This window comes from Hyperoodon ampullatus, assembly GCF_949752795.1.
Source record: "Hyperoodon ampullatus genome assembly, chromosome: 16".
Lineage (NCBI taxonomy): Eukaryota > Metazoa > Chordata > Mammalia > Artiodactyla > Ziphiidae > Hyperoodon > Hyperoodon ampullatus.
Window position 1 is genome coordinate 73,404,372 of NC_136929.1, and position 72,089 is coordinate 73,476,460.

A 72,089-nucleotide genomic window follows, 5' to 3' on the forward strand; every position below is an offset into this window, starting at 1 on the left:
CTGCTTGTAAATTTTGGAGATTAATCCTTTGTCAGTTGCTTCATTTGCAAATATTGTCTCCCATTCTGAGGGTTGTCTTTTGGTCTTGTTTATGGTTTCCTTTGCTGTGCAAAAGCTTTTAAGTTTCATTAGGTCCCATGTGTTTATTTTTGTGTTTATTTCCATTTCTCTAGGAGGTGGGTCCAAAAGGATCTTGCTGTGATTGATGTCATAGAGTGTTCTGCCTATGTTTTCCTCTAAGAGTTTTATAGTGTCTGGAGTTACATTTAGGTCTTTAATCCATTTTGAGTTTATTTTTGTGTATGGTGTTAGGGAGTGTTCTAATTTCATACTTTTACATGTACCTGTCCAGTTTTCCCAGCACCATTTATTGAAGAGGCTGTCTTTTCTCCACTGTATATTCTTGCCTCCATTTGGCACTTATACGTCTCACAATAAATTTAAAAGTTGGCATTTTAGTCTGTGAATGACCCACTTATGCACTTGGATAGAGTGATGGAAAAGACTGAGTGCCATAGATTCTTGTGTCCAATTTGCGGCACTGAAGCCACCTACTTTGTTCCTTTTCCGAACCTCACCATTGGCTCCTTTTTAACACATGGTTCTTAATAAGTTGGGGTATCTGAATGCCCAGCCTAGAGCAGATTAGCAGCAACACATGACAAGTGTGTTGCGGTGTGTGTGTGTGAGAGAGAGAGAGAGAGAGAAGTAGCAGGTGACAAACATTGAGGGAGGTGGCAGAAGAATTAACTGAAGTTGACCCATTTTTAGTGCTGTTTGTGGAAGACTCGGCTATTTATGGTAATGAATCGTTACATAAAAATCTATGTCTAGTATTTTCTATTTAAGAAGATGAGGAAGTATATAACACAAAGGAGGCCTCGAGAACTTGGTGAGGAGAGTAAGGGGAGTGTGGTGGAGGGAATGGGGAGGGACAGAGTCGGTGAAAGGAGGGGGAAGTAAGGGAGAGACAGGAGGGAGCCATAGCAGGAAGGTACTCTCCTGGTCACAGAGACTAGCTCACCGCTTTGGGGAACATCAAGGTATGCGGCTCACGATCAGTGAATGGTTTGGAGCAGCGTCCATCTCGAGCACAGCATGTGGGGTGTGCGGTGGGAATGATAGAGACAGACAGGTCCTGTTAAGAAGCCTGGTCTCTCTCCTAGGACCAGATTTTTCTTCTGGAGGGAAATGACAGAATCATAGCTGTTTGTTAAGAGATCACCTTTTGCGACGGAGAGGTGAAAGGACAGAGAGGAGATAATCAAGAAGTAACAGGAACCTGAATTAGGACAGAGGCAGTGGGAATAAAAATTCTAGGGATACAGTCAGGATTTGGTGAGGCAGGTGAAATTTGAGGAAAAAGGTTCATTCATTTCCTCTTTGATTGTTGAGATTAACCACAAACTGTGTCAGACATGCTCCAAATGCTAGGGTTATAAAGACGAGGTTTGATTCTTGTCTTTTTTTTTTTTGGAGCATAGTTATTTAACAATGCTGTGTTAGCTTTGGGTGTACAGCAAAGTGATTCAGTTTTATATATTCCTTTTCAAATTCTTTTCCCATTTAGGTTGTTATGGGACATTGAGCAGAGCTCCCTGTGCTATACAGTAGGTCCTTGTTGGTTATCTATTTTAAATATAGCAGTGTGTACATGTCTGATTCCTGTCTTTAAAGGGGTATTCAGTCTGCAGGGAAGACCCGTGCAAACAAGTGATTGCTGACCACAGCAGTGAGGAACCCAGTGACTGTAATAATACCACAGTGATGTAAGGGACAGGATGAGTAATTATGTTTGGGTGGATCAGGAAGAGCTCCGCAGCCGCTGGCCATTAAATCGACAGGCATTCTGCAGGCCAGCAAGGTAGGAAAGCACGCTCCAGGCAGAGGGAAGAACATGCTGAGGTCAGAAGGTGTAAGTAGTTTGGTTTAGCCAAAGCATGGAATGTGTGGAATTGTGTCAAGAAATGAAACTAAAGGAGCCAGAGCTGGGAGACTTAAGTGCCAGCTTGAGACTTTGGCTTTCATTTTGTAGAAACAATTGGGGGCTACAGAAGAGTATTCAGCAGGGAAAATAATATCGCTGGTGCTTGGATGCCAGTGTTGTAAAGGACAGACGGGAGAAGAAGAAGATGGGAAAACCTTTTGAGTGATGGCTAAATGAGCAAGTGTAATAAATAACAGAGTAGTGGTAGGGAGAGAGGAAAGAGGAGGCATAAGTAACATATTCTGGAGGTGGAATCAATAGGAACCTGGTGACCGGGTGTGGAAAATGAGGCTCAGGGTGAGAGAGACACAGGCTTCTCTGGCTCTAGTTATAGCATACGGGGAGTATAGAAGGGCCATTAGCAACTACAGTAATAGGATCATTTGGAGGGCAGTAATGACATGGTTTTTGAACATAAGTGTGAATTAGATGTACTGGAATTAGGACAATTATTTAACTACTGGGAGAGAAAGATCTATTCTCATACTGCATTCCAGTCAGAATAGAGTGTAATCATTTTTTTTAACTATGCAAATGAAGAATACAGAGGCAGATCTTCATGTCATCTTGTTATGGAGGAGGGGATAAGAGTAGTGGAAGAATTTTTAAAGGGAAAATGAATGTATTCAATTACATGAAAATTGACAACTTCTTTATGCCAGTAGACAACTAAAAGGCAAACAGGAGGAAAAGTAATTATAATAATGTGATAAAGGATTGTTATCGTAATATATTAAGTTCATATCAATTAAGAAAAACACTACTATTCAGTAGGAAAAAAGTGAGGCCAAGGATCTAGAGGCACTTCACAAGAGTAAGGATAATAATCATAAATTTAGTTTAGCTAGAATCAAAGAGATGCAAATTAAAGAAAAAAAGAGATGCTATTTTTGTATTTTCAACTGTCAGATTTATAAATATTTAAAAAGAATAAAATTAACCAGGATTAGAACAGTTTGGGAGAAGTTAACATACTAGCATTGCTAGTAGGAATCAAAATTTTGTTCACCGTTTTGGAAAGCAGTTTAATGAAGTGAATCAGAAGACTTCTTTTCACTTGGCCCAACAATTTAAATTTTTTAGAGTTCGCCTAAAGGAAAAAATTGGACAGCTATCACAAAAGAGTGGTAAATAGTATGAAAACCAGAGCAGAGTGGTATAATTAAGGCAAGGGAGCAAAGAGTTTCAAGGCAAGAGGAGTCGGTGACATTGCAGAGAGATCAAGCGGGGTTTGGAACTGAGACGTGACCATTAGATTTGGCAGCCAGTCATGACGACCATGACCACAGTAGAACCAGGCTCAGTGGCTGGTAGAGGTAGAAAGAAGCCCTTTTGGTCAGGAATCGGAGACTGCAAGCATGGTCTTATATTTCAGAAATATTGGAGGTGAAATGAAGGTGGAGGAAAGGGTAACAACTGTAGGAGAATATTTTGTTTTCATTGTTGAAACATGAACTTTTTTATGCGGAGGGGAAAAGGTTAGAGGTTAAAGAAAGATGCGATAAATGACAAAGGTTGCCAGAGGAATGGAATAGTGAGCCCAGGTGGAGGAGAGATTAGCCTTGGGACAGCAGAGGGAGAGGTCTGACGCAAGAAGAAAGGAATTAAGGATGTGTATAGATGCAAATGATAAACTTGTACATCTTTGCCTTTGTTAAATGTTGGGGGGATCACTATTAGAGTCTCAATTCCTCCCAGAATACAAAATTTCCCCCTTCCCACATTGCATAATTTCTCAGAAGACCTGTTCATGCTCTAATTCCTGTCTCCCGAACTCTTTCCCAGGAAGCATTCGCTCTCACCAGCCCACCAAAACTCTGTGTCAAGGTCACTGGTGAGTGCCCTGTTGCTAAATCTGATGCTTAATTCTCAGTCCTAATCTTATTTTACTTGCCTGCTGGATGTGACACAGCTAATCATTCCCTCCTCCTTGAAATACTTTCTGTATTTGGTTTTTCCACACCACACTCTCCTGATCTGCTTCTTGCATGCTGACCACTCCTGCTCAGTTTGGTTCCTCCTTATCTCCCAGACCTTGTAATATTGAAATGCCCCAAGGCCCAGTCCTCAGCCCCCTTCTCTTCTACTTACACTCATCCACTCTCCTTTGGCGATCTTTCCCAATCGAATGGCTTTCTATTCTATACACCAGTGCTTCCTGAATTTATATCATCAGCCCAGTCCTCTCCCTTGAACTGGACTTGTATACTTAGCTGCCTGCCTACTCCGTGTGTCTACTTGGACGTCTAATAGGCATTTCAAATAGAACCTGTTTGAACTTGGCCATACCCATTAAACCTACTCTCTTACAGACTGTCGCACCTCAAATACATTAATTCTGTCTTTCTAGTTCAGACTAAAAACCTTGGCATCGTCCTTGACTTCTCCCACCACCAGCAGCCCTTGCACACATTTTATTCATCAGCATATCATACCTGTCTGCCTTCAAAATAGATGCAGAAGTGAGTCACTATCTCAACTGTGTCCACCCTGGTTCAATCCACCATCATCTCTTGCTTATAATATTTCAGTAGGCTCTTGATTGCTTCTGCCTTTGGCCCCTTAAGATTATTCTCAGTGTAGCAGCCAGAGCGATCCTGTTCGGATTCTTACACAGAGTAAACACCAAAGTTCTATAGGGTTTAGTTAGCCCCCGTTACTGGTCTGATCCATTTCCTTCTCTCTGCTTTTTCATTTCATCCACACGGGCCTCCTGACTGTTCATTGAACATACCAGGCACGTTGTCAGCTCAGGGCCTTTATACTTATTATTTCATTTGTCTATAGTAAACATTTTACACCAAATAACCATGTGGATTTCTAGTTATGTCCTTTTGGCGTTAACTCAATTGCTACCTTGATAGTGCATTTTCCCCTGATCACCCTATTTAAAAAGCTATCCTCCCAGTATTTTATTTATTTTGTGTGTGTGTTTTCTGTCTTCTCCCCAGAATGTAAGCTTCACAAGGGGAGAGATTTTTGGTTTTGTTCAGGGCTGAACTCCTAGCCCTAGAACAGTGCCTGGCACATAGGAGATTCTCAGTAACACAGACAGATGGACGGATGGAAAAGAGGGAGGATAGGAGATTGAAAAGGAGGTCAGGTTTGAAGGTCAGGGAGATGAGTAATTAGTTTGCTCTTGAATATGTTGTTTGTAAAAGTTTCCTAGTGGAAATGTTAAAAAGGCAGGCAATAACTACATAACATGTAAAACCTGGGATTTTGTTTGACTCAGTTTCTGAAACATGGGAAACTAATATAATTTAGGATGCATTATTGATCATCCTAATGATTTAACATAGTACAGCCCCTTATAATTTCTGGCTTTATAGTACATTTTATTTCCTGTCATGTAACATAGGCATTTATATTTTAAAGGGTTGTTTTATCTGTGATGTATCTGAATCTGGATAATGAGTTACATTATATGAGGATTTCTCTTTTAATTTTTCTCAGTATTAGAACTGTATTTAACTCAAACAACTCATTTTTAATAAATTAGAAGGACCTCTGGCAACACACTGGAGTCATTCTGGATAAATACCAAGGCTAACAAGGCTTTGTTCCCTACCCCTGACACTGTTGCCTGTTAGGCTGGTCTTGAGAAAGCACAAGATCTGGCCATTCGGTGATGGTCCTTTTAGTCTGGTCCAGAGTCATTCTTGAGCTGATCATTTTTATATACATTAAATTATAACTGGGACAAATTGAGCATCTTAAATAATATCTGTTCTTTTCATTATCGGTGTCCCTAATTAGCTTGGAAAGCTGCAGCATTTAAATTTCTTATACCTTACTGATAGTTAAGGTATTGAAGTCTGGGAATCTTAATTGTTAGTAATACCACCACCATAAAACCTTTCCTGACTGTGATTTATTTCCACTTCATTTATTTTATTGTGTGGGTTTGATCACAGAGTAGCAGTGTCCTGCTGATTTCTTTGCAGTTATTGAAGGAAGTAAGACTGAAAAGTTTGTTCTTTTTCTGTAGCTTTAGATGTTTCTTGAATGGAAAAATATAAGTTTGAGTCTGGAGCAAAATCTGCCATCTAAAACATCTATTTATACTACTGACAATTACCTATGCTTGCCTTTAAAAAAAAAGCAGACAAACTAACCATATTAGTCCTTCAAATAGATGTAGCAGCATCTCCTAAATAGCACTTTAGGAGAACCAGTAAGAAAAGTAATTTTTGTCTTACAGCACTATAGTATCGTACGTTGTCCCACCATAATAAAAATACAGAGATGTTCAATTATATATCTAGCCCTCCTCTCTTGTCCATACACTTGTCTGCAAAAAGAGAAATTTTCAGGTCGGGAACTTAAAGGAGTGTCCAGTACTATGAAGATCAAACAAACGAACAAAATCAAAGAACAAAAAAGAAACACACAAAAACCTCTCCTGATAAGCTTTGGATTTAGATCATTTTTATAGTTAATACAATGCTGGATAATAGTAAAGAAAACTGTTCTGTCTTGGGGAAAAAAATGTGTGCTCAAAGCACATTTCTAGAATCATGGAATTGGGGGTCTGTAAGTAACTTCAGAGTTTATCTGGTTTGGCCCACTGGTCTGTAGATTCAGAGAGTGGAGTGGGGAAGGGTGAGCTGGTGGCCTGGTTGCCGGTCTCAGAGCCAAGAATCAGACACAGGCCTCCCGTGACCAGTCTCGTGGAAGGAGCTCGGGCCACCGATGAGCCCAGCTGTCTGTTCTTATCTGCATCGGCCTTTACAGTCATTAATCTAGTCATAAGTTCGTGTTATAATGCCTTGTGGTTTGTAAGAGGTTTTTCTGGCAGTGTAACATTTTTAGCTTCATAGTAATCCTGCGCCATAAGCAAGATACTATTTCTAACATGAGGAAATTGAGATTTATCAACTTCTAATTGCTATGCCACGTTATGGTGTCACATTGCTGGTGAGTGCATGGCAGAGCCCAATTTTGAACCCACGGCCAGTGCTCTTTTTGATGCCCTTTACTTCCTTGGATAACTGAGAGTTAGAGGGATTTTGATCCACAGTTATAGAAATTAGAGATTGAAAAGACCTTGAAAATAAGAATTTATCAACCACTTGAAAACAAATGTTTTCTAAATTTACTGTGCAAGAAGTTAAATGTTTGAAAGGTTTCATCCTTTAGAAGAAAACAGATTATTTATTTAAATCAGAACCGTTGCCTTTGAATGTCGTATAAAGAAGTATTAAAATTATATCCAGCAGGTGAACATGGCGTGCAATAAAACTAAACCAATGAAAACTACTTCCCCTCACAACCCACCCCGCATCGTTAATGTATTGTGCAACTCTTATGAATTTGTGACATCCTTTAAGATGTTAGAAATTGCCCCATCTCGGCTGGCTGGTGAGGAGTGCTGCTGAGAAGAGATCACGTGCTGTGGGAGTGTGTCTTTCCTGGAAGACCCCTTCCCACAGAAGCCTTTTCTTATTGGTGGAGGTCTATCTGGGTATTTAGCTGTGTGGAAATGTTTAGCATTCCATATGGTGTATTTCCTTTTTGAAATAGTTTTATATCAATTCTGTTTTTAAATTACTGTAAGGTAACATAATTTAGTAGTATTTTTAGAAGTATAACTCTCTGAGCCTTGCAGGAATTGGGTAGGTAATCCAGTTTGGTTTTTGCATTAAAAAAAAAAAAAAGTTTTCCTCATAGATTAGTGGTTCAAAATTAGAAAAGCTAAAGTAGAAGGACATTTGAAATTTGTAAATTCTCTGCCAGCCACAATTTAACCTCCTTTTAATAAAATACTTAGGAGATTATTAAAGTTATCAAAAAACAATAACAGATGTCCGGACTAAAACGTAAATATAACATATCAGTAAATATTGTGTATAAAAAGATATAAAATCATGAGAATTTTGGAGCTAGATTTAAACTCTGTGTGTGTGTATGATGTGTGGTTTTTTACTATTTAAGCAAAGCTGATAGTGTGTAGACAGGAGGCCTAGGCACCAGAATACCTATATAATACCAGCACCTCGTAGACACTGGATAAACATGTGGTGAATGAAAGTGAATTGTGTAGTGACCTAGTTACCCAGCTGGCATGGAGCTCAGAGCCTAAGTTTCATAGCTTCTAGCATTTTTTTGCTTAGCTTACTAATGTTCTAGATTATTAAATAGGGTACATCTAACTACAAGTAGCATCTTAAGAATTTTTAAATGGTTTTTCAAATATTTCTACTTGATAGAAAGGAATAGGAGACAAATAGCTAAGTGTGCTGAATTACACTTTTATGTAGACAATGAGAGAATTATAAATAATAGATGTGGAATTGTTGGAAAACTGGTATTTGATCATCTTCCTCATGACATGCAATAGGAAATGTTTTGATTAATTTAAGAATAGAATTTATGTAAGGGTCTCATTTAATATGCTTAATATTCCTGTACAGTGATATCCAGATATGCTTCTTCAGTGGGAGAAGGCTCTGGAGAAAGAGCTTCATTCCAGGAAAGACAGATTCCTCCAGTATGGGCTCACCTCCACATTTTGCCTTTTTCAGTTTTTGTCTTTTTTTTAAAGTCTTGTTGGTTACTGACTGGTACTTCTTCTTGTAGAAGAGGGGTGTCAGAACCCTTCGGTGCTCGGTACTACTTGTCCACGTGTAACCCAGGACCCTGTGTTTTCATTGGGTCCACAAGGTCAAAATTATTTTCCCAGTAACACAAAGACTTTACCTAGCCTTTTCACTCTCATTCTCTCATGAGTGTTCAGTAGAGTTTTCCAGAGGAAACTTGACATGTGATCTCACAAAAGGTTGAAAGTAGAAACAGATTTGAGACTCCAGATTTGGAAAATACATTCTACATCAACAATGCTTCTCTCCACACTATATATTTTTTTATTTTGAAAAAAGTTATTTTTCATAAAAATGTTAACATGTAATGGGTTTATTTTTTATTAACAAATAAACATTTTAATTAATTTACTTAATTGCATTGTCATTTCAAGAATGTTCTATACATGGAAAATATAATATGCAACCTTTTAGGATCGGCTTTCTCACTCAGCATAATTCTTTGAGTTCCTCCCAGGCTGGTGTGCACATCAGTAGTTCGTTCTTTTTTATTGCTGAGCCGTGTGGTGTGGATGTGCCATCATTTGTTTAACTGTTCACTTGTTGAAGGACAGTTGGGTTGTTTCTGGTTTGAGGCCATTACAAATAAAGCTGTACCGGTTTTTGTGTGAACGTTTTTATTTCTTTGGGATAAATGCCGGGTAGTGGAGTTGCTGGATTGTATGGTAGTTTTTTGTTGTTTTTTGTTTTGTTTTTTTAAGAAACAGCCAAACTTGTCCAGGGTGGATAAAGGGATCCTTAGGTGTAAAAGTTTGACAACCACTGCTTTATACAAAGGTAGCTATGAAAGCTGATATGTAACGTACACAATAAGAAAATTTTCTTGTGTTGACATCATTAAACAAAAAAAACCCTTTTTTTTCCCTCAGACTTTTGAAGATTAAAGGAAGTAATATCTTATTCCTAGTTTGTCTATAATCATAAGGCAGAGTCCAGTATGTTGATTGCTTTGCAGTGCCACAAATCAATGTGCAAGGTTTTCTCATATATTTATGTAGTTATATAAAATATCTCAAGACTCTTATACATTTCAGGCTCCAGTATGAGCCTGAGAACTTTTTTTCTTAATTGCACAATATGTGCCAAGACCTGGGAATACAAGAGATAAAGAAGATACTGTCTTTACCATAACCTCCAAGAGGTAAGGAGACAGATGTAGTAACTGATGAGATGAAGGCGTGTGTAAAAAGCAGCAGGAACAGAAGGGAAAGAGGAGGCGAACCCGGAGCGGGAAGGAGGCTGATGGGATCTGATGGAGGGGGTGGAGGTGGAGTAAGACTTAGGGCGTGAGTAGGATTTTGCTGGGATGCATGGGGAGAGGTATCCTCAGACTCAGCACTGATGTGTCAGAGGAACCAGAGATGATCCCCATCCAACCATACTTTGGTGGTAACCCTTAGCTCATCTTCTTTTATCTGGGGCTGGATCTCCTAGTTTAGGGCCAGTGAGGACTCTTTCAGCCTGAGTCAAAAGTAACATTAAGAGAAATGATCTGGATAACATAGTTTGGGAGTGTGTGCAAATTAACTGAAAAAACATAGCTCCTTCTGAGAGTCTTCAAGATGTAGCAGGATAGTCTTGTCTCATAGACCAGGAAAAGCAAGCATGTTAATCATAACTGGAGTTAGGTAGTAAACAGTCTTAGAACTCCCTCTCCACTGCACTGATTATCTTTCAAGATGTTATCTTATATGTGTTGTAATATTCCCAGCCAATTTATTTATTTTTTAAATGAGAGAAAGTATGAGACAACTGATTATTTATCTATCTATCTATCTATCTATCTATTTTGGCTGCGCCACGCGACTCATGAGATCTTAGTGCCTGGATCAGGGATCGAACCCCGGGCCCTCGGTGGTGAAAGTGCAGAGTCCTAACCACCGGACCACCAGGGAATTCCCTCCCAGCCGACTTGATAGCATCCATCTGTTTACTGTTCCTGTTATATTACTGTTATATTAGCTACACGGAGAATATAGCTTGTAAAGATACACGTAATGCTACATTTTATCTTTATATTTTGGAAAATATTTAAGACTATTATTTAACTTGTATTTTAGTATTTCAAATTGTGCTAATAGAATGTCTGAAATCAAAATTAAACATGGGCATATCCTCCTGTATACATGAATGTATTTCTGGCCACCTAACTTTGGTCACCCAGTTGGTCATTGAGCATTTATTGAGCTTCTCCCCTGCTGGAGGTCCACCTCTTAAGGAGCTCACAGCTTCGGGGGAGGGACAGTAGTGTAAGAAGCCTTGTGAGCCGTTAGGAGTCGGCTTGCTCACAAAGTGGAAATCAAGTCACCTGCCGGAGCTGGGAGGAGAGGAGTGGGCTTGGGGACTGGAAAACAGGCGCAGGCTGCCTTTGTCTTTAAAAAATCCATACACTCAGGCTTACGTGAAACACCGTTCCTCTTTCCTATAATTACTTAATTTACTATCGGGTTATTTTGAAACAAGAAAGAACTGGATTTATCTTCCTTCTCTCTTACTGAGTAATTATCAGTTGTGCAGCTTTGGGCAAATCATAAAATCTGTCTGAACATTTGTTTCTTTATCTTTAGTAATAGTAGTAATAGGTAACATTTATTCAGCACCTGTTCCTGTGCCTGTTTATTCTCTGTATCACCCCTCTGAGAGCGGCACTGTTACTACCCCCATTTTACACGCGAGGAGGAAACAGCCACAGAGAAATTCAGTCAGGCCACAGGGCTGGTAAGTGACTGAACAAGGACTTGAACCCTCACAGACTGGCTCCAGGGTGTGTGCTCTTAACTACTTAGACTGTATGGTCTTGAAACTGTTTAATCAATATTTATATGCACGTGTTAGTGATCTACCCGTGATAAATTTTCATTTAATGTTTGTGTCATGGTAACACAGAGGCATTTCGGGGCTGTTGATAATGCGGTTGTTATTTGGTATTTTAAATGGAAACGTGTTCTTTTTCCTCATGAAAATATTTTGTGATAGGAAAATAATCAAAGTTATTTGAGATTCAGAAAATAGCTAAAATACAATAGTCTTAAGAGAAATGCTTCCTTAGTCATTATGTGGGAGGCCAGAATTGCAGTGTATATTCTTGAGAAAAAAATTAGGATAAATACTATCACAAACAAAGAAGAGCAAGGGATATATGAATTTTCTTGCTAGTTGAGTAGGAAACAAGAGTCTGTGGACATTCTGTATTGAAATACCTAGAGACTGAAGTGGTCTATTTGCCTGAGGTAAATGATGTTTATCTCCATAATCTCACATACCTTGGACTGACAAAAGCTACGAGTGTAAGCCCCATGAGTTACAAAGTACAGGAAGTGCCTTCGGTCTTGATGCTGTACTGATAGTGTAGATCACAAGTTGCTATTATTATTTTATTAAGTTGTTTTGAAAAACACAGTTTATCTGACTCAGCCATGCCATCTGAATCTTGTCCCACCCCCTCATAATTCATGGCAATTCTTGTTAAATCTCTTAAAATGTTAATATTGTTTTTCTGATAAATACTCCAAGTAAATAAAATAGCAAATACACACACACACACACACGCACGCACGCACGCACGCGCGCGCGCGCGCGCGCGCGCGCGCGACCGGAAGAGAATTTTATCACTGGAACAAGTGCTAGCAGCATTAAAGTGGCGTCTGCCCTTTCTGATCTGGTACAGGACCCCAGGTTTCAGGACCCCCCCGCCCCCCGCTCTGAGTCCATTTTCTTGCCTCAGATGTTTCACCGGCTCACATTCCCGACTGTGCCATGCACACTCAGGACGTGAAGAGGCCCTTGTCCGTTTTCCTCTCTGGCCAGTGCTTCCTGTCACAGCCCAGCAGCCGTGTTGTGTCCCCTCTTGAAAGTATTTCTGGCTACAAAGCCAAACTGAGTTAGATGCCAGCTCTCCTCCTCCTCCTCTGCATTCACACAGCATCCGGTGCACAACTTTCTGAGAATATTTAGTTCATTGAGTTTTCACAATGGGCTTTCTTTTTTTTTTTTTTAAATTTTTATTGGAGTATGGTTGATTTACGATGTTGTGTTAGTTTCAGGAGAAAATATTTGCAAATAAAGCGACTGACAAGGGATTAATCTCTAAAATATACAAACAGCTCATGCAGCTCAGTATCAAAAAAAACAAACAACCCAAGCAGAAAATGGGTAGAAGACCTAAACAGACATTTCTTCAAAGACAGACAGGTGGCCAAAAAGCACATGAAAAGATGCTCAGCATCACTAATTATCAGGGAAATGCAAATCAAAACTACAATGAGGGGGCCTCCCTGGTGGCGCAGTGGTTGAGAGTCCGCCTGCCGATGCAGGGGATACGGGTTCGTGCCCCGGTCCGGGAGGATCCCATATGCCGCGGAGCGGCTGGGCCCGTGAGCCATGGCCGCTGAGCCTGCGCGTCCGGAGCCTGTGCTCCGCAACGGGAGAGGCCACAACAGTGAGAGGCCCGCGTACCGCAAAAAAAAAAAAAAAAAAAAAAAAAAAACTACAATGAGGTATCACCTCACACGGTCAGAATGGCCATCATCAAAAAATCGAGAAACAATAAATGCTGGAGAAGGTGTGGAGAAAAGGGAACCCTCTTGCACTGTTGGCGGGAATGTAAATTGATGCAGCCACTATGGAGAACAGTGTGGAGGTTCCTTAAAAAGCTAAAAATAGGGCTTCCCTGGTGGCGCAGTGGTTGAGAGTCCGCCTGCCGATGCAGGGGACACGGGTTCGTGCCCCGGTCTGGGAAGATCCCACATGCCGCGGAGCGGCTGGGCCCGTGAGCCATGGCTGCTGGGCCTGCGCGTCCGGAGCCTGTGCTCCGCAACGGGAGAGGCCACAGCAGTGAGAAGCCCACGTAATGCAAAAAAAAAAAAAAAAAAGCTAAAAATAGAACTACCGTATGATCCAACAATGGGCTCTCCTAACTGTCCTCTCCCCACCTCCCTTATCTCCCTGTTCAGTGTTTGGCACATACCAGAGACTGTAAATATTTTTTTTTTTTTTTTTTTTTTTTTTTTTTTTTTTGGCGGTACGCGGGCCTCTCACTGTTGTGGCCTCTCCCCCTGCGGAGCACAGGCTCCGGACGAACAGGCTCAGCGGCCATGGCTCACGGGCCCAGCCGCTCCGCGGCATGTGGGATCTTCCCAGACCAGGGCACGAACCCGTGTCCCCTGCATCAGCAGGAGGACTCTCAACCACTGCGCCACCAGGGAAGCCCGAGACTGTAAATATTGAGAATGAACATAGCTGCTGCCTTTGGAGGTGATTTTTTAACCCCTGGTGCTGCAGCAGCAGGAGGTATGGAAACCGTTATGTGAGGGGAGCCTTCCTTGCTAGCCCTGCACCGAACTGGAGCAGGCTGCTGTCTTAGAGGAGCACGCGCGCGCACACACACACACACACACACACACACACGTGCACTCTGCTGCTCCGAGTAAGCCAGAAGCAATGGGAGTGTGGAATAATGTGAGCTGGGATGGACATTTATAACATGCCTTATCTGTTTAATTGAATTATAGTGGGTTTCTTTTTTTTTTATTGAGAATACTTTTTTTTATTATACAGGTTTCATATACACAATTATTTAGGGAACATTTACAGGCAAGGAGTTCAATTCCAAAACTCCGTTTTCACCCACACACACTGTACTTCACACTCATCTTCGGGATCAGCCCAACAGGAGTAAGACAAAGTTATTGCTTTGTGAACAGACAGCTTCAATTAAATAAGAGTCTTCCAGAGTCAAGAACAACGCTCAGGACCCTCTTGACTCTTAGTACCCTGTGTACATATGAATAAAGCCTAAAGATGTGTCCTAGATTACCCCATCACCTTTAAAAGCTAATATTAAAATTGAATCAGTGGGTTTTTTCTCTTAATGGCACAAAATAGTGTTGAAGTTTGTGGAGTTTGCGGAGATGTTATTTATATATGCTGTGCAGATCTATCTTTCTGCAATCTGTATTATAGGGAGAGAATATTCAAATCATACATATATATTTTGAAATCCAGTTTCTCCCAAACAGTGTAGAGCAAAGGTCATTTTTTTAAGACACTGAATTATCCTTGAGACTACATTTCAAAGACATAATCTTTGGGATGGCACTATAAATGTGTAACATCACTCAGAAGCAGGGAGCCATGACTGGGATGGCAAATGCAAATGTATTACATAATATACCTCAAATTACATTATTAGCATACTACGTAGATTAACTGGCGTTGAAACTACCATTAAGCAGTGAAGTATCGGGGGATTTCAGTCAGTAGAACAAATTGTTTCCTATGTCACACCGCATACTAATATGTCATCTTTGCTTTTAATCCTAAGTTCTTTTTTCACCAAGAACTTGGCAAGGTAAGTCATCCTTAGCCAACAAGCAAATTAGTTAATGTCATTTTTATGTTTTTACAACTAATTTATTCCCTGATGTAAATTTTAATTTTTTACTAAAAAAGAAGTCAACATAGTAATGTTATGTTGATTCTTTTAGCCTATGTTGATTGATAGTAATTACTTTTCTGGTTGTTTTGTTTTGTTTTGTCTAGTCTAGAAAAACAGACCTGGGTTTTAGTCAAATACATCACTGTCTTTTAAAGGAAATCAAACCTTTAATGGAAGTCTAATGTATGAAGATACAGAAACTGCTTCCGCTGATTCAAAATGGGAACGACAAGCGATGAGATGGTGTCTGTGGAGCAGACCTCCTCCTCCTCCTTCAATCCTCTGTGTTTTGAATGCGGCCAGCAGCACTGGACACGAGAAAACCACTTATACAATTACCAGGACGAAGTGGATGATGACCTGGTCTGCCACATTTGCCTTCAGCCTCTGCTGCAGCCACTAGACACCCCCTGTGGACATACCTTCTGCTGCAAGTGCCTCAGAAACTTCCTGCAAGAGAAGGATTTCTGTCCATTGGACCGGAAGAGACTCCACTTTAAGTTGTGTAAGAAGTCTAGCATTCTAGTTCATAAACTTCTGGACAAATTATTAGTTTTATGTCCGTTCTCTTCAGTGTGCCAAGATGTATTGCAGCGCTGCGACCTGGAGGCACATCTTAAAAACAGGTGAGAGAGAGAGAAGCGACTCTAGGCTATAAAAAGGTGGCTCAAACAAATAAACCCGATACACATGCCAAGGCATCAGTAAGTAAACAGACAAATCCCGCACAGGAGATACAACAAACAAGTTGCATGCAGCCGTCATTTAATATTATTATTTATCAAAAACATGCATGTAAAAACTACAGTCAGGAAGTACCGTTTTACACTTACCAATATGAGGTTGTTATAGTCACAAGGTAGCAGGATATAATGATAGACTCTTTTTGCAAGGCAGTTTCTCAGTTTGTTTCAAAAACTGTAAATGTCAGTATCCTCTTATCTAGCTTATTATCCTAAGGAAATAGTCCAAAAGAAGGGAAAATTGTATGTAAAGATGTTGGCTGCAACATTGTGCAGAGTTCAGTAAACTGTGGTCAATGTGATTACTTAACAGTAGGGGAAGGGTTAAAAATAAAATGGTACATCAGTGCATCGGGATATCATGCAGCTGTTAAAAATTATAATATCATTGCAACATGGAAATGGGTACAGGCACACCTCAGAGATGTTGCAGGTTCGGTTCCAGACCACCGCAGTAAAGTGAATATCAAATTGCACAGTACAGCAGGTCACACGAATTTTTTGGTTTCCTGGTGCATATGAAAGTTCTGTTTATGCTGTACTGTAGTCTAGTAAGGGTGCAATAGCATTAGGTCTAAAAATTTACATACCTTGATTGAAAAACACTTTATTGCTAGGAAATGCTAACCATCATCTGATGACACACAGGGTTGCCACAAACCTTCAGTCTGTAAAAAATGCAGTCTGTGAAGGGCGGTAAAGGGAAGTGCAGTACAACGAGGTCTGCCTGTACCTGTGGTCTCATTCGCTAAGATCTTGTAAAATCCTGTGTTCAAAAACTTGACTGAACAAGAACTAGGGGTTGGAAACTTTAAAACATTTAGTGGGGATTTTTGTTCTACTGACAAAAGCTTTTTAAAAGATTAATCTATTTGGCTGATTGTTTAGTGAGTTTTATTGTTTGATTTTGATAAAAGACTTGATCTTTAAAATTGTTTCTACCCTTAAGAAGGGTTAAAATTCATCTCTTTTGGAGATGGAATCACATAAAATGACCAAAATAAATGTATTGATTTCTAAATTTTATAGGTCAGCCACTTGGGCAGTGTAAATCTGCAGTAATCTTGATTGCTGTGAAAAACAATGCTTAGCACAATATATTGGACTTAGAAATAATAGTATAAGTCTGGTATAGAACAGCTTGTCATTATACTCACACATTAAATCATGAATTGAATCTAATCTTATCCCCTCACTTTATGAATCAGGAAACTGAGTCACAAAGATTTGGAGATAGGTAATGGCATGGTTAGACTTAAACTTCAGTATTCCTGCTTAGCGTTCTAACATACCATGCTGACCTTACCCAAGGTGAATCATGTTCTCTGCTGTTATGTGGTAGTAAAAGTTTCATATACACGTGAGTATACGTGTTCATTCTGTTCCTAAATATCAGTGTTATAAAGTGAATGTACTCATTAGAAATAAATTAGATTTATGAGAAAGAATGAGATGTTATTAAAATGTCAGAAACGTGAAGATTATAGAGAAATTGCTTAAACTTAAGCTGCACTGTCTAAAAATAAGAGCTAAGAAAAAAGAGCAGGATAGATGTATAGACTTTTGAGAGTGCAAGAGTCTTAGGTTTTTGTGTGTCTTTGGTCAGCAGCAGGCATAGAATCTGAACATGATAACAGAGACTTCCTGGAGATTGACACCAAACTCCTGAATCTGCTCTCTGGGTCAGGCCTAGTTGTGGCTGAGGTTGAAGAAGATTTTAGGCTTTTCCTATTTCTTTCAGTAGAACTAGTCTTTTTCAGAGATAAGTTTCTTTTGTGACTCTTTTATGAACATTGATTTTGGGGTATTATAGGAACTGAACAAAGTCTCAGTTCAGTTAAGTATTTTGATAGCAGTGAGATAAAAATTAAACAATTATTTTAGGAATATTTACTTAACTAAAATGCATATAAGAACTTAATAGGTAGTCGAAGTATCAGTAGTATTTTCTATCAAGCTGTTTATGTTGATGATATAAAAACTTGGGAATTGCAGACTATCCCTTCATTTACAGTTTGATAAAAGCTAAGCTACTAATTTAATCATTTCCAAAGTGTCTTAGGCCTGTGTTGTGAAAGATACATTGAAAAAGGTGAATGGTTTGAAAAGGTGAGGTAAGCAGCTAAGAGTGACTATTGATTATAAAAGTTAGAAAGTTGACACTCATCTAATGTTTGTTCAATTAAATTGTTAATCTATGTTGTGGTTATCTATTGCTGAGAAACCAACCACTCCAGATATATTGCTGAGAAACCAACCACTCCAGGTATAGTGACATAAAACAGTGAGTCCTTGATTCTGCTCATGGATTCTGTGAGTCAGGGATTCAGACAGGGCACAGCAGGGATGGCTCGTCTCTGTTCTGTCCAATCTGGGCCACAGCTGGGAAGAACAAAAGCCCAGAACTGCAGCAATTGCAACTGAAGAATTTACTTCGAAGACGGCAGCTTCATTCACATGTCTGGCACCTTGATGGAGGTCCACTAGAGGCATGGGCTCAGCCGGGACTTGTCCACAGGAGAGCCTGTGGGTGGCGTCTCCAGCACAGTGGCCTCAGGGTATTTTAAGTTCTTACATGGGTTCCAGTAAATAAGGCAAGAAGCTGCATGGCCTTGTATGCTCTAGCCTTAAAGTCACATAGCATCCCTTATGCTGTAGTCACATAACTGCCCAGATTCAAGGGGAGGGGAACTAAGCTTCACTTTGTGGGAAGAGGACAAAAAAATTTGTAGCCAGGAAAAAGCAACACAAACTAGCAATAAGAGTGATGTCACAAGACACAGAATTACGATTATTTTAATTATTAGTAGAAATACAGCATTAGGAATAGTTTGTTAAATCTGGTAATTTTGAGTTTAAATTACCTTCCCTATTTGAACTTAAGAAATCTGCTTCAGTATGAGAACAGCTGACATTTTCTCTTATGGCTAAAAGTAAAACATTTATGAAAGATGACTGTTTTAAAATAAAATGACTAGTTATTAACTGATTATATATTAGGAAAACAATGAAGAATTTTAAAAGATGTGGGCAAGTGCTCATCTTTGAAAGGAGAACTAAAGCCCTTAAGAAATATTCTAGGGCTTCCCTGGTGGCGCAGTGGTTGAGAGTCCGTCTGCCAATGCAGGAGACACGGGTTTGTGCCCCGGTCTGGGAAGATCCCACATGCCACGGAGCGGCTGGGCCCGTGAGCCATGGCCGCTGAGCCTGCGTGTCCGGAGCCTGCGCGTCCAGAGCCTGTGCTCCGCCACGGGAGAGGCCACAACAGTGAGAGGCCCGCATACTGCAAAAAAAAAAAAAAAAATTCTATATATTGTGTGACGCCTGAAACATTGTAGTAATTGCTTTCAGAAATTTTGCCAAGCAGCGTCAACTATAAAGCATTCCTCCTCCCTCTCTACCCCTCATCCCTGCCTCATCCTCAGCAATCTAACATCTTGTGCTAATTGTAAATGATAATATTGGGGGGGCAGTTTGTCGTTGTTGTTGTTAAATTGAGCATTTGTGACCTGGTTTATGGCAAAATTCAGAACCATTTTTCTTTTCCTCTTAAAACTTAGAGTTTAACAGTATTCTAAAAAGTTTGTACAATATAGAGAAAACCTTTAAAGAAGTCTTTTTCTATGCTGAGAGCTTTTCTAGTTCATCAAATGGTTTTGAAGCCTTTAAGGGTCAGGGTAGGCTGAGACAAGATTGCTCTTTTAAATTCACATTTTAACTTGGAGACAAGTTTGTGTTTGACACATTCTCACCAGCATTTTTTTCTCCTATATAATGTAAAAAGCAGATATATATTTGTAAATCATGTATCCGGTAAGAGTCTAGTATCCAGAATATATAAAGAATTCCTACAACTCAACAAAAAGTCAGTAATCCAATTTAGGTGGTCAAAGGATTTGGATAGATATTTCTCCATAGAAGATATTTAAATGGTCCGTAAGCACATGAACAAATGCTTAACATCATTAGTCCATTTTTAAAATGGAGTGTTTGTCTTTTTGTAAGTTGTAAGCAGTCTCTATATATTCTGGCCCTTATTAAATATATGATTTGCAAATATTTTTTCTTGTTCTATCAGTTGTTTTTTCATTTTCCTGTGCCCTTTGAAGGACAAACAAGTTTAATTTTTATGAAGTTCATTTTATCTATTTTTTTCTTTGCTTGTGCTTTTGGTGTCATAGCTAAAAACACACTGCCTAATCCAAGGTCATGAAGCTTTACACCTATGCTTCCTTCTAAGACCTTTATGCTTTTAGCTCTTACATTTGGGTCTTTGATCCATTTTGAATTAATTGTTATTGGAGAACATGTGTACAATTTAATACTTTAAACTTTGTTGAGGCTTTAAAAAATATTAATTAATTAATTAATGATTTTGGCCATGCCAAGCAGAATGCGGGTTCTTAGTTCCCAGACCAGGGATGGAACCCGGGCCCCCTGCAGTGGAAGCACAGAGTCCTAACCACTGGACCACCAGGGAAGTCACTACTGAGGCTTTTTTTTAATGGCCTAGCACACAGTCTATCTTGGAAAATATTCCATTTTGTACACAAGAAGAATGCGTGTTCTGCTATCGATGGGTGGAATGTTCTATAGATTTCTGTTAGGTCTAGTTGATTTATAATATTGTTAAAAGTCTTTTCTTGTCCTTATGTCTAGTTGTTCTATCCATTATTGAAAGTGGGATATTGAAGGCTTAGACTATTAGTTTTTTGGGGGTTTTTTTGCGGTATGCGGGCCTCTCACTGTCGTGGCCTCTCCCATTGCGGAGCACAGGCTCCGGATGCGCAGGCTCAGCGGCCATGGCTCACGGGCCTAGCCGCTCCGTGGCATGTGGGATCTTCCTGGACCGGGGCACGAACCCGCGTCCCCTGCATCGGCAGGCGGCCTCTCAACCACTGCGCCACCAGGGAAGCCCAGACTATTAGTTTTGAATTGTCTTATTCTTCCTCTAATTCTGTCATTTTTGGCTTCATGTACTTTGAGGGCCTGCTGTTAATTGTGTTTATGTTTATAATTGTTATAGTTTTGTGGTAAATCAAACCTTTTCGTTATGGTAGAATGTTCTTTGTCACTAGAAACAATTTTTGTCTTAAAGTCTATTTGTCTGAAATTAGTATACCCATTTAGCTCTCTTTATGTTAGTGTTTGCATAGTATATCTTTTTCCTCTCCTTTTAATTTTGACCTGTTGGTGTCTTTGAAATGTGTCTCTAGTAGACAGCATATAGTTGGATCCTGTTTGTCTTTTTCATCCATTCTGCCAGTCACTGGCTTTTGATTGGAGTGTTTAATTCATTTATATTTGACGTAATTACTGATAAGGTAGAATTTATGTCTGCCATTTTGTTGTTTCCATATGTCATTTCTTTTTTGTTTCTCTAAAGGTTAATCCATTCCCCTTTTTTTTGTTAAATAGATATTTTCAAGTATGCCATTTTAATTCCTTTGTCATTTCTGTTCATATCTATTTTTTGAATTATTTTCTTAGTAGTTGCCTTGGGGATTGCAATTAACATTAATTTTCAACAGTCTAGTTCAGATTAATACTGACTTGATTTCACCAGTACGCACAAAATTAGCTCATATATACCTTCATTCCTTTCCACATCCTTTGTGCTGTTATTGTTATACAAATGACATCTTTATGCATTACATGCCCATCTAAACAGAATTATAATTACTGCTTTGCGCAGGGTTGTCTTTTAAACCAAGTAGGACCAAAAAGGAGTTATAAACCAAAAAGCACCTTAATGCTGTCTTATATTTATCTATGTAGTTACCTTTACCAGTGGTCTTTATTTCTTTACGTGGATTTGAGTTACTGTCTAAGGTCCTTTCATATCAGCCTAAAGGATTTCTTTTAGTATTATAGGGCAAGTCTGCTAGCAACAGACTCTTTGTTTTCATTTATTTGGGAATGTCTTAATTTCTCCTGTTTTGGAAGGATAGTTTTGCTAGATATAGACTTCTTGGTTGACAGTCTTTCTTCAGCACTCTGAGTATATGCTATCCACAGCCTCCTCTTCATAGCTTCTGAAGAGAAGTCAGGCGGCAGTCTTACTGAGGGTCACTTCTTTGTGATGAGGTACTTCACTCTTGCTGTTTTCAGCATTCATCAAACTTGAAAAGATTTTGGTCAATATGTCTTCAAATATTCTTTCTGCCCTAATGTCTCTGTCTCCTTATGGGACTCCCATTCTGCATATGTTAATACTCTTGATGGTGTCTCACAGGACCTAGAGGCTTTATCCTTTCTGCGCGTTCTTTTTCTTTCTATTCCTCAGACTGGATAATCTCAGTTGACCTACCTTTAAGTTCACTGATTCTTTCTTTTACCTGTTCAAATCTCCTGTGAATTCTTCTAGTGAATTCTTCATTTCATTTATTATACTTATAATAAATGCACTTATTGTACTTATTTTTAAATCCAGAATGTTTATTTGGCTCTTTAATATAACATATTTCTTTATTGGTATTTTTATTTGTTGAGATATCATTCTCATATTTTCCTTTAGTTATTTAGACATGGAATCCTCTGTTCTTTGAACATATTTATAATACTCGATTTAAGTCATTGTCTCGTAAGGCCAATGTCTGGGCTTCCTCAGGGACAGTTTCTGTTAACTCCTTTTTTTCCCATGTATGGGCCATACTTACTTATTTCTTTGCATGTCTCTTAATTTTGTATTGAACACTGGACATTTTAAATAATGTGGCAACTCTGGAAATCAGATTCTTCTTTCTCTTCGGGATTTATTATTGCTGTTTGTTACTGTTTGTTTAGTGATTTTTCTAATCAGCTAATGATTGAACAGAGAATTTCTTAAATGCCTGTAACCGATGAATCTCCCACTCTCCCCAAGGGGCTGTGTGTGCACGGTGGGGCACACCTTCAACACTCAGGCAGTTGACACTCCTCCTTAGCCTTCATCGCCTGCTTTCACGTAGCTTCAGTGTCAGCCAGAAGTGAGAGCTTAGGGCCTTCTCAGCTCTTTACTGTGCATGCACATAGCCCTGGACATTTCATTCCCTAGCTTTTCCTTTTAAACTTTTTGATTAGCCTTTTGTTTGTCTACCTCAGGCAGCCACAGTCTTACACAATTGCCTTCCCCCCGACCCCCCAACAAATGCCTTTGCACTGGGTGAGCCCCAAGTCAGGTCAGATAAAGACAGCCTTGCGAGTGAGGTCTTCCAGGGAACCAACAGGTCAGTTAATGACAATTCTCCACAAATGGGGCTTTGCAGGTGCTCCAGTCGGCTCCTCCAGTGGCTGCCAGACTCCTGATTCCACTGTGATTGTGGGCCATGGCTATCCCAGGCTCCTGGGGGAGGTGGTGATGGAATGGGGCAAGTTCAAATGCTACAGAGCTCACTGTTCTACTAAGACTCAGCCATTTTTCTTAAATAAATGCACTCCAGATTGCTACAGAACCTTGGCTTATTTCCAGAGCTCAGAAATTTTTCTGACAATTTTTGCCAGTGTTCGCATTGCTTTGTGGAAGAGAGGCTTTTCAGATACCCTTAATCTAACATTTTCACTGACGTCACTTAAAGTGATATTTGCATGTTGTAATCCGTAACTCATTTTTCTTGGTTCTAAGATGCTCACGCTCTTTGAGTTGCATTAAGTACCTGGCATTGTGTTGGCACTTATCGTGCCCCATTTGATTTTACCTCTACTATTACTGCTGCCACCACCACCACTAACCCTAGTACTGCTACCAGTAATACGGTGTGCTCTGTTACACTGTGTGTTTCCTAATGTGAATCATCATTATTCAGGGAATGATGCCACCATGCCATAAATCAAGCTAGTTCATATGTGATTTTCCTCCATGACGAGAGCCAGAATAGTGGAATGAAATTATAACCTTCAGCAGGAAAGGAAAAGTCCCTCAGTTTGGCTGTAGCTGCTGCAAAAGCCTTTGGGCTTTATTTAGGAAAAATGTAAAGACACACCTGCATGTAGAGAAGCCTGCCTGGGGGGCACAGCCCTCAGCCTGTGGCAGGTCACACTGCCTCCAGTGCCTTGTTAAGGGCAGCCCACTGTCTCAGGGCTCCACTTCCCCCTGCATCGTCTGAGCCCATGCCTACCCTGATCTCATTCAGTTGTGCAGGCACTTCTTTTCTGTTGCTTTTAAACATGTGTAATAGCTTCCAAACTAGCCTCCTGCTACACTCAGTTAGTTACCTGCTGGAATGATCCCAGTTATATCCCCCTATGCCAATTGTGGTTTGTGTTATTGTTAAATACTCCATTTAAAAAGATGCACAGGTTTTTGTTGCTGTTTGTGATTTCCATTTGTGTTTTCATGATCACCAAAGCCTTTCTCACTCTAACATTCTATAACTGTGTTTCTAGGTACAAGTTTGTGGAACAAATTCAATTTATGTTTTCTTAAGGCCTGGGAAAAGAACCCCATAAGTTTAGTATGATCGAGTGTAAAGAGCAGGCACCTTTAAATCAGATCTGAGTTTGCTTGAATTTTGGCTCCATCACTTAATAGCTATGTGATGCTGGCTTAGTGAGGTAAGTTTCCCATTTGTAAAATGGGGATGATAGAGCAGTTTTGAGGATTCAGTGAAATACTGTACATAAAGTCTACAGTGACTGGCCCTAATTAGACACCCAGCAAATTCTGGTTTCTTCCTTTCTCTTTCAGTTCCAAATGTTTACAAATTTGAGGGATGCTGGCTGTGGGCTGTCTGTGGTCAAGGGCTTTTCTCTGTCCAAGCCTGCTCTGATCTACTCATTCCCTATTCGCCTTTTGTTTAAAAATTAGTTTTATTGACATATATTTTACCTACCATAAACGTCACCTATTTTTAAAGTATACAATTCAGTGGTTTTTAGTATATTCACAGAATTGTGTAACCATCATCACAATCTAATTTTTAGAACATGTCAACACCCCAGAAAGAAGCCCTGTACCCATTGGCAGCCATTCTCCATCCCCAGATGCCCCAGTGTTGAATGGTCTATCCATCCCGGTCCTCTTTCCGCCTAAGCTCTGTAAGTTTTGGTGTGCAGTTTTGTGGAATGTATGTATTTTGTTAACAGAACTGCTTGTGTTATATAGTCTGGGCTTTTGCCCTCATCACTGAAAGTGTTCTTTCTAAGGTCACCATGACCTTTTAATTTCGAAATCAAACCAGTGCTTTGGCCCTTATCTTATTTGCCCCCTTTATGGCATTTGCACAGTTGGCCGCTTTTCTTTGTTGACACTCTTGTCTGGTGGTTCTATCTCAGTCCACTCAGCTGCTCCGTCGTGTTTAAACATGGGTGTTCCCGAAGGTTCCCTCTGTAACCTTCCCCTATTCCTGGGTAGGATCATTCTTCCATATTTTTATATAGTATCATTTTTATTATCTTTAATTCCTGTTAACGATTTGCTGCCCTACTGGGAACTTAAGTATACCTGTTTTCTTCACCTCTCTAACAATCTTAAGTTTTGCTTTTAAAATTTGTTTTTCCATGTTTAATAACTATATCTTAGCCTTTATGGTTATTTAGTTTGTAGGATTTTTTTAGTTGTTTGTTAGGCTAATTCCCAGGTGTTCACATTGTTTGTATTTCCTCTTCAATTCCTGTTCCTAGCCCTTTTATTCCATTAAAGACTAGCTATTGGCCGTGTAGATATTTGTGTATGATACATATTTTGAGAACTAAATTATTACCTGTCTTCTTAGTCAAAAGTATTTTTTCTGATTCAGTTTTTAGTGTCAATTTTTTGTTGAATAAAATATTTTAAAATGCATTTCTAATTAAATATGCTTACTTGACAAAAGTGATTTTTTCAGTGACATCATTTTCAAACATATTTGCCAGGCCCTTGCAGAAACACTCCCTGGAAGAAAATAAGTGGACCCCCTTCTTAGCAAGGTGAAGAGAAAGCATGTCCGGAGAGAGCGTTGAATAAAGAAATTTCATAATGATCCTTTTCAAGAACTTGAAATCCAGGACCTAAAATAAATCTTCAGTTCATGAGGGACATTTTATTACTCTTATCATTAAGGAATAGCTTTCAATTTTAATTGAATTCTGTCCTAAATTTTGATTGAAATTTTAGATTTTTAAGAATACTGTTACTGAATGAAGGTCTGCAGCCCTAGCCGCAAGACTGTCGCCAATCCTGCCCACCCTTTCCTAAACTTCTTACCCCAACAGGAGAGTAGGTGGGGTCTGTAGAGCCGTGTCGGGGTCTAGGCACGTGGGCCTGGCTCCTGTACAAATCCCCGGTTCTTCCACCCGCTCCTCCAACTGGGCATTATTCGTCACTTTGTCCAGTCAGGGTGTCAGGTGGGAAAGAACTGGCACCTTGCAGCACTGCTAACATCTGTGTATAAAGACTTTCTTTAAATGTTTAAACAAATGTATATCTGCCCCTTTGTTGGCCTAATAAGTAAGTAAAAACAAGCAAGTTAACAGCCCTTATTTCTTGGTGCTTATGTAAGTTTCCCCAGTACTTAGAAATATATTCTTCAAGTGTCATAGCATATCTGTAATTCCACTGTTGCAATTCTGTTTTTACAAACCAGGAGATAGGTTTTCCTCTCCTCCCATGCCTGTCATAAATTTGAGCCTTTGCTGTGCCTTCCTGCAAGTGGTAAAGCTTCAGATGTATTTCCACCCACTCACAGGTGATGTGCAGTGCTGGGTGCAAGAGCGGAGAGGCACCGGGGTGCTCAGGGTCTAAGGCAGGACGCAGGGGGCTTGTGGAGGAAGGTGCTGGTTCCCACTTCTGTGGTCCAGCCGTTTAACCTGTAAAAGGGGTTATGAAATCAGAACCTCAGGATGATTCTCACAGTGCAGGGAGAAGTGTACTGGTGTACTACACTGTGTATGTTATTTCTGGTACTAATAGATTCCTGAGTACATGTTTGTGCAAGTGCCTTGTTTTAAATTTGCTCCGTGGAGTGGTAAGAACTTCGCTTGAGCGGAAATGCGTGTGGGTACTTCCAGGTGCTTTTTGCATAGAAGCCATTGCCGTTGTTTTGTTGTGGTACAAACTGTTAATCACTTTTTTTCCTTTCATATCATCTGGAAACCACCTGATGCTCTCTTTCTAGATGCCCTGGAGCTTCTCATCAGAGGGTTGCCCTGGAGAGACGGAAAACTAGTAAAGTTCAGACGGAGATCGAGAATGAAAATGGAACCACGGTCATAGATCTTCCAGCTACTTTATCACCCGAAGTAGACTGTTCAGGGCCGACCCTGACATCGGCGTCCCTTCCCGCCTGGATGGAGGAGCCTGGCCTGGACAACCCCGCCTTTGAGGAGAGCCCCGCCGGGGACAGTACGTGTCGGCCGCCTGTGTTCCTCGTCTCTTCTCAAACCGGGCGTTGCCTTCCTCCCCACCACTCCCTGCTGCTCTCCCAACATGCGTTTTCTTTCCTCTTTAAAAAAGTAATTTTGAGATGTAATCCACATAGCACATAACTCACCCTTTTAAGTGCACAAGTCTGACAGTTTGCAGTTTAGAAGCAGAGCTCGGAACTTACTGAGGAAGGTGACCCTTCCCTCCCTCTTCCGTTTAGTCCATGATTCACTGGTTGTTAACCTGCTTCTTACTGGGTGTTTGTGTGCAAACGCTTGTTGCTTCTTGACTAAGAAAACAACAACATCAAGAGCAACAAAAATAATACCGCAAATTAAGCACTCCCTGTGTCACGCGTGTGCCAGACCCTTCCCATCCGTTAGCTGACTAAATGCCGCTGACGGTGCTGGGAGCCGGTTTGTGACAGGAGAGGCCTGAATCTTGAGACGAATTGGTCGGCTCATGCCGCCAGGGAAGGGCTGGGTGTATATCTGACCCCACGGCCACGCCTGTGACTATTGCTGTGCTCTGGTGACCGCCACGAATCTGACTATACAGCCACTAGGAGTGAACAGAAGGCCTGTAGTCATGGATCTTGGGCACGTCTTGATGGTTGGCCCTAGGTATTTATTTTTAAATATACCTTTCTTGAACAAATTCCAAATCTGACTACAAATTCAAATTTTCCCTGCCCCAGCCATAACCCTTTTCCAAGAGCCACCCCTTCTTAGAGCCTTTGTGACTCCTCTCTCACCCCGGGGTGATTACATATTACATACCACAGTCGTCTTTATGCTGCTTTGCATTGTTTACACATGTTCCACCCACCAAACCTCGTCAGTTAGGTCGAGATGACGTTCTCTTACTATTGCCTCATCAGATCACTGTGCTGCCCCTCGTGATCTGAAACGTAGTAGCCCTTTGTGATCATTCGCTGATCACCTTTGGGAGAAGAAATGTTTAAATAATCTTAACAGGTATTTTTTGTCATTCTGCTTTCCTTATCCAGCGGTATTGCATAGTTCTTTACCATCTACTAATGTAAGATGACTTATTTACCTGAAGATGATAACCAAATATAAAATGTTTCTCTTTCCATCTATTTCTCTCTCTCATTTCTAACTTGGCAGCCACACAGCAGCCACTTAGTTTACCAGAAGGCGAAATCACCACAATTGAAATTCACCGGTCTAATCCTTATATTCAGCTAGGAATTAGCATTGTGGGTGGCAATGAGACGCCACTGATTAACATTGTTATCCAGGAAGTCTATCGGGATGGGATAATCGCCAGAGACGGGAGACTTCTTGCTGGAGACCAGATTCTTCAGGTATCCGTTTTAATTACTGTGTTAACTTGCGCTCTGTTGTTCTTATTCATAAGTTTAAAACAGAACATTGTGGTACTGTGGAACTTGAGTTGTATATAGGTTAGTTCTACTGTTATTATATGCAAAACAAGTCAGAATTTATCTGTAATTTCTCCTGTTTCCCCATATGCGTGGAATGTATTTTTTCTCCCTACTTTATTTCCAGTCCCGCATGTGGCTGTGCTTGCCGTGCTTGGGCTCTTGGGGCTGGCTGGGCTCTTCCCCGCTTGGTCTGCAGGGCTGGCTGGTTCAGAGCCGTCCCACCCCTGCTGACATCCTCTGATCCCAGGTCCAGTGTTCCCATCCCCCCATCACCTGCATTGGCTAGTTTACCTTCCTCTACTACACTGATTTACTACCATCTGGAAAAGACAGGCCGTGCAGCGCTGGTTAGTTACGATTTATACCATGGGATTTAAGCTGGAATTCAGAAACCATACCCGTCTCGTCGGCTCCCTAGTCACTCCACTCATTAACCCTTGGTGCTGCCCTCACCTGCTCTGTCAGAAGATGATATTTAAGGAAAAATAGCTAGTCCCCCAACAGAACTAGCTTGGGACAAGGTGTTGTTTTCTTAGAGGGCACGTGGGACTGAGGGGAGGATTCTTGTGTATGGGACTGGGGTTCTGTGTCCGCTGGCCTGGGTGTTCGAGCCATACAAGTGTAGATGATAGTGGAAGCTAAAAGGACTAGTAACCCCCAGAAGGAGAGAGAAGAAATACTCATGACGAGGGAAACCATCTTCCAGGAACCCAAGCCCCAGGGCTCCTCCCTCCTCCGTTGTTCGGTCCTCACCGCGATGTGTGACACCTACCCCTCACTCCCCCTCTCCCTGCTCCCTCTTCAGTCCAGGCCCCCACTGCTGTGTCTAACTCTGTGCACACCCCACCAGATGCCCCTGCCGCCCAGCTCTCCGCTCTTCAATCCGACAAAATCACTGCCAGGCTAATGTATCTGTAACTCTGCTTTCCTTGGGAAAATGTGACTAGAGCGTCACACCCAGACTGATTAACATTCACGGTCCTCTGTGGTCCCTTGCACAGCCTGTCATCTTCATCTTAACCCTTCCTTTTTGCTTCACGCATAGCAGCTGTAACGTTCTAGGCGCTGTACTAGCCACTGAGAATACAACTAAGAGCAAGGTGCTCCCCCAGTCCTCGTGGAACTTATAATCCAGTGGAAAAGCCAGACACGGCAACCTTCTGGCTGCCACCTCACTCCCAGTTCCAGGCTGTCACACCGTGCTGGCTTGTCCACCTTCATCCTTAAAGCTTTGCTCAGCCCTTCTCGCCCGTTCTGACCTCTCCTTACTTGAATTACTGACAACATTCACTGCTTTACTCTTCAGCTCTTGACGTATAATCACAGTGAACTATTTAAATGGGCTTGGCTTTCTATGGTGATTGCAGCCACCCTAACGGTACCAGTTGTGATACAGATTTCTCATAGCGCTGTGCATGTCATAAGCACAGGAAATACTTGCTGAATCAGTAAAAGAGTGGACTTGGATATAACATCCTGTCGGGAATAGCCATCTCCTTTATTAAAACAAAACTTGGACCCTCTAGGGATTTTTCCACTCCCACTTGTATGCTGCCCCTCACGGTGTGTTATTCCCACTTTAACACACTCGGGCCCCAAACCCTTCCTTCGTTGCCCTTAGCAAGGCTGACACAGACTGAGCTTTCTAGCAGTGTTCTGTTTCTTACTAAATACTAAGAAGAAATAGGGGGTACAGGAAGCGTAACCAGTCCTGCTTGTATAAAATCAGCTTCCTGATCATACCGTAGCTAGCTCTTCACTGTGTTTACTAGTAGAAGATAGCTATTTACTGTATGCTGTATTTGCTGTCATTTTATGATACTAGTACTCTGGCTGCACCAGGCTGGCAAAACCTTCCCTGTGTTCCCGACTTCCCAGCTCACAGTCCGAGTCTGCTGGCCACCCCGACATTTTGACACCCGGGAGGCCCAGACCAGGAGAGCTCGGTTGCCCCTGTCTGCAGCTCGTACAGCGTTCTTTCTCTCTCCCATTTTCTCCCACTTCCAGCCTCTCTATTAATAAGTGTACATTCATTTTTGTGTTTTCTTTTTTGCTACCAGTGATGTACTAGCATTGGGTATTAACATTTGTGTTTATTACTCATTCTTTTTCTAAATTCTAAAGGTAAAAACAAATATATTGCTTTTATCTGCATTTCTTTGAATACCATTGAGGTTAAATAGTTTTTCAGACTTTATTTGCTAATATATTTCAGCAGCAGGCCTTTTACTCTTCTATTTTTGAGAATTGTGTTTAGTAACATAACTGAATCCTTACAACTCAAATACAATTATAGTTATCTGAAATTATTGACTACATTTTTGGAAATTAACTCATAGCTATAAATTTACATTGTAGAAATTCCAAGGCACTATTATTGTTTACGGAGGCACACATATTAATATCTCTAGTAATGATCATCTTAATAAGTCCAGTTTAATGATTCAAATTGGTAAGAAAAGTAAGAACACATAACCTGGTTAATAGATTCAAAGGGATCTCTCCTACTGTGGGCCCTGACTTTTTCTCGGCCTCTGATTGTATGCTGGAGCCAGTAAGTAAAGCCACACCCCTTGCCCAAATGTGGAGTATTTATGGTCATTCAAAAGTAAATGCCGGGAAAGAAGGCTGCTTGGAATTTTTTTTACTACCTGGTTTACTACCTGGTCCAACTCTGTATAAGATACATAAATAATACAGTGAGCGGATCTGAAAATCCCCAAGAGGGGTCAAGATGGTTTATTTATAGAGCAAAGAGCTGCCAAGCCGCCTATGCTTCTATTTTAGCGAACTGTATGCAGTGACAGGGTGTGGCTTTGGTTTTCCCGCATTAAACACACAAACACACACACCCCTTATTCTACTAAATAGCCTCTTGGAAGAGGAGACCCATATAACCTTCAAGGCCTTTTGTGATGCAGCCTTTTGAGCAGTTTGAAGAAAAAAAGTATTGATATAAATTACATCAGTGTCACTATTAAAGATAATACAACTTTTAAAGCATTATGAAGAATGGGTATTTTCAGTTTGATCCATCATCAATGATTGAGGCATGTTCAGTTTTGAAGGAAAAAAATTGCAGCCATGTGTTGACTGCATTGGAACAAAACACATTTAGCCCAAGTGGTAGAGTTTTCTATTGCTGGTGCTATTTTTACGAAGCCTGGAGACAGTATTTTATCTGGTCTCTGCTTTCTCTCCCTTTTGCCAGCCACCACACATTCATGAAGGAAAAAATCTTCTGTGGGATATTCCACACCTACTTCACAAGGATACTGTGAGGCTGCATGCTTGCACATGTCTATGGGCGGATTTCAGCCAGATACTTCGTAAAGTCATTTGTGATATACCTGAACATAAGAAGGAAAACTGTGAGCCTAGAGATGGGCAGCTCTTAGCTGAGCAGCCAGCAATGATGGTTTCTCATTAATGGATTCATGTCAGGCTAGTTTTTTTAGAAACTGCCTTAATTCTCTACTTGACCCTGTATTCAGTGTTTTTATTGAGGGCTTGGATGGCTACCAAATGCATAGATGTTGCAGACTTGTGAGAACAGCAACTTTGTGTATGACATCTTTGAATTTGATGACTGAATTTTTAAAGATGCCAACAGGCCAAAATCAACAAAATTCAAGTTAACAGTGTTCAAAACTATCAACCCTAGATTAACAAAAAGGAGGGAGGTCTTGCTTCACGTAGATTTCATGTGAAAAAAATTTAAGGAGTTTAGGTGATCACACCTCGTCCAGAGCCTGTCCCATAACCGATGTTCAGAGTGCTGGTTCCCCCTCACTTTCACCTCAGGCAGCTTCAGAGGAGCTCTCACTGTGATAAATACTAAGAACTGTGCTGATTCCTCTAACTAGGTAAATAACTGAAGGTGGGTAGATTTTCTCAGTGATGTTACAGGTCCAAGGATCAGTCACTGTACTTATTTCAAGGTTATAAAGTTTAATAAGTAAATGTTCTGTATTAAATTATGCCTATTTTATAAGATATATGTTACATTTGTATGCCAAAGAATTAAGAGTGGAATTATGATTATTGGTTTTTCTTTAAAGTAAAAGTCACTCATCTAATATAAGGCTGTATACTTGAGTGCACCACTTTCCTTAAAAGAAAACTCAGTTTGTTTTCTCTAGCTTAAGTGTATTTCATTTTGGAAAAGTAAATTTGTAATCCAGTAGAACTTCAGTTTCTGTTCCACTAGAACTAGTCTTTCATGAGCACTTGCCATATCTGATGTTGTCTAGTTGTGCACTTCCTGACCCTATGAAGTGGATGGTAAACACGTTTTACAGGTGAGGAAACAAGTTCTCTAATTTGCCCGAGGTTATCCAGTTATACGGCAGAACCAAGGACCCTCATTCAAGACTATGATTAAAGCCTGTGATCTTGATGACTATTCTCTACTTAATGCTAGTCACTGTAAGTTAATTTTAGGAACTCTACATTTTAAAATGTCTTTGGAGTGCTTGTCTTTGTAAGTAATGATTGTGTATCATTTTCACAACGTCAGTTTCCTTCAGAACCCTTATATGAACATTGCTACAAGCTGGGAAGATAAAAGATTGTCACGCTTGGGCCGTCACCCTCTTTTCCAGGTCAACCACCACAACATCAGCAGCGTGTCCCACAACCACGCCCGCGCCGTGCTGTCGCAGCCCTGCAGCACGCTGCACCTCACCGTGCTCCGGGAGAGACGCTGCGGCGGCCGCGCACACAGCCGCCCCGTGGGCGGCTCGGCCCCGGAAGAGGTTTTCCAGGTGGTTCTTCACAAACGGGACTCTGCCGAACAGCTCGGCATCAAACTCGTCCGAAGGACCGACGAGCCGGGCGTCTTCGTCCTCGACCTGCTGGAAGGGGGGCTGGCGGCGCAGGACGGCAGGCTGAGCGGCAACGATCGGGTGCTGGCCGTCAACGGCCACGACCTGAAGCACGGGACGCCCGAGCTGGCTGCCCAGATCATCCAGGTGAGCCCCCACCTTGCGCCCACTCCAGACCCTCAGCCTTCCTGCCGTCGCTCAGCCTTGCTTCTCACTAGCAGGTGACACAGGGATCCAGGGGGTGCTTGAGACTTCTTTGGACAGTCAAGCACAGCTACCTAAGGTCTTCACAGTCCACACCAGTCTAACCTCAGCCCGGGTGACTCCCTTCTGGCCTGCACACCCATGAACTTGTAGGCGGGCTGTTTCTGGAGGAAAGGCCCTACGGTTTCACGTGGCAGATGGCAGTGTCCACACTTCACAAGGGAGAAGGTGAGACCCCCAAGGAGCTGTGGTCACCGAGGGTGTAGCTCACCTGGTCTCGTCACTCACCTCTCACCTTTACTGCACGATCCATAAAAATGAGGGGGAAAATCACTTTTTATTCAGAGCAACTTATTTCTATAGTGCCTTTTTTTTTTTTTTTAAGGAATTCGGAGCATTTCAAACACATAACGTTGTCCTCACAGTATCTCTGGAGGTAATCATGATTAGAGAAAAAACATGTTTTTAGTAAGAGTATCAAAGCAGATACATTAAAAACCATCCAAGAAGACCTCTAGGCTCTGCAGCGTGCTGTGGCATTTAACCTGGCCGTCTCCTGCAGCCTTGTAGGAGGGTGAAGCAAAAGGGGAGTGTTTAAGCGAGCACAACACACACTACCGGTGGAAACCAAGCATTAGTTAATATAACCGAACTTTTGGAATTAAGGTCGGTTGATAGTCACGAGATAGGTGTATATATATATATATATATATATATATATATATATATATATACACACACACAGAATCAAATAACAATGAGATTTTAACACTAAGAAAACCCACGTCTCACTCCCCTTTAACCTACTCCCTTTTCTCCCACTTTTTGATTTAATACAGCCTTAAGGAAACACACACACACGCTCACAGCCATATTGCATTGAGAGGCGGTTCAGGTATTGGTCTTATTTCATAGACTTGAGGCTTAAAAAAATTGAATGCCTTGAAATTCCCTCAAATCAGAGGCAGCATCCGGGGCACCAGGAGCTTTACCTGTGGATCACGCTGGCTGCTGCACTGCTGAGAACAAGTTCATCTTGCGGGGGGCGGGGGGAGAAGAAGAAAGTTAATCCATTTGGGGGATTTGTTAACAGAAATAGGCAAGTCGAGTGGACTTTGTGAAGTGAGAAGTCCGATCAGTAAGATGGAAAGGAAGAGAGAAATGTATTGCCTGTATATATTTCAGGCAGTGTTAAAGTACACTAATTCCTAAATAGATGGTCCTTACTAAATTTCTAACCAAAATGTAGAAAATATAGTTACACAGGTAGAAAACACATTTAAAATTCTTCATAATATATTTTATTTGGATTTTTATAATGCAAATGGTTGCATATTTTGCGCTGTGATTTTTCCAAGACTATAGAAAATTCAAGTTGCTCAACTTCTTTTTGAAAAAAAATGGTCTTATTGAGGATTATAAAAATAACACATATTGCATGTCTAAAAAGGAGCACACTGAAGATAAAATACTGAACATAAAGAAGTTACAATCAAATTCAGTCTAAACACCCCAAGCTATATCAATGTTAAGTGTTTGGAGGACATCCTTACAAACTTTTGAGTGTGTATGTCCACAGACAGATACAAATTTACACAATACTTACACACGTGCTTATCTTGTAAATTCTGAGTTTGCAGCTTTTTCTTTGTCAGCAGTATGTTGTGAACTCTTACCATGAAAGTAAGTGTAGAACCCCATCCTGATCTTTACTAGCTGGTTCACTCAATGTTCCCCTATTGACAGACTTTCATGTTTTGTTTTCATTTTAAGACATTTTGCTAAACTTCCCTCCAGAAAGATCAGATCATACCAATTTATAGTCCCAGCACCAGAGTGTACTACTCAACTATGACTTAAGGGTATTGTTATTTGAACATCTTGCATTTTAAAAAAATCTTGAATTTAACAACTTTTTTTTGCTGTGTTTGAAACCCTGACATATTAGATGTGCATTCTGTTTAAAGTCAGCCTAAACCCAAATGTTGGTCCATCATTTAAGTCCTAAATGCCCACTTCCATCACATGCACAGAATTTTGTCTTTCAAAAAATCTAGGAAGATCAAGGATTTGTTTCTATTAATAATAGGTTTTGCATAAGCAGGGGTTTTCCAGTAAAAGTTGAAATACTAATTAGAGTTTTTGGTGGTTATGAGGTAGTAAGCAGTAATGAAACTAATTCTGTACATGTACATTGAAGTAAAGTCACAGATGGAGCGTCTCACCACTTCACACCGTGCAATCAAATGATGTGAAGTGTCAGAATTTTCAACATCAGGAGTCTCCTTTTGTATCTACCCCTTAGATCAAGTATCAAGATCAAGATCAAGTGGGAGGTCCCCACTTTCTATCACAATTCCTTGAAAGCAGGCCATCATAATTTCCCATAGGAGTAATAATGCAATTGGGAATTGTGGTCATGACCAAGAGTCACCTTCAAATAAATCAGGCCTGTACTTTAAAAGCAAAGATAAAATAACTTTTAAAAGTAGATGTACATCTACATTTAAAGTGGATGTAGATAATGGGCCTCTAAATTTAAAACGATAGTCACAAACCTCTAAGATAATTAACGTAACACAGGTGTGTGTGCAATACACACACTATATGTTTATATAAATACAATCTTATACAGGATCTCTAGAATCATTCTTTCATGATTATTTAAGCTGATGTCCTATTTTTGACTCAAACTTATAGCAAACAGAAACAAAGCTGTGCATAGTTTCACTGATTATTACTTCCAAAATAGCCACCATGGAATTTATTTGTAAAGTCACAGTGGATTTTAATCAGGTTTCAAATCAGTTCTTCCTCTTATATTCTTCCCTTTGCTCTCTCCCCACAACGCCAAGGCCAACCTTGAAGGGGCAGAGAAGTATGAGAAGAAAGTTACCCTTCAGGGAATCACGGGGAGAGAAGACCACGGGCCGATTGCTGTGCCTGGGTCGTTGTGGAGGCGGGCTTGGGGAGAGTCTGTCCAAGAGCCGTGCACATGCGTCTCAGCTGCAGACGTCTTAAAACACGAGCTCACGAGAAGAGCTCCCTTCTCCGACCACCGGGTGCCTGCAGTCTCCCCCAGGCAAGGCACTGGCTCGGTGAGGAGCGCCTGTGCTCTGTGAAATGAGAAGCATCGTTAATGACTGGCAGTTGTGTCTGTGTGTTTTCTCCAGGCTAGTGGAGAGACGGTGAATTTAACAGTTGCTAGACCAGGGAAACCCCAGCCTGGAAACGCTGTCCGAGAAGCAGGAACTCAGAGCAGCCAGCACCACGCACAGCCGCTGCCTTACAACAGACCCAGCTCACATAAGGTAAGGTGCCTTGTTTGTGGTTCTTAATTCATCCACCCTCAAAGGATGATCGTTACAAGCTGGTAAGAGTTACGAGGGCTGTTAACTCTGTTGGAGAAGGTGCACGTAGGTGTTTGCGATGCGCAATGTGTTTTGCTGCCTTGGAGAGTGACTGCATTGTCTCAGTCCCTCAACCAGTAGAGTTTCTTGGTGGGGAAGGACCCTCTGCCAGGTGATTGATGAGAAATGTTTGACTGTCCAGAAAAATCTTCAGTTTGTTTAGTTCTGCTTAAAGTGGGGTTTATCTTGGCTTACTCGTTTAAATGTGACGGTTATGTAATTGAAAAAGCATAGTGAAGACAATGATTGACAGGCTGTACTTAGCAGCTGGATAGCTTGCCTACAACAGAATTCGATATGTGCATATTAAACACATAACTCATAAACTTCGACAGCTACATGTATAGGAAGACTACCCTAAATATTTTTAAATTCCTGTATGTTGAGGTTTTTCCCTGCTTCTTCAGTATTTTACCAGTTTTATAATATATACCAAAGTCATTTACCTGTGCTGAGAATCTTGATACTGTCTCACTTTAGTTGCAGAAATTTAAAAAGAGCGGTAGTTCATTCTTGATATTGTTTCCTTCATTTGAACTCACTTTCTGGTAGGCTGGGGTTTTTTTTCCTTTTTTTTCGGCTGAGCATGTGGGATCAAACCCGTGCCCCCTGCAGTGGAAGCACAGAGTCTTAACCACTGGACCACCATGGACATCCCAGGCTGGGATTTCTAAAATGATGTAGTCATTCTCTTTAAGTAAAATTATAAATTACTGAACAAAAACATCTGTTGGCCTGCTTAAAACCACAGGAAGTTCTGTGTGTGCTAAAATGACTTCTTAATGTAAGTAAGTACAGTATTTGAGAGAACACTTACCTTTGGAATGTCACAGGTACCCTAAGAAAGCATCCCTTAAAGGCACAAGTACTTTTGGCCCATCAGGTTTATCTGGTTTTCTGAGCTCAAGTACAGACTTGTCTCTGGTCTTTGGTTTAGTTAATACTTTTAAGAAATTGTAACCACAGACTTGTTCTCATTTCTGAACTGAAATGTATGAAGGAAACCTATAATATTGCCTTCATGATGATGACTATGAAAAAGGAGTTATTGTTTTGGAGTTTTGAATAGTTTCATATGGCTTGTCCTTACTTTATGCATTACATATATATTCCTAAAATTACAATATAAGGCAAAAATTGATTATTGAACCTTTTATGTCATTGAGTTTTACAATAATTTGAGATACGAGTGTCTGACATGATTTTTAAGACAATTTTTAAAACTGTACTTAGTCATTCCAACATTCATATAGAGAACTCTGCTTATTTGTTTGGGGCACATATTTTTCTCTCAACTCTGCTGCTCTTATTGTCTTTAATTTTCTGCGACAATGTTTTAAATAGTAATGCTGAATTTATTCTGTGTACTCTGCAACTCTTAGTGGTTAGAACAGCCATGTGAAATGTACTTTTAAGTGTTAGCTATTTGCTACTAATATACTGCATTTGTTATATAAAATCCTGATTTAGAAAAACAAGGGTCTCCTAGGGAAAATAAACACAGATTCACCAGAAAATGTGTTCAGATGATTATAATCATCATTAAAAATTACAGTATACATTAGCCTGCTACTTAGGCCTCTTAAGTAGCTGCTTAGATAAACATTTGTATGATTTAGAACTTTCCTTGAAATATTCTGAGTATAATCTTTGAAGTTCGGTTTGGTTCCTGAGGAAAAAAAATGTATATATATCTGAGCCATCTAGAGGAATAAAACAACCACCTTTAATTGATTAAATACCTGCAAGCCAAAATTGCTTATAAATATACTCAAGACTGAGTTTACATGAGTTGTCTTCATAATAAAGTGGGTTTTGCCCAATTTTGAAGGATACTAAGACAGATTTCATACCTTTAAATAGGAGACTGCCTTAAGACATTTCCAGGTTTTCTATTAGGTCATAACATTTTCTAGGAACACTAGGCTGTTATTGCAGGTAGTTCCCTTAATAAAATTTCAAGAGTACATGGATTCCAGGACCAGAGAAAGGGAGATGGGCCTGCAGTTCCAGGGCCTGATTCACAGATTTGTCAACACTTTCAAATAATGTCACTAAAGGAATGTTATAATTCCGTAAATGTAAGTCATATTTCTATTGTTGATATTGTTAATAATGTTATTATCTACATTTTCTCAGAGTTGATAAATGTTGGAAACCTTTTGAGACATTAGCTTCCACTGTTACGCTTAACAGGACAGTAATCATGTGGTGCGGGTACATATAAACAATATGTATACATATGTGCACATATGCAAAGCATATGTTTATATATTTGTATCTGCTCAAATCCCTATGCAGGAACTTACAGTTGTATGATTTGGGGCAAGTTACATGACCTCTCTAAGTTGTTTCCTCATCCATAAAATGGGGCCAATAATAGTACTTACTTTTCAGGACCACTGTAAAGATTAATGAAATGACACAGGTAAAGCTGTGACCTTTTTGCACATAGTTAAGCCTTCAATAAATGTTATTTTAATATTCCTATTGCATATGTACACCTTGATTTTGTTGAATTCTAATTCAAAAGAAGAGTGGTATTTTAGATTCTCCTTTTCTTCCAGGAGTATCTCAGTAATAGGTAACAGTAACAAATGTCAGTAAAAATAGCTTTTCCCTGAGAATATAGTTGTTGGGGATTTATTTCCCTGTTATTAACTTCAAAAATTCAATTATTTCATATCCTTTTAGCTTTTCACAAATTTTGAAGGTAGATTTGCACCTGCTTCGTGATTGAGTGCTCTGATAACCCTTCTTAGTCAGAATCAGAAGATAGCTCTGTAGCTTTTTTCTGGCAGTTAGTAAAATCCACACTTTTATACTATGTCAACTTTTCTCTCAAAGAATATAGGAGAAAAATGGAAGTAAAATTAATTGGCTTCTCTTCAGAATCTTAAAATTCAAATGCATTATTTACTTTTTTAGAACTGATCATATCTGGGAGCTGAAGGTAATTATACAAATCATATGCTTATTTTACTTTGATTTCCCCTATGTCAACAGTCCTGAGTTTTTCAGTTCCATATATAGTCCTGTGAAAATACTACTAGTAGTCCAAAGTTTGCCATTGTGATCCACAGGGCTCATGTGCCTCTGAAGAACTGTGTACTGATTTCAGTTCTATAGTGATTTTTTTTAATGACTTTATAATTGCCATGTTATATTTTTACTTTAGCTGTCATTACTTCAACTATATATATTATTCATCATCCAATAAATTTTTCCTCTCATGTTCAGGATCTTGCACAGTGTGTTACATGCCAAGAAAAAAACATTACTGTAAAGAAGGAACCACACGAGTCCCTTGGAATGACAGTAGCTGGGGGCCGAGGAAGTAAAAGTGGGGAACTGCCCATCTTTGTGACCAGCGTGCCACCTCATGGCTGCCTTGCACGTGATGGCAGAATCAAGAGAGGTAAGCTAGGATCTTGTACAGTTTCACCACACCTCCCAAAGTCAACTCACATTTTTAAAAATAAAGAATGTCTACAAAGTTTTCTATTAAACATGGCTTTTTAAAATCCTTTAAAATATCCTGTACGTAATGGAAGCATAAAGCCTCTCTATAAGGTTAGAAAAATGCCTAACATAAAGGGAAATTGCTGAAGCTTAATAATCTTTCTAACAGTTACTCTGACTGTTGGATTATTTTATGTTGGAAAAGACCCTCTAAGAGATTCATGCTTCCAGCATTATGGTAGACCAGATACTTTGAAGGATCATCTCACTGAAATACACTTGTTGCCTATTAAAAAGGTGTCTGGGTGGGAGGAGGATCACAGAAGAGGTGGAGCAGAGACAAACTTCATAAAAAGGAGTGGTTTTTAGGGATTAATTCATTCACAATTTCACAGCCCCCATTGATTGATACTATATAATTTGTGTGGGTAGGGGTGGTAGTGGTAACAGTAGCATTCTCCATACACTCGATTCATATGGAAAAGTGAGTCTTGAAAGCTATTTCTCCAAAAATGAAGTTGGAGCCCTGCCTCACACCATACACAAAAATTAACTGATCCAAGACCTAAATGTAAGAGCTAAAACTTTTAGAAGAAAATCAAGTGTCAACCCTCATGGCCTTGGATTATGCAACAGATTAATCAGTGGTTATCGTAGATATGACACCAAAAACACAAGCAATAAAGACATAAAAACAATAGAAACAATCAATGAAACTAAAAGCTGGTTCTTTGCAAAGATGAACAAAATTGATAAACCTTTAGCCAGACTCAAGAAAAAAAGGGAGAGGGTCTAAATCAATAAAATTAGAAATGAAAAAAGGAGAAGCTACAACCAACACAACAGAAATATAAAGGACTGTAGAGACTACTACAAGCAACTCTATGGCAATAAGGGACAACCTAGAAGAAATGGACATATTCTTAGGAAAGGTGCAATCTCCCAAGACTGAACCAGGAAGATATAAAAAATATGAACAGACCAATTACAAGTACTGAAATTGTATCTGTCATTAAAAAATTCCCAATAAACAAAACTCCAGGACCAGATGGCTTCATAGGAGCATTCTATCAAACATTTAGAGAAGAGTTAACACCTATCCTTCCAAAACTATTACAAAAAATTGCAGGAGGAGGAGCACTTCCAAACTCATTCTATGAAGCCAGCATCACCCTGATACCAAAATCAGACAAAGGTACCACAAAAAAGGAAAATTACAGGCCAATATCACTGATGAACATAGACTCAAACATCCTCAACAAAATACTAACAAACTGAATCCAACAGTACATTAAAAGGATCATACACCATGATCAAGTGGGATTTATCCCAGGGGTGGAAGGATTTTTCAGTATCCACAAATCAGTGTGATACACCACATTAACAAATTGAAGGATAAAAATCATATGATCATCTCAATAGATGCAGAAAATGCTTTTGACAGACTTCAACATCCATTTATGATAAAAACTCTCCAGAAAGTGGGCACGGAGGGAACCTACCTCAACATCATAAAGGCCATATATGACAAACCCACAGCTAACATCATACTCAATGGTGAAAAGCTGAAAGCACTTCCTCTAAGATCACGAACAAGACAAGCATGTCCACTCTCGCCACTTTTATTCAACATAGTTTTGAAAGTCCTAGCCACAGCAATCAAGAGGAGAAAAGGAAATAAAAGGAATCCAAATTGGAAAAGAAGTGAAACTGTCATTGTTTGCAGATGACATGACAGTATATACAGAAAATCCTAAACGTGCTACCAGAAAACTACTACAGCTCACCAATGAATTCGATAAAGTAGCAGCATACAAAATTAATACACAGAAATCTGTTGCATTTCTATACACTAACAATGAAAGATCAAAAAGAGGAATTAAGGAAACAATCCCAATTACCACTGCATCAAAAAGAATAAAAATACCCAAGAATAAACCTACCTAAGGAGGCAAAAGACCTGTACTCTGAAAACTGTAAGACACTGATGAAAGAAATCAAGGATGAGACAGATGGAAAGATACACCATGTTCTTGGATCAGAAGAATCAATACTGTCAAAATGACTGTACTACCCAAGGCAGTCAACAGATTCAGTGCAATTCCTATCAGATTACCAATGGCATTTTTCACAGAACAGTAAATTCTAAAATTTGTATGAAAACACAAAATGCCCCGAATAGCTAAAGCAATCTTGAGAAAGAAAAATGGAGCCAGAGGAAACAGGCTCCCTGACCTCAAACTATAACTACAATGCTACAGTAATCAAAACAGTGTGGTACTGGCACAAAAACAGAAATATAGATCAATGGAACAGGATAGCCCAGAAATAAATAAACACACTTATGGTCTATTAATCTACAGATGGCCAAAAGGTATGTGAAAAGATGCTCAACATCATTAATTACTAGAGAAATGTAATCAAAACTACAATGAGGTATCACCTCACACCAGTCAGAATGCCTATCATCAAAAAGTCTACAAATAATAAATGCTGGAGAGGGTGTGGAGATAACGGAACCCTCCCTACAATGTTGGTGGGAATGTAAATTGGTACAACTACTATGGAGAACAGTATGGAGATTCCTTTAAAAACTAAAAATGGAGCTACCATATGATCCTGCAATCCCATTCCTGGTCATGTATTTGGAGAACATCATGATTCGAAAAGATACGTGCACCCCGACATTCACATCAGCACTATTTACAATAGCCAAGACATGGAAGCAACCTAAGTGTCCATCAACAGATGAATAGATAAAGAAGATGTGGTACATATTACAATGAAGTATTACTCAGCCATTAAAAAAAAAGACAAAATAATGTCAGTTGCAGCAACATGGATGGACCTAGAGATTATCATACTAAGTGAAGTAAGTCAGAGAAAGGCAAATATATGATATCAACTTACATATGGAATCTAAAAAAAAAAATACAAATCAACTTATTTACACAACAGAAACAGACTCACAGACTTTGAAAACAAACTTAGAGTTACTGAAGGGGAAACGTGGTGGGGAGGGATAAATTAGGAGTTTGGGATTACAGAACCCTTATAACTCAATAATAAAAGACAAATAACCCAATTTAAAAATGGGCAACTGATCTGAAGACATTTCTCCCAAGAAAATACACAAATGGCCAATAATCACTTGAAAAGATACTCAGTGACATTAGTTATTGGGAAATGCAAATTCATTGCTAGGATGAATATAGGGGAAAAAAAAGACAATAACATTTGGCAAGGATGTAAAGAAATCGAAACTCTCATATATTTACCAGAGAGAATGTAAAATGGTACAACTGTTTTGTAAAACAGTTCAGCAGTTCTTCAAAAAGTTAAAGTTGTCATATGACCCAGCAATTCCATTCCTAGAGAAATGAAAACATGTTCACACAAAAACTTGTACGTGAGGTTTATAGCAGTATTTTCCATAATAGCCAAAAAGTAAAAACATCCCAAATGTCCATTTACTGGTGAATGGATGAAGAGACTGTGATTTATCCATACAATGGAATATTATTTGGCCATAAAAAGGAATGAAGTATTGACACATTGTACAATATAAATGTATCTTGGAAACATGCTAAGTAAAAGAAGCCAGTCACAAAAGACCACATGATTCCATTTATATGAAATATCCAAAAAAGGCAAATCTATAGAGATGGAAAGTAGATTAGTAGTTGCTTAGGGACTCAGGGAAGGGAACTGATTACTAATGGGTACAGGGTTCTGGGGGTGGTGATAAAATTTTTCTAAAAATGACACGATGGTTGTACAATACAACTCTGACTATAAAACCATAAAATTACAGACTTTAATTGAATGGTATATGAATTATATCTTTAGAAGGCTTTTAAAAAGTTATTTGTTCTATCGTAGAATTTGAGGTAATTTTATTTCCTTCTTGTTATTTTACGGTTTTGAAGTTTTCTACAAAGAATGTTTTGCTTTAATAATCTGAAAAATGATGAATTGGGGGAGCAGGATTTTCTGCAGGCTTTCTTAGTACAAACGTTTGTGCTTCCTATAAAACTAATCCTTTCCTTCCTAACCTTTTATATGAGCCCCATTGTTCTTTTTTATTATATTACTTGGCAGAGCAACAAAGACTATTTTTCTTCTTCAAGCAGGACATGTTCAAATCACAAGTTTCATTTCTTTGTGTAGGCCCAAGGGTATCTTCTCTACATACTGAGATGATTGCACTGAGTGAACTATGTAGGGCTGTCTAGATGTATAAAACCGTATCAATATAAAGTAGAATATATTAAAAATTCCCTTCTAAGAGCAAAAGATCAAATCACTTTCTAATTGGAAGGAAGGGTAAGAAGAGAAATGAAGGTGCCCAGGGCTCATCCACAGCTATACCAGGGCTGATGATGTGGACCCTAACTGAATTCCAGAGCCTCGAGCCAAACCTTTTCCTATATATTATTATTTAAAATTTTTGAATTGTTTTGGAGTGTTGTCCATGAATTGGATTTTTCCTCAGTATTCTAAGAATTATAGAGAAGAATGGTCTTTTCCCTTATGTCATCTGAGTTTTGGGAACTAACCTTTGTTAATTAGTTTACAGGTAACAGGATTTACCGGGAAGTAATCACTTGGTGGCTCATTTTTCTTGCTCCCTTATTTGAACAGGTGACATCTTGTTGAATATCAATGGCATCGATTTGACCAGTTTAAGTCACAGTGAGGCTGTGGCTATGCTGAAGGCCAGCGCCACATCGCCCACGGTGGCCCTGAAAGCACTGGAGGTGCAGGTTGTGGAGGAGGACACCCACAGCCCAGATGAGCAGCCCAGCACTGTCAGCGAGAATGAGTATGATGCCAGCTGGTCCCCGTCATGGGTCATGTGGCTTGGGCTGCCCAGGTACTGCAGCTTTTCTGTTGTTTTACAGAAAATCACAATTGCAACCTTCATCAGGGTATAGCACAGCAAATTCACTCATTGAGGAGGAAAAAAGGCTTTAGTTAGATAAAAGTAGCAACATCAAATCAGGTTAATTTTTTCTTAGGTTATATTTAAAAAGGTAAATTTGATAATAAGAACGAAGCTGAAAAGACTTACCTCTGTTTATAAAAATAAATAAAGCTATTCTGTTCATTCCTACAAAAGGCTGCCCAGTGGGCCAGCTATGAGGTTGGGTGGTCAGTCTCTTGCTTAGAACAGCTGTCCTTTACCAACATTCACTCTGATACATGCTTAGACTTCTGTGCATTTTTCACCAGAAAAAAACAAGTCAAAGTGTGGGGCCTTTCCCTATCCCAGAAGTATTTCTGAAAGCCCTACTCTTCCTACAAAGGAGTGTAAAAGAGTTTTTATTGGACATAAGAGTTTTTAGGCCAGACCCTTGGTGTTCAAGCATTACTGCTCTTGACCCCCTTTAGGAGGAGGTCACAGCTCATGACCGGCTCACCAGACAGGACACTCTGTAGTTGGTCGGTGTCTGGTCGTGAGACATTTTGGAACCTGCAGGTGGTAGTTGTGTAATTTGGTATTGAGGTAGAGAGGATGTAAATTACCATCTTCATTTGTTTCCAACTCAGTTTAGATTCTTACTGTATAGAAGAATCCTGAAACTGAAATATGATGAAACATTTTGACTTTTAAACTGGTATGAAAATGACTGATTCTTTAAAATAAGCAATAAGAATATGCCCGTTTCTGAGCCATCTAGCTTCATGTGAAATAAATTTATAATAATTAGCATTTATACAGTGCTATATGGTTTATAAAGTATTTTCATATAAATAACACAAAAAGCAAGGATATTATTGGATTTCATTTATTAATTTAACTTGCTGACACGTCCTCTCAGTTAAAAGAAGAGGGGAAAAAAAGTAAGAGGGCATAAAACTGTAATAGAATAACTGTTTCAGGGAACTCTAGGGCCCTTGTGGAGAGAGATTTTTCATGACAGAGATGATTAACTGCTTCACCAAAACTGATTTTTTTCCCCATTAAAAAGTCAACATAGATTTAAATGGTTCCTATTCAACTCCTGCAGACATGCCATCTAAGTTGTGAGCTGTCAGCTGTCAGAAGGAACCTAACTGATCTTATTAAACACTCGGCCCAAAACTTTATGTGTGAAGTTGTACCCTCCTGCTGAGCAGTTCTGCCCAAGTGCCCAACTCTGCTGCTGCACAGGCTGAGACCAACCGCATCCTGGAGAAACCCCCATGCTTCTTGTAGCTTTCTTTATTTGTTATTCCAGGCTAGTTTTGGGGTCAGTACCTCTTCCTTTGTTCAGGGCATTTTCTGATGTGCCAGGAAGAATCACAAAGATTTTAGATGAGAAATGCACAGGATAGTACAAGGCAATCTACAGAGTCGATGCAATCCCTATCAAATTACCAATGGCATTTTTCACAGAACTAAAAAAAAAAAATTTTTAAATTTATATGGAAACACAAAAGACCCCAACTAGCCAAAGCAATCCTGAGAAGGAAAAATGGGTAAATGATTAAGACGGCGAAGCAGTAGGACGTGAGCTCATCTTCCCCCACAAATACATCTACATGTGGAACAATTCTCACAGAGTATCTACTGAATGCTGGCAGAAGACCTCAGACTGCTGAAAGGGCAAGAAAATCTTCACAGGACCAGGTAGGACAAAAGAAAAAAGAGAAAAGGAAAGTGAGAAAGGAATCAGGACAGGACCTATGCCCCTGGGAGGGAGCTGTGAAAGAGGAAAGGTTCCTGCACCCTGGGAGGCCCCCTCACCAGTGGGGGAGATCAGCCAGGACAGAAGGGGAGCTTCAGAACCTCAGGAGAACACAGCAGCTGGTTTTATGGCAGCCAGAGCAATGGGAAGACCGCACAGGTGGTCAGTTCCATCACCCTGCACTCCCCAGCCTGAGACACATGTCCACCGGTGCAGGTGGGTGCTGGAACTTGGCCTTTGGAGAGCAGACCTAGGGAGAGGACTGGGGTTGGCTGTGCAGAAACAGCCTCAGGGGGTGGGGGTGGGGGCTGAAATCTACTGCGACTGCACCTGAGGGTGTACATGGAGGAAGCCTGGGCCACCTTAGAGGCCAGGCACCATTGTTTGGGGGATGCACAAGGGGAGGGGCAAGACCTTCCATTGTAGCCTTTTTCCCTGTGTGTGTGCTCAGAGGTCAGGACACTGCCTTGATGGGCTCCAGGAGCAGTCACAAGCCACTACCACCTCCCTCCTGGACTGCAGGAGTGGTCGTGAGCTGCCTCCGCTCCCATCATGTGCTCCAGGGGTGAGCCTGAGCTGCCACCACCACCAAGAATCCCAGGACCAGGCATCAGCACACCCCCTATCAAGGGGATAATGACCAGCACACGCTGAGGAAAGAGGCGACATGCATCCATACTAAAAACAACCCTCGCACCAAATATATTAAACCCACACAAGCTACACAGCAATGCCCCTAAATATAAAGAGCCCTCCAAGACCACAGAGTAAGACATATAATAACTAAACATAAGAAATACAAGTAAATAAAAGAAATGTAAGTACAATGCAGAAGCAGAGGAAACTCCCAATTACATGACCAAGATGATCCCCAGAAAGAACAAACAACGAAACAGACCTCTTCAGGATCTTCATTATCTCCTCGTTGAAATGGGTGTCTGTTAGACTGAAGGAATTAAGAAAGGCTGTGGACAGAAATGCAGAGTACTGTAAAAATGAGCTAGAAACTATAAAGAGGAACCAAGAAAAATAAGAAAACTCATTTGCAGAGATGAAAGCTAGATAAAGGCAATGAACAGCAGAATAAATAAGGCAGAAAAACGAATAAGTGACCTGGAAGGTAGAATAATGGAAATCACCCAATCAGGACAGCAGACAGAAAACCAAACGAAAAATAATGAAAGCAATATGGGATAAAGTGGGCCAATCTACTTATAATAGGAATTCCAGAAGGGGAAGAAACAGAAAAGGGGACCGAAATGTATTTGAAAAAACTGTGGCTGAAAACTTCCCAAACCTAAGGAAGGAAACAGATATCCAGGTACAGGATAAACAAGATAAACCCAAACAGACCTATACCAAGACATCATAAAAATGGCAAAAGTTAAAGAGAAGATTCTAAAGTCATCAAGAGAAAAAGAGTTAATAGTACAGGAAGCCCCCATAAGGCTATCAGCTGATTTCTCTACAGAAACGTTGCAGGCCAAAAGGGAGTAGCGAGATTTCAAAGTCCTGAAAGGGAAAAATCTGCAACCTAGGCTACTCTACCCAGCAAGATCATCACGTAGAATAGAAGGAGAGAGAAAGAATTTCTCAGACAACAAAAACCAAAAGAATACAGCAACACTAAACCTATAGCCTAAAGGAAATATTGAAAGGTCTTCTCCAAATAAAAAAGAAGAATCTATAGAAAAGAGAAAGTCACAAGTGGAAAGTAAATCACTAAAATAAGCCAGTACACAGATTAAAAAACAAAAATCCTGTGACAGTGATGATGATCACAATGAACAGCAAAAGGATGAACATGAAGATGTAAAAGAGGACACCAAAATCATAAAACGTGGGGGAGGAGAGTAAGCAAATGTAGACTTTTTTTTTCCTAGAATGTGTTTGGCAGTCATAATATAGGCTCAATCTAAGACAAATAGATAGAGGAAGGGGGTAACATACTTGAAAAACAGGGTTAACCACAAATCAAAAGTATACAGTAGATTCAGAGAAACCAAAAGGAAGACAACATAAGTATAATACAAAAGAAAATCATTAAACCACTAAAGAAAAAAGAAAAAGGGACAAAGAAGTATAAAACCAATGAGAAAACAAGATTTAAAATGGCAGTAAATACGTATCAATAATTACCTTAAACGTCAATGATTAAATGCTCCAATCAAAAGACACAGAGTAGCAGATGGGATTAAAAAAAAAAAACAAAAAAAAACAAGAGCCCAAATATGCTGCCTACAAGAGACCCACTTTAGGGCAAAGGACACATACATTGAAAGTGTGGGAATGGAAAAAGATACTTCATGCAAATGGAAATGACAAGAAAGCAGGGGTTGTAATACTCAGACAAACTAGACTTTAAAACAAAGGTCATGGGCTTCCCTGGTGGTGCAGTGGTTGAGAACCAGCCTGCCGATGCAGGGGACACGGGTTCGTGCCCCGGTCCGGGAAGGCCCCACATGCCGTGAGCCGTGGCCACTGAGCCGTGAGCCGTGGCCACTGAGCCTGTGCATGCGGAGCCTGCGCGTCCGGAGCCTGTGCTCTGCAACAGGAGAGGCCACAACAGTGAGGCCTGCGTACCGCAAAAAAATAAAAATTAAATTAAATTAAATACATTACATAATCTGATGTAACTGACAGCATGAATAAGCCATAGAATGCAATCCTGTAACTGAACTAATTAATACTAATAAAGTATCAGAGCAGTCTGAAAAAAAAAAACAAAGGTCATAAAGATAAAGAAGGACACTATATAATGATAAAAGGATCACTATAAGAAGAGGATTTGACACTAATCAACATATATGTATGTACCTATTGTAGGAGCACCCAAATACACAAATACTAACAAACATAAAGGGAGAAATGGACAGGAATACAATAATAGTAGGAGACTTTAACACCCCACTCACATCAATGGACAGATCTTCTAGACAGAAAATCAGTAAAGCAATAAAGATCCTAACTGATAGAACAGAACAGTTAGACTTCATTTATATATTCAGGACATTACCACCAAAAAAACCCAGAATACACAATTCTTTTCAAGTGCACATGGAACATTCTCTAGAACTGACCACATACTAGGGCAAAATACAAGCCTCATCAAATTTAAGAGTATAGAAATTATCTGAAGCATCTTTTCTGACCACAATGGCATGCAAGTAGGAATTAACCACAGGAAAAGAAATGAGGGGGGAAAAAATGGTTACATGGAGACTAAACAATATGCTACTAAAAAACCAGTGGGTCAACAAGGAAATCAAAGAGGAAATTAAAAAATACCTTGAGATAAATTACAGTGAAAACACAACGATACAATATCTACAGGATGCAGCAAAAGCAGTTCTCAGAAGTTCACAGCAATACAGGCCTTCATCTCAAATAAACAACCTAATAAAAGAATAAGAAGGAGGACAAACAAAACCTAAAATCAGCAGGAGGAGGAAATAATTAAGATCAGAAGGGAGGTGGCTCACTCGGGACGCAGCCCTGGCCCCGCTGCGAAGAGTGCACAAGAGCACACATCAGGCTCGTTTCTAATTTTAGCTCCGGCAGCCCTGCTGGGGTCCAGCGAGGAAGCTACTGGAGGGGGTGCTCTATCAAAATGAGGGAATAAACCAAGAGGAAGTGAAGAGGTGCTGCAACCAGAAACTCCAACTAGTGTTATAAAGGAATAGAGGATCCTTCACGAACGTCACTTCATTGTTTTCACCAGAGCGTGAGCTCCTCTATGGTGTCACAGTGGACACCGAGTGGATGAAAGGCTCTTGGTGCTGCAGCCAGGAGTCAGTGCTGTGCCTCTGAGGTGGGAGAGCCAACTTCAGGACACTGGTCCACAAGAGACCTCCCAGCTCCACGTAATATCAAATGGCGAAAATCTCCCAGGGATCTCCATCTCAACACCGAGACCCAGCTTCACTCAACAACCAGCAAGCTACAGTGCTGGACACCCTATGCCAAACAACTAGCAAGAGAGGAACACAACCCCACCCATTAGCAGAGAGGCTGCCTAAAATCATAAGTCCACAGACACCCCAAAACACACCACCAGACGTGGACCTGCCCACCAGAAAGACGAGATCCAGCCTCATCCACCAGAACACAGGCAATAGTCCCCTCCACCAGGAAGCCTACACAACCCACTGAACCAACATTAGCCACTGGGGACAGACACCAAAAACAATGGGAACTACGAACCTTCAGCCTGCAAAAAGGAGACCCCAAACACAGTAAGATAAGGAAAATGAGAAGACAGAGAAACACACAGCAGATGAAGGAGCAAGATAAAAACCCACCAGACCTAACAAAAGAGGAAATAGGCAGTCTACCTGAAAAAGAATTCAGAATAATGATAGTGAAGATGATCCAAAATCCTGGAAATAGAATAGAGAAAATGCAAGAAATATTTAACAAGGACCTGGAAGAACTAAAGATAAAACAAGCAATGATGAACAACACAATAAATGAAATTAAAAATACTCTAGAAGGGGGCTTCCCTAGTGGCACAGTGGTTGAGTGTCCGCCTGCCGAAGCAGGGGACATGGGTTCATGCCCCGGTCCGGGAAGATCCCACATGCCGCAGAGCGGCTAGGCCCATGAACCATGGCCGCTGAGCCTGCGCATCCAGAGCCTGTGCTCCACGAGGGGAAAGGCCACAACAGTGAGAGGCCCGCGTACCGCCAAAAAAAAAAAAAAAATACTCTAGAAGGGATCAATAGCAGAATAACTGAGGCAGAAGAACGGATAAGTGACCTGGAAGATAAAATAGTGGAAATAACTACTGCAGAGCAGAATAAAGAAAAAAGAATGAAGAGAACTGAGGACAGTCTCAGAGACCTCTGGTACAACATTAAATGCACCAACATTCAAATCATAGGGGTTCCAGAAGAAGAAGAGAGAAAGAAAGGGACTGAGAAAATATTTGAAGAGATTATAGTTGAAAACTTCCCTAATATGGGAAAGGAAATAGTTAATCAAGTTCAGGAAGCACAGAGAGTCCCATACAGGATAAATCCAAGGAGAAACACGCCAAGACACATATTAATCAAACTGTCAAAAATTAAATACAAAGAAAACATATTAAAAGCAGCAAGGGAAAAACAACAAATAACACACAAGGGAATCCCCATAAGGTTAACAGCTGATCTTTCAGCAGAAACTCTGCAAGCCAGAAGCGACTGGCAGGACATATTTAAAGTGATGAAGGAATATCTTTTTCCATCCCCTTAGGCAGGAATGTACAGTGGAGAAAGGACAGCCTCTTCAATAAGTGGTGCTGGGACAACTGGACAGGGACATGTAAAAGTATGAGATTAGATCACTCCCTAACACCATACACAAAAATAAGCTCAAAATGGATTAAAGACCTAAATATAAGGCCAGAAACTATCAAACTCTTAGAGGAAAACACAGGCAGAACACTCTATGACATAAATCACAGCAAGATCCTTTTGGACCCACCTCCTACAGAAACGGAAATAAAAACAAAAATAAACAAATGGAATCTAATGAAACTTCAAAGCTTTTGCACAGCAAAGGAAGCCATAAACAAGACGAAAAGACAACCCTCAGAATGGGAGAAAATATTTGCAAATGAAGCAACTGACAAAGGATTAATCTCCAAAATTTACAAGTAGCTCATGCAGCTCAATAACAAAAAAACAAACCACCCCATCCAAAAATGGGCAGAAGACCTAAATAGACATTTCTCCAAAGAAGATATACAGATTGCCAACAAACACATGAAAGAATGCTCAACATCATTAATCATTAGAGAAATGCAAATCAAAACTACAATGAGACATCATCTCACACCAGTCAGAATGGCCATCATCAAAAAATCTAGAAACAATAAATGCTGTAGAGGGTGTGGAGAAGAGGGAACCCTCTTGTACTGCTGGTGGGAATGTGAATTGGTACAGCCACTATGGAGAACAGTATGGAGGTTCCTTAAAAGACTACAAATAGAACTACCATATGACCCAGCAATCCCACTACTGGGCATATACCCTGAGAAAACCATAATTCAAAAAGAGTCATGTACCAAAATGTTCATTGCAGCTCTATTCACAATAGCCAGGAGATGGAAACAACCTAAGTGTCCATCATCGGATGAATGGATAAAGATGTGGCACATATATACAATGGAATATTACTCAGCCATAAAAAGAAATGAAACTGAGTTATTTGTAGTTAGGTGAATGGACCCAGAGTGTGTCATACAGAGTGAAATAAGTCAGAAAGAGAAAGACAAATACAGTATGCTAACACATATATATGGAATCTAAGGAAAAAAATGTCATGAAGAACCTAGGGGTAAGACAGGAATAAAGACACAGACCTACTACAGAATGGACTTGAGGATATGGGGAGGGGGAAGGGTAAGCTGTGACAAAGTGAGAGAGTGGCATGGACATATATATACCACCAAACATAAAATAGATAGCTAGTGGGAAGCAGCCACATAGCACAGGGAGATCAACTCGGTGCTTTGTGACCGCCTGGAGGGGTGGGATAGGGAGGGTGGGAGGGAGGGAGACACAAGAAGGAAGAGATATGGGAACATATGTATATGTATAAACTGATTCACTTTGTTATAAGTCAGAAACTAACACACCATTGTAAAGCAATTATACTCCAATAAAGATGTAAAAAAAAAAGATCAGAGGGGAAATCAATAAAATAGAGATTAGAAGAACAATAGAAAAATAATCAGTAAAACCAAGAGCTGGTTCTTTGAAAGGACAAACAAAATTGACAAACCTCTGGCCAGGCTCACCAAGAAGAAAAGAGAAAGAACCCAAATATACAAAATAAGAAATGAAAAAGGAGACATAACAATCAATAGCACAGAAATACAAAAGCCATAAAGGAATACTGTGAACAATTATATGCCAACAAATTCAACAACCTAGAAGAAATGGACAAGTTTCTAGAAACAAACAGACCACCAAAACTGAATCAAGAAGAAATAGGTAATTTGAACAGAGCAGTCACTAGAAGTGAAATAGAATCTGCAATTTTAAAGTTCCCTACAAACAAAAAGCCCAGGACCCAGATGGCTTCACAGGCGAATTCTACCAAACATACAAAAAGGAACTTATATCAATACTTCTCAAACTCTTCCAGAAAACTGAAGAGGAGGGAACACTCCCAAAGACATTCTATAAAGCTATCATCACCGTGATACCAAAACCAGACAAAGACACGACCGAAAAAGAAAACTACAGGCTAATATCCTTGATGAATATAGATGCAGAAATTCTCAAGAAAATAACACATAAGATCATACAGTATAACCAAGTGGGACTCACCCCAAGTTCGCAAGGATGGTTCAACATATGCAAATCAATCAATGTGAAGTACCACATCAACAAAAGACAAAAACCACGTAATCATCTCAATAGATGGAGAAAAGGCATTTGACAAAATTCAACATCCATTCATGATTTTTTTTAAAAAACTTACAAAAGTGGGTGTAGAGGGAACACATCTCAATATAGTAGAAGCTATTTATGATAGACCCACAGCCAATATAATACTAAATGGTGAAAAGCTGAAAGCCTTCCTGCTAAAATCTGGAACAAGACAAGGATGCCCACTTATGTCTTCTATTCAACATAGTATTGAAAGTCCTAGCCTCAACAATCAGACAAGAAATAAAAGGTATCCAAATTGGAAAGGAAGAGGTAAAATTGTCATTATATGCAGATGATATGATACTAAATGAGAAAAACTCCACACAAAAACTACTAGAACTGATCAACGAATTCAGCAAGTTAGCAGTATACAAGATTAACATTCAGAAATCAGTTGCACTTCTTTACACCAACAATGAACTATCAGAAAGGGAATGTAAAAAACAATACCTTTTAAAATCGCACCCCCCAAAATAAAATACTTAGGAATGAACCTGACCAAGGAGGTGACAGACTTATACACTGAGAACTATAAAACATGAATAAAGAAACTGAAGATGACTCAAAGAAATGGAAAGATATCGATTGGAAGAATATTGTTAAAATGGCCATACTACCCAAAGCAATCTACATATTTAATGCAATCCCTATCAAATGACATTTTTCACAGAACTAGAACAACCTAAAATTCATATGGAACCATAAAAGACCCAGAATTGCCAAAGTAGTCCTGAAGAAAAAGGCAAAGCAGAAGGCATAACCCTCCCAGACTTCAGACAGTACTACAAAGCTACAGTAATTAAAACAGGGTGGTATTGGCACAAAAACAAACATATGGATCAATGGAACAGAATAGAAAGCCCAGAAATAAACCCATACACCTACAGTCAATTAATCTTTGACAAAGGAGGCAAGAATACACAATGGAAAAAGAGTCTTCAGCAAGTGGTGTTGGGAAAGTTGGACAGCCACATGTAAATCAATGAAGATACACCATACACAGGTCTCACCATACACAAAATAAACTCAAAATGGCTTAAAGACTTAAACATAAGACATGACACCATAAAACTCCTAGAAGAGAACGTATGCAAAACTTTCTCTGATGTAAATCACACCAGTGTTTTCTTAGGTCAGTCTCCCAAGGCAATAGAAATAAAAACAAAAAACAAATGGGAACTAATCAAACTTATGAACTTCTGCACAGCAAAGGAAACCATAAACAAAACAAAAAGACAACCTACAGAATGGGAGAAAATATTTGCAAACGGTGTGACCTACAAAGGCTTAATTTACAAAATATATAAGCAGTTCACAAGTCAACAACAACAAAAAAGAACCCAATTTAAAAAAGGACAGAAGACCTAAATAGACATTTCTCCAAAGATGACATACACATGGCCAATAAGCACATGAAAAGATGCTCAACATCACTAATTATTAGAGAAATGCAAATCAAAATTACAATGAGGTATCACCTCACACCAGTCAGAATAGCCATCATTAAAAAGTCTACAAACAGTAAATGCTGGAAAGGGTGTGGAGAAAAGGGAACCCAACAACACTGTTGGTGGGAATGTAATTGGTACAACCACTATGGAGAACAGTATGGAGTTTCCTTAGAGAACTAAAAACAGAGCTACCATACGACCCAGCAATCCCACTCCTGGGCATATATCCAGAGAAAACCATAATTCGAAAAGATACAGGCACCCCAATGTTCACTGCAGCTCTATTTACAATAGCTAAGACACGGAAGCAACCTAAACGTCCATCGACAGAGGAACAGATAAAGATGTGGTACATGTATACAATGGGATACTACTCAGCCATAAGAAAGAGTAAAATAATGCCATTTGCAGCAACATGGATGGACCTAGAGATTATCATACTAAGTGAAGTCAGAGAAAGACAATTATCATATATCACTTATATGTGGAATCTAAAAAAAATGATACAAATCAACTTATTTACAAAACAGAAACAGACTCATGGACTTCAAAAACACACTTGCAGTTACCAAAGGGAAACATGGTGGGGAGGGATAAATTAGCAGTTTGGGGTGTTAACATAAACACACTACTACATATAAAATAGATAACCAACAAAGACCTACTATATAGCACAGGGAACTCTATGCAATATTCTGTAATAACCTATATGTGAAAAGAATCTGAAAAAGAATGGATGTATATATGTGTAACTGAATCACTCAGATGTACACCTGAAACACAACACTGTAAATCAACTATATTCCAATATAAAATTAAAAAATAGAAAAATAAATACACAGGATAGTAAAACCTTTTTTTGAGCCCACCTATGTCAAAAGAATACCTGTCAATAAACAGCCACTGTTCTGTGGATTCTCGGAGGTCTCTATTGTATGCAAACCCATATTCAACAACTGTGGGTCAGAGGGGCCGCCACCTAGGGTAGCAGCTCTGGTTTTCCTACGAGGGAGGCTCTTCCACTATGATTTGCTGGGTGTACCAGACAACTGCTCATTTGTGTTTTGTTTTTTTGCAGAAGATTTCAGAATAATGAAAATAACCTGCACTTTCCTAAAATATCAGGCCACTGTGTGGGACTCTTCTGCATCCCAGGAGCCTTTTTAAATGCTGATCACTGAGCTAAGAAAGTAGAAGTCCTAGCATGTTGTTTATGGCTCCCCCAGAGTGATGCACGTAACATGGTGTGGAGTTGTACAAAGATGAACAGACTATAAAAAGCCTTCCCACTAAAGTTCTTGATTTCTGTTTGTTTATAGTGCCCTTCACAGCTGCCATGATATAGTTTTGCGAAGAAGTTACTTGGGAAGCTGGGGCTTCAGTATCGTTGGTGGATATGAAGAAAACCACACCAATCAGCCTTTCTTCATTAAAACCATTGTATTGGGAACTCCTGCTTATTACGATGGAAGATTAAAGTGAGTCTTGTTATGTTTAATGATGTACTTTGTGTTTATTCTAGACTGGGGTCAGCTCCAAATCCAGCCTGATGTCTGTTCTTATAAAGTTTTATTGGAACATGCCCACGCTCACTCGTTTGCGTATCACCCATGGCTGCTTCCGAGCCACGATGGCAGAGCCAAGTGGCTGTGACAGAGACCAGTGATTCCCAGAGCCTGAGATATTTATCTACCATCTGGCCCTTTACAGAACAGTTTGCCAGCCCTGATCTAGACTGAAGCATCACCTTTACCATCTTGGCACTCACAGGTTCAGTGCCTGTTATTAGATTAACAAAATAAAGCTGAGTCATTTGGACACACTGTGACGTGACAACTTGCTCTGAACACTTGGGTGCAGTCCTGTCATTAGGTAACTTTTTCTCTACAGCACTTATGTTAGCCTAACATTCAATTTATGCAAGTCCACATGGGAGGGATTTTGTTGCATTTCTTGTTACATCCCTGGCAGCCATCACAGGGCCTTGCATATGTAGTAAAGTCTTCGTCAACCCTGGATGTATGATACGCGTACCAGGCACAGGACCAGGTGCTGGGCACGGGTTACTGAATCTTCTTAGCAACCTGTGAGGTAAAGTGCTGCTGTGGTTCCTACTTTATACGCAAGATAACTGAGGCTTCGACAGGTTAAAAACCTGCCCACAGTCAAACAGCTGGAAGTAGTTGACAGTGATTTAAACCAGGACTGTGTGGCTCAGAGCCTTTGCCATTCAGCCCTGCTACTGTCACCACTGGGCAAAAAGTACTCTCTCAATCTCTGTGCCGCCTCTTTTTCAAAGCTCAGGCACGGTGAGAAGAAAGAGGTGTTATATCAAGAGATTATACAAACAGAGGAGACGGGTGACTCAGCTCTTAGTGCCTAGTTTTGGATGAAAGAAACGTTCTTAAAAAGTGGATGCTGACAGCCTAGTCAGAGTGCTGCACAAATGGGGAGTTTACACTGTTTGCAAACACAAAGTGACAGCTCAAGAATATTGTGACAAGTCAATCAGGGTTAGTATGCTCCAGATCAGTCTTATCCTGACACAGATGGAAAAAAATCGTTATTTTAGGAGGAAAGAGGAATGGGGGGATGACTTAACCGTTCTCTTAGCCAAGTTACTCAACCAGTCTGGGTCTCATGCAAATTATAAACTAACTTCCACTTACTTCCAAAAAGAAACTGAAGTAGCTCACAATAAAGTAGCATATTTGTATTCAAACTAAAGACTAAAAATCATAAAGACTAGAAAGGTCTTCAGATTCATCATCCATCTGTGGTAATTCGTCTTGGAGGACAGTGAGCATCCATAGCTGAAAGAGGAGGTGTGGGTCTTATTCTCAATTTAATTGAGCCCTCGAATGTATGAGCTGTAAGAATGAACAATGAAAATCAGCAACACCATCCAAATATATCATCTGGTATTTTTAAAAGAGGCAGCAGGGGCTTCCCTGGTGGCACAGTGGTTGAGGGTCCACCTGCCAATGCAGGGGACACGGGTTCGTGCCCCTGTCCGGGAAGATCCCACATGCCGCGGAGTGGCTGGGCCCGTGAGCCGTGGCCGCTGAGCCTGCGCGTCCGGAGCCTGTGCTCCGCAACGGGAGAGGCTGCAACGGTGAGAGGCCCGTGTACCGCAAAAAAAAAAAAAAAAAGCAGCAGATTTATTCTCTTAACTATGTGTTGCTGAAGCTTATATGAAAATTATTCTGCTTGCCCTTAAAATCATCTACCAGTTACAGGAGAGGCTGGCAAGGGGTGTCCTTGATTGGCAAAGGAAAGCCAACATAGGCTTAAAAATCACCCCAGATGTCTCTCAAGTAAACAGTGTAGCCTAGTCATTGACAGTGGTTAAGTGTGGTTTTCCTGCGAAGCAAGTCCCGGGGTAACAGTTTCAGAATCACGGAAACAGTGACTGTCTCTGTCTGTCGTTGTGCAGGTGTGGAGACATGATCGTGGCCGTAAACGGCCTGTCGACCGTGGGCATGAGCCACTCGGCGTTGGTCCCCATGCTGAAGGGCCAGAGAAGCAAGGTCACACTGACAGTGGTCTGCTGGCCTGGCAGCCTGGTGTAGACTCTCAAGTCGGGTTTCAGTCCAACATCTTCTTTTCAGGGCTTGGAAAGAAAAGCCTTTGGTTTTGTCGAGTTTCTGTTTGTAAGGGGCTGCAGACACAGCTGGCTATACGCAGGGTCAGAACCACTAGGCTCGTCCTTTGTTATTTAAATGGTTTCCTTCCGTTTGCCAGCTCAGTGCCCATCTTCCACTAACCTTTGTGAGACCACATTTTCAGAATTCAGATTCTCAGCTGTCAAAATGTGAGCTGTAATAATAAAGAATGAAGTCTGCCCAAACTGTGAGCCAGCCGGCTGGGTCAGATGACTTGTGGTGGCTCTGTTTTCACTAACTGAGTCATAAAATGAGTTCCACGTGCCCAAGACAGGCAGCATGTGCTGCCCCTGGGGCGGCAGTGCTGGGAACGGATGCGGTCGGAGTTTGGATAAGGCTTTCCCAGTTTACACCGGTGCCACATTTCAAAACTTCATACTGTTTATAAGGTGATTTTTCTGGCTTATTTTATTTCTACTTTAATCTCAGTACTCATAGATGAAGACATTAAGTCTGAGACCCCTAAAGAGATTTTTTTAAAATAATGTACCATTATTAGAATAGTAGAGAATAAAAGATAACACTTATCCAGTGACAAAGGAATTTGGGAAATAATTATAGTTTAGAGCTGGAGAGGGTAAAAGCTGCATTTACTTGGACAGTCCAAAAGCATTAAAGATTCATTTCCAAAAGAATGTTTTGTTATGTAGGAAAATTTTGAAGCAGTTTTTGCTAAAAATCGTTTTCTAGAGTTTGTATTATACTCCTATCAGCAAACTTGGCTGGAAGTGTTTCTGTGATTTATGCAATTAGATAAAAATGAAACCATATTGCTGTTAAAAAATGCACATTCATATATATCACAGCTAAGTAGAAGACATACCTTTTTTATTTTATTCTCTTGAGTGTTTTAGAAACCGTTATTTTTCCCCATTATTTCCTTACTTAGTTATTTCAGGAAAAATTCTGAAAGATACTAACATGTGAAACCTGCTATGCCAGATTTTAAAAAAACTTTTCAATCAGTCCTTGGTCACTAGACTATCTCATGTTTTTTGAAATGTTTTTGAAAACTGACCAGCCCATTGTTTGTCCTTTAACCATCATGGTTGTCCACTGGAAGCACACACAAAGAAGTGAATAAGAGGAAAGTCTTTACCTTATGAATATTATGCATACTTGAAAAAAGTTTCATTTAGAAATCTAGTGCAGAATCTGAGCTAATTTACAAGTGACCTCTAATAAATGGTGTTGATGATCAGAGAATGTATTTCAGAATACTACAGTATATTATGAAGCATGACCACTTTATTTCAAAACTTAGCAGTTGCCTTGCTGGGGTTTATTGTTTCTGTAGCGTGTCACAGATTATTCCAGTGAGTTTTTTAACGATTTTTTTAAAACATATCTCTTGACTAAATAAGAAATGGCAACAATAATCGTTACAGACTTGTTCAGCCCCCCAGCGACACTGTATGATCAGCAGTTAACCGAGATACAGTGGAACGCCCTATGCAGTATATTACTGTTATGTGATGATTGGCTTTTGAAGCAATTTGATATTGAAATGCTTTGTTACTCTAATTGACATGGAACAAGTTTTTTTCCTGCTCCCCAAATAGAATTTCGTAGCCTACTTTGCTATTTTTTAAAACATTTTGTAAGAATGCATCATTCTTGGGGAGTGGTCACCCATCAACAAATATCCTAACTGCCACTTTGTCATAAATAAAATGCCTACAGCGAACCTGGTGATAAAATGAATATTTTGAAAGATGACTTTTTTCAATATTATTCTTATCATGGAAATCTTGAAATCAATTTAAGCTAATTTGGTTTTATTATAAAAGACTATAGCTGTTGGTCAGAATGATATTTGGTGATGGAAACTTGTTCATAATTTATTGATACTGTCGAAATATTTGAATTCTCTCATTTTAAGCTTAGATATTTTGATTTGTTCTGTGCCTTCAGTTTAAATTACTTCAGGATTTTTCAGATGTGTTTAAACAACGCTGTGATAATCACTTAGGATGGAAATAAACATCATCCTTTCCGTAAGAGCGACACTGTGTCTCTTCTTGCACAGCAGACGCTGACTCGTGTGGTCCTTGCTTTTGTTCATGGCATCGTGTCATCACTACGATATCCCAAGCCTGAAGACTTGGGATCACGAATCCATCTCCTAATTCTCACTGCTGTAGGCAGAACACAGGCGATCCCTACTGACACTCGGGATGTCAGCCTGAGCAGGACCTCTAGACGGTGGCCACTGAGCACCAGAAATGTGACTAGTGCCACGTGTTTACATGCTAATACCTTGGATATATTGGGTTGTATAAAGTTATTAATTTGACCAGTTTTTTACTTTAACGTGGTTACTAGAAAACTAAATCACCTCTATGGCTCACCTTGCATTTCTATTGGACGGCAGCACTGGTTTCCTCACCGGCACCTACCAGGCAGTCCTGACACTGGGATTTCTGTTCTTGTAGAGCTTTGCTCACTCCCTGAATAAAAAAAAAAAAAGTTTTAGTTGAAAGTTAGCTCCCAATTTCCTAGTAAGTTAAGCTCAAACCAAGGCCTCCGGTCCAGCCCCAGTCAGGATTTCCACAGCTCCGGAGCCCCATTCACCTCCACACACATGGTAGCGTTCCCTCCCGCGTCCCTGGGGTGCTTTCCCTTCTCTGCACGTTCACACGGCCCCGTGTCTGAGGCAGAGCTTGAACGCCGCCCCCTCTTGCCTCCACCCCCCACTTTCAAGAGAAGGATCCTCCTTACGATGGATCTCAGCAGGCCTTTATACTGGGCTTGACTTTGGCTCCGATCACCTACTTACTGTCATAGTTTTAAGTACCGTCTTTTTTTTTTTTTTTTTGCGGTACGCGGGCCTCTCACCGTTGTGGCCTCTCCCGTTGCGGAGCACAGGCTCCGGACGCGCAGGCTCAGCGGCCATGGCTCACGGGCCCAGCCGCTCCACGGCACGTGGGATCCTCCCGGACGGGGGCACGAACTCGCGTCCCCTGCATCGGCAGGCGGACTCCCAACCACTGCGCCACCAGGGAAGCCCTAAGTACCGTCTTTGATTGCCACCTTGCCACTCTGAATACCACTGATGCCTGGGTCTGTAGCTCCCACAGTCTGTAGACTAAGCATCCCATTGCTTTAGGGCCCCTAAATCTCAGTCCTGCAAAACTGAAATGTTTTCCCAAGCCTCTGCCTGCTTCCACTCCTTCGATCCAGACCCTCATGACAGCAGAGTAGCTTTCCTAAACCCCAACCGGATCATCACTGACCGTATCCCTGCCCCGGCTCAGCACCGCATGGAAGGCCCCTCACGACCCGGTCCCACCTCGCCTGCCTCTCTTCTAAACCACCACCCAACCCCCTGCCCTCCTGGGTCTCCGTGGCTGGCTTGGCTCAAGTGGCATCACCTCCTTGAGAAATCATTATCGACCTCTCAGGGCAAACACCCTTCTCCTCCTAAAAGATTTTATTACGTTGCATTTTTGTGGTCACAATGTGTGCTAGGACAGCTCGTCAGGTAGATGATTGAATACCACTGTTTCAAACAGTTTTTAAAACTAGACATTAAATATCAGATTCTGCACCTCCTGAAGAATCCAAGGTATTCCGGAGAGAGAAGCTAGGCCTCCTGTGCTTTTCTGTTCCAGGGTCACACCCAGGACACGTGACCACCAGTTGTCACGTCTCCGTAGGTCTTCCTCGGCTGTGAGGCCACTTTCTCAGACTTTCCTTGTTTATGAGGCTCTGGACAGTGTTGAAGAGGATGGGCGGAGACACTGCAGGACGCGCTCTGTCGGCGTTCGTCTGCTGTTCCTCACGTTAGACTGGGATTATGGGCTTGGGGGAGGAAGAGCGCCATTTTCCTCTGTCATCTCAAGGGCACGGACTGTCCCCAGGATTTATGACTATTGATGCTGCCCCCGACCACCCGGCCCAAGTGTGTCCAGCTTCTCCACAGTGAAGTCCTCTTCCGTCTAACCCTCCCTCTCCACCCAAAAGCTGTCCCCTCTGCACTGCCGACTCCGGCCGCCCCTGCAGTCTAACGTGACCACCAGTATTGCGGTTCCTCCTTGCGGTCTTTTCCAATTAGTCATTATTATGATTGTTCTGAACAGTCAAGATGTGTTTAGATTTAGTTTCTGAACTACGTGAAATACAGAAAAACTGACACCAGCAGAGTTTGTAGTCGTTCTTACTACAATAATACCCCACAAGGAACACGTGGAGAAGAGTTAGTGACACCCCCATGTTCACTGCAGCACTGCTCACAACAGCCAAGATGTGGAAATAACCTCATGTCCATCGATGGATAGACGTGGTGATATAAACAATGGAATACTGTTTAGCCGTAAGAAATCAATCCCGCCATATGGGACAACGTGGATGGACCTGGAGGGCATCACGCTAAATTAGATAAGTCAGAGAGGACAAATGCCACACCATCTCATGCGGAACCTTAAAACAGATTGCTGGTTTGCCAGAGGTGCTGGGGGCGGGGGGTGGAATAGGTGACGGGGATCAAAAGGTACAAACTTCTAGTTACAAGTCACGAGGATGTAAAGTACAGCGTGGGGACTACAGTTGATACTGCATTGCCTATTTGAAAGCTGTTGAGTTGATCTTAAAAGTTCTCATCACAAGAAAAAAAGTTAGCAAGACTTGCTGTGGTCATTCTGCAACGTATGCAAGTGTCAAATCTCGCACACCTGAAGCTAATGTTGTAAGTCAATTATACTTTTGAAAAAACGTGTGGGAAACAGGCCAGAGTGGGATTAAAGGCAACTTATTGACCTAAACGAGCTGGGAGCTGGTGCTGCAGCCCAGATGTCAGGGGAGGTTTCATAAAAGCGTGGGATGCAGCGCCGTCCTCACCATCCTGCTGCCAGTTCCCAAGCTGTCTGGAGTCACTAAAGCAGTTTTTCATTTTCCAGAGGGGAAAAAAGGGAGTTGCAGAGATCACTGTCAGCAACTTATCCAGAGCAAACACAGCTTGTGTTAATAAACCCAGAGATAGCTCCCATAGGAAGAGTTGGGAGGTGGATCTGGGGGGTTCGTTTTCTCAGGACGCTGTTGCCACGTGAGCTGGTTTTCAGATAGCGCAGCCCTCCCTCCCTCACAGCTGTTGCACTTTTCTCCCTACAAAACCATGGCGTCTCAATTCTATTGCTACAACTTCCTGATTTCCCTTCTTTTGCGTATTAAAGTGGGCTGCTGCTTTATTGCTCAAATACTTGAGACTTTAGTCAGATAAATGGATAGTTAAAGTTAAATGTGAAGTTAGCAACCTGGATAGCTTCTAAGGTTACCTCACCCGTTCATCATGCCTGAAGGTCTCGTCGGACCGTAAAAGCCCCATTCGTTGATAGTTGGGTTTTTTGTTGGTTTTTTTTTTGGCTGCACCACGGGGCACGTGGGATCTTGGTTCCCCAGCCAGGGATCGAACCCCTGCTCCCTGCAGTGGAAGCGCAGAGTTCTAACCACTGGACTGCCAGGGAAGTCCCTCCCCATTCGTTCAGATTGAACTGACTTGCAGTATTAAAGCTAAGAGCTGAAGTAAGATATTCTTAAAGTGCCAAGTGAAGTCAAGGTATTAAATAAACGGAGGGTGGGGTGTTTAGGCTGCATGCTGATGCATACTGTTTAAGTTGCCTTTAAATACCCAAGCACGTTCAAGTGATTGACGTGTTTCTTTACCACGTGGTCGTTTAAACAAAAACTTATCCAGCACCTACTGTGTGCACAAGACACAGATGGGCTCTGGATCACTGCTTTATAACACCTGACTGCGTCTGTCATAACCCAGACTCCCCTGCGTTTGTCCACAGTTGGTGATAAATGAACCAGTATCGATTCCAGCGGCCTGGTGACCTGCTGCCCAGTTAGGGGCTGGGAATTCAGAAAGTGAGCCTTTTCTCTTCAGTCTCTCTGCCTGCTGAAGGGGAGTTTTCAACTCCTCGGGGTCCTTATTAGAAAGCTCTTTTGCCATTTTAGTGTAAATCTAAGCCAAGTGGTTTGTATGGCAACACGGAAGCTCTCTAGAAGTGATGTACGGACGCCCCGCGCCCACTGTCTGTAAGTGCCAAGTAAGAGACGCGGAATCTTCACCAGCAAAGGAGAAGCCGACCAGCCCGTGGGGACCCTGCGGCCACCTGCAGGCGTCCCACTCGGGAGGGCGGCTGCAGCCCCCGCGCCGCCTGCGAGCACAGAGACTCGTACCGGCCCTGTTCACTTGCTCAGCTGCCAGTCATGCTTTGAGGACAGGCTCTTCATGCACTTCTACCAGTTCTCACCTGCTTCCTCGAGAAGTTTCTGTTTAAGGGTGAATCCAACTACCACCCTTCCTTGGACCGCCCGCAGACCTACCACTAGTTCTAGAGAGATCTGAGAAGACCTACCGCTTAGACTCTGATGGAAGAGAAGTGACAATTATCCAACGTGGACGTTCTGGGGGTGAAGGCAGCTGTTAAAAACAAAGTTTTCCTTTACTTTGCCGAGATTCTATGAAAAAGTCCTCTGTCGCCCACGACTCAGAACCAATCAATGCAAGAGTGTCTGAGGTCATGGGACGTGTTGAGTCGCACACCCCTGCCTCTCCCAGGGTGGTCTGTGCAGATGCACGCCCTCCCCGGGCCTGGGCGGGGCTCCTGCTCCTGGGGGCCCCGGCCTGCCGACAGTGGTGGGTGCTCAGGGCAGCAAAGCTTGTCCTGCGGATAACTAGTAAACGCCGGAGGAAAAGGAGTTCTTGTCTCACCTTGTTACGGAAGGAACCAGGTCCATCTGCCCGCGCGTCAGGAGCCACAACACATGGGACGCCAACGTCTGCAGCAAAGACACGGTTTACTCGCAGGCCAGCCAAGCGCAGAAACCGAAGCACAAGCCGCCGACCCACTCGCGGAAAGGCGAGGGGGCGGGGGTACTTAAGGGATGAGGGACGTAGACGCAGGCGCGGGGAGCGTGGGGGGCGGGGAAAGGGGATTGGGAGAAGCTGCGTCGTCGCGGTTCTGCGCAGGCGTAACTAGACTGCGGGCCTCTGCGCTCCAAGCCGGAGGCCCGGGGCACGAGCTCAGGGCGGGGCTTTGGGGCCTCTCACTTCCAACAGCCTCGGAGCCTGTAACCCTCACGCACGCCCCCTTGGAGGGTCGGTGGTCCTATCCAGTCTTAACAGGCTCCGCGTGAATTAGACACAGCTGACTCCAAGACCCTAGAAAACACCTTGTTTAGGCTCCGTGCCGCACGGAGGACACGCCGGTCCTTTGTAACAATTCAAACGACCTTGATTGGTGAAGGCAGGTTACAGGTGAAATGCATCTAACTAACGGTTACCCGCGGTTTCACTCTCATCCATAGCCGTTCCAAAGGCTATGATGTCCTTGTGTCGACCACGTCCCCACACCCTATATACTAAAGTCTTTCCCCCTCACTGGCCCCAAATCATAGAACCTTAGAATTGGAAGGTCCTTATCCATGTTCCTAGTTTGGGAACCACTTCTATAAAATGGTCATCTAACTCTTGCTTGAATGCTCCCATGACAGGGACCTCACCACTTCATTTCTAAGTGTAAGTGATTGCTTTTTCAGGAGTTTGTCCCTGTCCCTCTTCACAGCTACAGTGTGGAAACTTGCACAGGGGGATGGGGAGTCTCTTCATTTGTTACTTTTAATATCTAAATGACTTAGGCAGGTACAACAGGCAAAACACTGATTTGTCTTCACCCAGCAAATATTGAGCATCTACTGCATGCCAGGTATTTACTCAGAATCCATCCGTTACCAAGACGAAGCTACCTCCTGAGCTTACATTCTACAGAGGGGAATAATAAACAAATGAAGAAATAACAATTTAGATGGCGATAAATGCTATGAAGAAAATAAAGCCAGGTACATGGCGAACATGTGATGCAGTGAACGGGGTGAGAGAGACGGTCAGGGAAGGCCTCTCTAAGGAGGCACAAGAGGTAGGACACGGGGTCGCTGTTGCAGGTCAGATTGTGTGTGGGTGTCGACTGTTTGCCAACTACCAGAAGCCTCCATCCCATTCACTGGTGACCTCACTCTAGGACGACAGTGCCAATATGGTGGGCTCCAGGCTCGTGGCACGCTCGCTGGACCACTACTCCTTTCTCGGGCTCTGTAACAGGAGCGCCGAGAGAGGCTGGTACCCACACGACACTAATCTAGAGGGAGGCCAGCCGCTCCGCACAGGGGATGGAACCAGAGAGGCATGGATCTGCTGCGGCCACTGACCTAGAAGTGGCCTAGAAGACCAGGGGCCTAGAAGACCCTAGAAGCCTAGAAGACCAGGGGCAGTCTATTTAACCTCGGACCTCAGCCTCTCACCTGTAAAAGGAGAAGAATACTGCTTACCTCGCTAGAGGGCTGCCAGCTCTAGAGATGGTACGTGTAAGGTGGCTGACACATTGTGCAAAGAGGTGACACCAAGAGATGCCGGCTCCCCAACTCACCCCCGGGAATTATCAAGAAGTCGCGCTTCAAGTGAGTTGTCTACTTTAGAGGTTCCTCTGAACTCAAGCTTTTGTTGACGCTCAGCATTGTGCACGTTTCCTAAACACAATGCACCGATCGGCAGGTTCTCTCACGCACCTTCGTCTCAGACCTGCGTCCCCTTCCCCAGATGTGGCGCTGAGCTTTCCCACGGCCAGGCTCTCTACTCACGCCGATCCCTCCAGGAGCGCCCGGACCAGCCTCTCGAACCCTGCTGACACTTCCAGCCCAGCCCCAGGGCCGGCTGCAGCCAGCCTCCCAGCACTGCGCGCCCTAGTTCCGACTCCCACGGCAGCGCCCCTCAGGCGCCCTCTGACCACAGGCTCCTCCTCGGGCTGAGCCCCCCGCGGCTGCGAGCTCCTTCAGGTCTGGGGATCAGCCGCCATACCTGACAGTGCCTGGCTCAGCCGTCTCCATTCAACAGTGTCGGAAGCTGAGGATGAGATTGTGAAATGGTCTCTGGATGACATCCTCGGTGATTTTTAAGAAAACAGGCTCCATGGCGGGGCGGGGCTGCGCAGAGCGGTGCCGAGGGTGAGGGAGTGGATGGAGGTCTTGCAAGGTGTCTGGCAGACATGCGAGCATTCGTGAATGAAAGGACGACGTCTGGGATCCTCCAGCCAACAAAGAGGGACACATGGGAACAAGGGAATAGAAGGGAGTAAGGGGATGTTTGAAATTTTCCTTAATAAAAATAGCACAATAGCAGAAACCAACCAACAGAAAAGTTTGGAGGTGAGAAAAAAAAAGCTGTCGTTGGCCAGACCCCTGTGGTTTGAAATCAGTACAAGGAACCCGTACGAGGAACACGAGAGTGTGATTAATTTATTTTTGCTTACCTATTTGGGCATCATTTCTAGGCAAATTCGCTAGTTTTTGTCTTCCCACATGTTCAAGGGCAACCGACCGATGACTAACATCACAACCCCGCACATTTGTCCACAACATTCCATACAATCAATAGCTTTACTCTCACACTTTGTGCGTTCACTACAATTTTTCCTTTTGATTCTCATAATAACCTTAGGAGGTCTGTTCAGTATAGATTATTCCCGTTTGATAAGTGAAGAAAACTGAGGTTAAGTGGCTTACTTATCTGCACAGAAGTGGCAAATGGAAAAATACGCACCAGAATCCAGAAGCCCCACTGTCCCTGCCCACCACCTGCTACAGACTCTACCTCAGTGCGTTGTATTAGCCTCTTGAAACTAGGAGGAAGAACTACTCTCCACCTTCCCCATGAGCAGTGCTTCGGGGTGGTCACCATTCATTCAACAAACGTGAGGATGAGGAGGACAGCCTGGCACTGTGGGACATTCACAGGGTAAGGAGGCAAGTCAGAAGAAATGTTAAAACATGATCGTATTCTGCCGGACCTCGGAGAGGCCAGGAGTTAAAGGCTCTACCGAGTAGGAACGCTGCAAACTATGCTAAATCTATGTTCTGATTTACGCTTACCCTCGACTTTGAAAAAGATTGGCGTTCTTGGTTCACAGTGTCGAACCAGCTGAGTTCGGCCCACCCCCTGTACCCGAGCTCTTTGCTTTCAAACTCTTCCGTTTCAATTTCTGAACAGAACGCCCTTGGAGGCCTCTCCGCTCCTCCTCCTGGGGCTGATGTTACGTCTTGGCAAAAAGCCTCAAGTGTACTTCAGAACTCCGAGATGCACGCGTTAAGAACTTGACACTGAAATTCAGTAAGAGATCTGGAGAACTGCAGAAACGCAGCATGGCAACCTGCAAAACATTTCCCGCTGAGCACCCGCTGGGGGCGAGTGTCTCCTCCCACCTCCCGGGCTGCACGGTGGCAAACTGCCCCCTCCTACCCATCCAGCCATGGTGACAGCCAAGGCCAGGCTGGACCTGGTCAACTGCCCCCCATCTCGAACACCGCTGCTGGGTCCTCAGGCCACTGAATAAAGTCCAGCTTCTCCAGCCTGACGTAGGTTACCGGGGACCCATCCCCTGGGGGCCCGGAGCCGCTGTGGGGCTTGACGCCCGGCCCACCCCAGCCCCGCCCGGGACTCGTCCCTGCCCCTCCCGCGTTTGCCCCTGCTGGTCCCGCTGCCTCTCTCCACCCTGGGCCGCAGCCGGTTCAGGGCTCAGTGACCCCTCCCGACCGTGCGGGGGGGAGCGGAAGATTCGCGGGCCTGGGCGCCCACGGCACGTGCGTCACCCCATCCGGAGGGAGGGCTGAGTGGGCGCGGGGGCCCCGCCTCGGTATCTCTGCGGCCCCCTTGCTGCGCAGCTCGCCTGGAGGGTGTGTTTGTAAATCGCACTTCAGGTTTTTTTGGGGGGGGGTTGGGTTTTTTTTGCGGTACGCGGGCCTCTCACTGTTGCGGCCTCTCCCGTGGCGGAGCACAGGCTCCGGACGCGCAGGCTCAGCGGCCATGGCTCACGGGCCCAGCCGCTCCGCGGCATGTGGGATCTTCCCGGACCGGGGCACGAACCCGCGTCTCCTGCATCGGCAGGCGGACTCAACCACTGCGCCACCAGGGGAGCCCCGCACTTCAGTTTTGAACGAAAGCCGACGTCTCTCCCGCACGCGGCTTCTCCCCACCTCCAGGCCCCCATGGGAGTCGTGGTGGCGAGGTGGCTGCTGCGGGCACTTCCCTGCCTTCTTAGTGTCCTTCCTCCTTCGGGGAAGGGGAGGGGGAGCTCTGTCCCCATGGAGTCGCGACCAACGGATGACAGCCCTGCCCAGACACCTGCGACCCAGGAGTAGTCTGGACGCAGGAAGCCGTGGAGGGACCGGCAGCTGCGCGGCCGCTCCCGCAGAGACGCTCTTGCGCCCTCTGGTGGCCGCTCGGAGCACCCTCCCGCTGTCGTGCGCCCCGGGCCCGAGCCCCGCCCCGCGGAAGGGGTGCGAGAGAGGCTGCAGCCCCGGGGGCAGGCTCTCTGGGGCTACAGAAATCCTACATTTCGGACGAGAGCGCCATATCCCCCTCCCATGCGGTATGAAGAGCTCACGTCTTTGGAGTAAAATAGAAAAGCAAGGTGGGCAAACACTGCCGACCTTCCCCGTGGGCGTTTCTCCATCACGAGTAACTAAGACGGCAATTTGCCTTGTTCCCCGCATGCGAGTTCCCTGCATCTATGGTTTGGGCTCTTTGAATGTCAGTGTCATTGAGGTTTTCATAATTATGTACCTTCAAAAGATGTTCAATGTAATTCTGATCATACTCCTCTAAAAATGCCTCAGATTAAAAGCTTTTGCTGGCTCTTTAGACCGTGGGCCTGCAATTATAGAAAATGAACTGCATTTTAGCTTTCCATTGAAATTAATAACAGCGGTTCCCCAGTTGACTCTGTGAATAGTTAATGGAACAAACAGGGTACTTCAGTACAATGTGGGCTGGGAAGCCATCTGAGCAAGATTCTGGGTTTCAAATGGGAAAATAATTCATGCAATGCAAACCTTTCTCATATATGCTCTGTGCAGTCGGTGTTTCTCCAAAATAAAAACTCAACTATTTAACAAGTGATTAACCATGCCTCACTCTGTGTGTTACTCTGACAGACGATGCAGGTAAATCACCTTGCACGTGGTCATTTGACAGTGAGGAAACTCAAGTTCAGTGGGGTTGAATTTTCTACAGGCCCTAAGCTGGAAAGGAATAGACATAAAAGTGGAATTCAGTCTACTGACCCAGAGCAAAGGGAACCCTGCAAGTAAGTATTATCTTTCCCATTTGACAGATGTAGAAATTAAGTCAAGTAACTTGACCTTGTACCTCTGTGGCCTGCCAGCCAAGTGGCCTGACCCCTTAAGAGACACCGGAATGGAACATACAGGTTCGTGATGAGGGTGTCTCCACCCTTTCCCCATCAGCTGTCACTCGCACCCCTGTTCCCAGCCCCTGGGTCTGTCTCCCAGCTGGGAGGGGGGCTTTAGGAACACAGTGGTTGAGGATTTCCCTTCTGACTTCTCCACCAAATCCAAATTGCTCACTTTTCGGGGGGATTTTATCTTTATAGGGTCTGGGCATAAGGGAGAAATTTCAAA

The 72,089-nt window shown here is 41.9% G+C and overlaps 1 protein-coding gene across 1 annotated transcript; it reads left to right on the forward strand.

The window, feature by feature from the left end:
• Positions 1-15,244: 15,244 nt before the first annotated feature.
• LNX2 (ligand of numb-protein X 2) lies at positions 15,245-59,522 on the forward strand (the record flags this gene model as incomplete). The annotated part of the gene is made up of 9 exons (XM_079721843.1): positions 15,245-15,651; positions 26,841-27,067; positions 28,219-28,418; positions 33,104-33,472; positions 36,703-36,840; positions 40,180-40,357; positions 45,046-45,277; positions 57,270-57,428; positions 59,387-59,522. The coding sequence occupies 9 exons, from the start codon at positions 15,245-15,247 to the stop codon at positions 59,520-59,522; spliced, it is 2,046 nt and encodes a 681-aa protein (XP_079577969.1).
• Between the last annotated feature and the right edge of the window lie 12,567 nt (positions 59,523-72,089).